Source organism: Vicia villosa, unplaced genomic scaffold, assembly GCF_029867415.1.
Source record: "Vicia villosa cultivar HV-30 ecotype Madison, WI unplaced genomic scaffold, Vvil1.0 ctg.002444F_1_1, whole genome shotgun sequence".
Lineage (NCBI taxonomy): Eukaryota > Viridiplantae > Streptophyta > Magnoliopsida > Fabales > Fabaceae > Vicia > Vicia villosa.
The window spans coordinates 80,865-152,953 of record NW_026705929.1 but is presented as its reverse complement, the minus strand read 5'-3'; the positions used below and the strand labels follow the sequence as shown (position 1 = coordinate 152,953).

Below are 72,089 nucleotides of genomic sequence, written 5' to 3'. Positions count from 1 at the left end.
CTTTTGTTATGTTTTAAGTATGAATTATGTGTTGTTTTATGAAGAGGATTATGACTTGTTGTTTTTCAAGTTAGACCGATATGCTAACTTTTGAAGTTTATGATTTTGTGAATTTCGCTTCATTGTTTATCAAAGTTGAGTTGGTTTTGAGACTATTAATTGCTATGAATTCTCCCTATTGATATGTTTTATGTATCGGTGTAATTAGCTTTTATATGGTTGTTTTCATGTCGTAATGTAACACCTCATGTTGTTTGGAATTTTGCACTCTGATTTGTATTATAAACTGTTGGGTAGATTTGGGGTGTTACAAGCACCCCACAACAAGATAAGTTATCAAACTTGGAAGAATGACTTAATTAGTTAGTGCTATTCTCTAAGACCGACTAGAAAAATACGAAAGCCTCCATAAAAACCCTTGAAACACAAGTTGTCCAATTAGTGAAACAGTTAGCTGATATCTCGAACTCTACATTTAGTGTTAACCCCCAAACAAATCAAAGGAGTATAGTAGTGTATTTAAGAATAATCAGAACAGTGTTGTTGAATTCATGGTAAAGGAAGAAGAAGAAGGACCAGAGGAAGAAGAATCGTAGGGAAAACTGCAAAATCAACTAACAAACTCTACCTAGTAGAAATAAAACCATGTAGTAGTCATATTACCTGTCACTATATTTAATATGGAAGTTAGAAATGCACTCGTTGACACGGGTGCAAGTGTAAATAAAATACAATTATCAATGGTGAAAAGAATTGGGGACCTCAAGATATAGCCAATTGTAGTAACACTATAGACAACAGACAAAACTTGCAGGAAGCTAGTGGGAACTATTAAAGATCTACTGATCAATATTAACTAGTTTTCTTTTCTTATAGATTTCATGGTGCTAGGTGTTAAGGCCACCCAGAAAATGCATCTCATTTTGGAACGACCATTCATGAATACTACAATGATGTTGGTGGACATTGATAAAGGTCAAGTGAATGTCGGGATCAAAGAACACGAGATATGTTTTAAGGTAATAAGTATCATGTGGAACAATGTACTTGCAGGTTTAATCAGAAAGTTATCAACACCAAGAAAGATATGTCTAGACATTATACATCATGGTTTTGATGATAACAACTCATGAAGATGCAACATGAATAAGAGGTCCAGCTTCCTTTCTAAGGGAGTTTACGATGGATTCAAGAGAGGACAGAAAGGTAGCAGGTTCACCTTGGTCTTAACATGAGAACCTGGGAGCGAGAGAGAGAGAGAGAGAGAGAGAGAGAGAGAGAGAGAGAGAGAGAGAGAGGGGGGGGACAAAAAGAGAGAGGGAAAGGCAGAAGCGTTGCTCGCGTGACATGTTGCAGATGGCTCTCCAAGTTTGTCTTCTCGATATTACATGTACAAATATGAGGAGTAAGAGTAGATATAATCTTGTTGTTAGGGATTCATATAGTTATTATATTATCATGTCTTATTATGGTCATGGCATTTTATGTAATTCTACTTACGCTTTACTATTGATGGTTCTTCATTCTTAATGCTTATTTTCAATTAGTAACACAAAATATGTTTTCATGGTACGACTTGACATACGAAAGGTACTGACATTACAAAATCCAAGTCTCAATTTATTAGAAGTTAATGCTTAGACATAGGGTTAGGTTTAATATCTGCGGAATACTGATAGTTGGTAATCAATATCTTTATATCACTATTGGAAATTAATGTTGTTGTATTTAATAGTTTGAGAAATCACCTATTATATAAAACAATGGATCTCACATCATTGAGTCAAAAATGAGATACGATGAGAGCACCAAGTGATAATATTAATAGTTGAGTAGAAGAGCACATTACTGACTAATAGTTATGCACGAGTATAAACGATGACAAAATCTATCCCTAGCAAGTTTTCTCAATATTAACACCAAAACCACCATTTATTTTCTTATTTATTTTTCCGCAACCAAACAACTATAAACCCTTGCTTAGATACTATAATATTGCACTTTCTAACTGACGTTGCAACAAAATGGCGTTGTTGCCAATTAATGGCGTACGTTTTTAAAGAAATCACAATAGTTTTTATCATTTTAACTTTTTGTTAATATATATATATATATATATATATATATATATATATATATATATATATATATATATATATATATATATATATATATATATATATATATATATATATATATATATATATATATATATATATATGGGTGTGTGTGTGTAGGGGACGTATCAAATGAGAACTTTAGCTATAATGAGAACTGAGAACTTTTAATAATAACCACTGGATTTGAATTATTGGCTCAGATTTACCTCATATTTTAAAATATTTAATTAATGTTTAAGTGAACAAAACATTTATGTAATATGTATTTAAAATATGAGGTAAATCTCAGCCATTAATTCAAATTCAATGGTTATTATTAAAAGTTCTCAATTCTCTTTATAGTCAAAGTTCTCATTTGATACGTCTCCATATAATATATGAATATTTGTATTTTTTGTTTTTGGTCTCTAACCTACTAATAGCAGAGCAATTCTTAACAATTTATGCGAGGAAAGGATCAAACAAAACCACTTTTTTTTTTCGATCTCAAAAAAGAACCACTCGAAAGATCATAAAGGAAAAGTTGAAAGCTAAATAAGATTTATAAGTCAAATCATATTCTTTTATCTGAGAACTCGTGACTTAATATTCTCAGAGTCAGGAGACCAGCAAATTTCTGACTAGAGATGTTTCTAATAAGGACATCTTCTAATTTATAGAAGTATCGTTTGACAGAAAAGTAAGCTTTCGATTCCTAGTGAAAATAATGTTTGGTCAATATTATGACTTCTCGGCACGAGTTCTGAATTATTAGAGTCTCATTCCTCTAAAAACGAGAATTCGAAGAAAAAAAACTCTTTAAATAATAATTTTGTTCCATCTAGTAGACTTTGAAGTATTCCAAAAAGACCAACGTATTCAGTTTGAAGCTTCAAATCACACGTCCAATTTTATAAGAAGAAAAACTATACCTTAAAAAACGGAAGTTAATCTTTAATATTATTAATTAAGAAGTTAATCTTTAATATTAAAAGACCATTGGTAAATATTATATAAAAAGACCGTCAACAGGCCAATCATGTCCATTTGATGGCATATAGCTTCTAGAATCTAATATTTTAAAACAAATGAGACTTAGTTAGTTAGTTAGATACTTTTCATGAATGTAATGATATCCAGTTATCCACATCACACTCAAACAAACAAACTAAGGAAATCAAGTGGAGGTGAAAAACAAAAGAGTATGTATATAGTAATATATCAGCATGGTCTAGCTTTAATAAAATATGTATTTATAGTACTATGCTACTGTCGTAATTGAAAGTGTTTATCAAAACATGAGGGTGGGAGAGAGCAGAAATGCGGACTTTGAATAATAAACACTGCAAGTTGTAAAAAATAATAATTAATATGCACACAAGCGAAATAGCCGAATTTATTAGTTTAGATCCGCCTTAAAAAAAACCAAAAAAAATATCGGACGGGCATAATTGATATTGAATTTTATTTGATTGGTTCGGTTCTTGTCCGAACTAAAAAAATGTCCAACTAAATACTATAATTTGGTTTGGATTTTAGTTTGGTTTGGATTTACCCCAATTAATAAACACCTCTAATTTAATCCATCTGCAAAAACATTGAATGGAATATGAAAAAATAATAATTAATGTCTCATTCAGAAAATAGCCAAACAAAAATGACATTAAAAGTTGGAGCAGTGTTTAAAAAATCGGACCGGTCGGTCGAATCAGAAATCGGTCTGGTTTAATTTCTAGATTGGATATGTTTTTGAATCGATGTGAACCGGTTAAAACCGGTGTAACAAAAATTAAAAAAATTGATGGTTTAAGTGCTTTTTAATTTTTTTTTATTTAAAAAATTTAAAACGATGCCGTTTTAATTATTTTAATGAAAAGTTAAAATACAAATTAAAAGAAATGAAATAAAAAATAAAAATGTTGTGGATGAGGTTGATTTTGTTGCAAATGATTTTGATAATGAAGGAGATTTCAATATTGAAACAATTTTTCCTTCCTTGAAATTAAATTTAGTAGACAATGAAGTTAATTTATTATAAATTATTCAATTAGATTTTGATGCGGTTAAACTTTGATTGCAATTATACTTTGAAATTTTGTACTATTTTGTTATGTGTGATATCTATGTTTAAAATATGAATTTAAATTATGAACTTCTGAATTTATTTATGATATGATATTTTCAAAAAATTTAAATGCAAATTATGTTTTGTAGCGATTAAATCATCTGGTTCAACATATTTTGTAACTATATAATTTTGTTATAACGACTGGTCTATTCAACCGAGTTATTCATTTTAATTCGATTTAGTCATGCGGTTCAACCAGTGACTCAGTGGTTCGACCAATAATTTAGTGACTCAATATTTCAACCAAGTTATTCGATTCATTGGTTCGACCAATAATCCAGTGACTCAATATTCTCATTGATTTAATGTCGATCAAGTTTTTAAAACAATTGGTTGGAGATCTAAATCCTTAATCAATTCCCAAAAAACAGACAAATCAGAATAACTAATGTCTGCATCGACCAAATAGCCGAACAAAAATGACATACTAGTAAACCAAGCAAGTTGACTCAAGTGGTAAACGAGTTCCGACTAAGGACAAAGTTCGGGGAATACCGAGTTTGATTCCTGGTGGAAACAATACTTAGTTAGTACCATGACCTCTCGGCGCGAATTCTGGATGACTAGATATACCTAGCTTTTGCCACCCTATCTAATAGGAAAGAAAGCAAACCGTGCTCAAAGATTTCAATTTTGAAAAAAGAATCGTATTGGACAAATTTTTACATATCAGACTATAACTTTTTCTTGGTGTTGCCACTACATTGGTGATGTGAACTATTGAGATAATTTTCATTTCTTAAAAAAATCAAGATATCCATTACCACGATTCTGATGCATAATTGTTTAACTAATATCACAAATTTCAAAAATGTATGCACTAATATTTATCTATTCACTAATTAAGCTAGAGTAATAAACACCTATTTATTTATTTTTTAAAAAATCCTTCCCAGTCCCAAATGCCTCAACTCAACCAAGCAACCCTTAACTGTAAAATTTTCACTGCATTTAAAAGTTAAGCATTTCAATGGCGCAAAACAGAATGCGATCAGGCATGAATGGGTAGAAATAATGACAATTTTATTCAAGATGTTTGTCTCAGAAGCAGACATTAATCCTTATCATAAGTAACCTAGCAAATACTAATCCAAAATATGTAGCAAGTAGATTATATAAAACCCCTTAACGACAATATGTTGCTATGACTGATTTCTTGAATTCAGATGATATTGACTGTAGTCTGCATGTTAAGCATTTAACATGTTGCTAAATTGTGCACTTTTGATTAGTCTTAGAAACCATGAAGCTTGATATTCTCCTTCTTTACAATGCCAGCCTGTTTATAACACCATAGAAAAAGTTAGAGTACAACTATTTCATAGTAAAACATTAGGCACAGAGCCGTCTTAAAATTTGGGAGGCCCTGTGTAGGTTAGACACGATTTAGTTGTCGCAAAACAAATAGAGACCCTATTTTGTCATAGTTTAACTGTGACAAATATTTTATTAGGCCTTATTTTGTCATAGTTTAACCCTGAAAAATATTCTGAGCCCCTTTTTTAGTCACCATTTAACCTTATTAAATTTTAAACCCTATGCCATAGTTTGTCTGGCATGTCCTCAAAGACGGCCCTGATTAGGCACATAATAATTTAGACAAAAGCATAATGCTTACCTGCACAAGGAATGTAGAAACATTCTTCCTTTGATCACCCTGAAGTTGTATGACCTGCATCCATACAAAACTAACATTTAGGCTTTAACGGATAACAACGAGAATAAGTTATCTCCCGGATAAAACACCTATTAGTTGCATGTTTGGATTCGTTTGCAAAATAAAAAGAATGCATAGTAGTATATTGACATTACGCGTGAAAAAAAGAAGACAAACCTGGCCCAACTCAGGGTCCTCGACAACAGTACCATTACAGCAGAATTCTTTCTTCAGGTCCTTCAGTATCTTGCTATAGCTGTACTCTTTCTTTAACCCTTGAACAGTTGTTAAGCTTTTCCTTCCGTTACGCTGTTGTACACGGACATGAACATATTCTTTTGTCCCGGCACCGGCACCAGAGTCCTCAGCATTTGCCTCAGCAAAGGGATCTAATCAATTAACATATACCACATCAGCAACCAACGCTAAATTTTTGACAAGAAATTGTTACATATTTTGTTTCAGTTTTCCTGATTCATTAAATATGAAAAGAAAACACGAACTTAAGAGATTCAAAACCCACCAAAAGTTGTTGGGATGTTTGTGTCAAACTCAGACATGAAACTTGCCCTTGGTAACTTGTAATAGTGAAGTCCTTCTGGTGTAATCAACCACTAAGCACTGGAAAAATATCAAATACACTATAGATCAGAGATGAGATGTGCCAAAAGACATTTCTCAATCTATATTATGCTTAATAGTAGCTCTCAATTTTCAAATATACGAACTGGGATATAGAATATAACAAATGCACTGCATTAAAATAAGAAACATTTGATTACACATTTGATTACACAGATTTTAACTATACAGTGGAAATATTACACATGATGGAAAGTTAGAAGATTTATAACAATAGGTTGGTTGCCTTACCAGTTCAAAATGATAAAATCAATAACATGTTGACAAACAAGAAATCTTCATTGTCCTTAAATATATCAAAATCCAACTTTTTGAAAACGTTATTCTTTTAGATGAAGGCTCAAGAATGATTTAACATTTTTAACAACATATATAGTACTTCTTCCAAAAAAAAAAAACAACGTAAATAACATGAGGTCAGTCATATACATTCCAACCATCTACTGAATATATACACCAATGTTGTTAAACTTGAGATCCTACCTAAGTGAGAGGAGGTTAAACGATTGTAACTTGAGGATCATAAGGCTCTTCTACCAATCTTAAATCTTAAATTATACTAAATATGTATACTATTATGCATAAAGATAGTAAAAAATAGAGACATTTAATGCTAAACTGTAGATTCTACACTCCTCACAACTAGATCAATTGCTTATTGTCCATGGATGCACAGTTTGACTGTAACAATGGCCTTCCCAGTTCTAGCCGCACCTTCAAATTCATGGTCTCAGATCTTGCCATGTTTCAGACCAAACAGAAAAATTGCAATTACCCATCCTCACAATAATTCAATTGTCGTGAAAAGAAACATCGGGCAAGGAAATACATCAGCCCATTCCCTCTCTAGTCATTATATCATTGTCTTAACAATGTTCTCACGATCGAGATCAAGGCTAAGATCAAGAGGGGGTAGCAAAATTGCAACTAGGATTGTAAGATTCTACTTCAACAATCACCTAGGAGTGAGAGGGGGCTAGTGGGCTAGCAAAGATCGTTACCAATTGTATAAGATCCTACCAAAATATAAAATTACACACACACACTATATAAACTAAATTAATCCTTTTCCATTTAAATATAGTTGATTTAAGGAAATTAAATTAATCCTTTTCCATTTAAATATAGTTGATTTAAGGAAATTAAAAAGTTACGTATAGTTAAGAAATATTGTATTAGTTAATTTTATAAAGAAAAGAAATATTGTATTAGTTAATTTTATAAAGAAAATATTTCATTTAATAAATTAAATATAGTTAGGCAATATTCCAAATTAATTAGTCATTTTTTGCTTAATTTAGTATTGGGCCTTCATGAATAACACTCAGCCCAAACCAATGTTATTAATTCGGCCTAAAATAGCCCAATACCCATCTCTCAACAGAAACGAAACCCTAACTTTCATTTCTTCCCAGCCGGCTTCTTCCTCTTCCAGAGAGGGTACAAACATGGTAGCAAATAACAATCAGAGACAATGAAATGTTCTCGCACATATGGTTGTTTACACAGAGGCAACGACAAATCTCCGACAAGGAGATAAACAGAAACGCGAGACCCATACGCAGCACCCTGATGGGTTTTGTCGGACAACGGCTTAGGATCAAGATTTCAACAACATTGGTTGCAATTACAAACATGCATTAAATCACTTAAGAGTTCATTAATTCATAGTTTATACTACATGATCAAATGGGGACTTAAAAGTATTAGAGACAACAAAACTACAAGCAATTCATGGAATTAAGAAAAACCCAGCAAATTGAACACAAAGAAGACACAAATCACCACCAATTACCAAATCAAAAGAGCACATATGTAACAAAAAAAATATATCGAACCCAAATTTCATTATTATTTTTTTTAATTCACACAATATAATTCAACAATGAAAACCTAAATTATGCTTATGCTTAGAAGGGAAACCGTAATGGAATAATCTTGAAATCCCTAAATTTATTATTATCACGCTAACAATGAAATAATCACATATCATACATAAAATACAAAACATGGTTCTACAAAACAACCACGTTTAAACCTAATCGGGCTGAAGTTACAAACTTGATAGGTATATCTCAACATGAATTCGAAAGGGAAAAAAAATAGAGTAGCGATCATACCTGATTCTTGCGAAGAGGAAGGGGAAAAGAGGGGAAGAACGAGTGTAATGGAGAAAAAAAAGTTACGGTAAATGTGAGAAAATTGGGAACGATAATTGATGAAGTTTTATTTTTGTTTTATATAGTGTGGAGGATCGGATTCGAGAAAAACAATCTCAACCACACAAATTGGGTACAATTCTAAAGTGTGTATTGGTGCCTAAAATAATTTTATATTGAATTTTTATAATGTAATAATGTATAGTTATTTTGGAAATACCGAAATAGTTTAGGTATGATTATATAATATAATTCTATTTGATTTATCTAAAAAATATTGTCATTTAAAAATAAACAGGACTAAGGTGATAGAAAAAAAAAATAGAAATCAATAGAAACTTCAATATCATTCTCAATATGACCTTCTTTAGAAGAGGTATTGATTATTAAAAATTTCACTTTTCATAAATCAATTCAACCGATTAATTTAGAATTTAATTTAGATTCTCTTAAATTCTTAATTGTTACGAATAGAAATAACATTAAAAAGCATGTACTTGAGTTGAGTTTTTTTTTTTTTACAAACCGAAAATCAATTCATATCATTAAATAAAAATTGTTCAATACAAAGAGGTATCATATGAAATAAACTACGCCTAATCCAAGAATCGGCCGCCTTAGCTATAGACTGGGCAACCATATTCGCTTGACGTTTAACAAACTTCATCTCGAAGTTAGGAAAGTTAAGTAACAATCTATGAATAGAAGAAATAATGCAACTAAATTCTGAGACACCTTGGAATTTGTCATGAATAGCTTGAACCGTTCTAAGGGAGTCGCATTCAAAGATAACATTTTGCATCTCCATGTCGATAGCACTTTGAATGGCTTCTTTGAGAGCCAAAGCTTCCGCTTCAAGAATCGGATAATGACTAAAATCCCAAGCCACACCTGCAAACATAAAGCTTCCCATATGATCTCTCATGCACCAACCCCGGTTAGTAGTACCCCGACTATTATTGTAACCCGCATCCACATTGCATTTGATACTGCCTTCCACCGATGGCACCCACCTCAGGTTTGAAGACCTATTACCTGTTAGAACAAGATTTGTTCTTATCAATTATCTTAGTTTTGATGATAACAATAATATGAATTTTGCTTAAGATAATATGGTACTCTAATCCAATGCAATTTCCCTTTCAGGAAATATATATAAAGAGTACGCATAATTCAGCGCTCAGAAGTTGTATCTCAAATGGTTCAGCATGCAACATCAGAACATGGTCTGGCAAGACATCAGAAGATGGTCGAAGCAGAATCAGAACATGGGTCTATGGAAGCATCAGAAGAACATGAGATCAGAAGCACTGAAGATCAGAAGATGGTATCACGCTCAGAAGCACTTCAAGGTCAGAAGATCAGAAGATGCTTTGCACCAAGCTGTTTTTGACTCTGATGATATTCAAACGTCGTATTCACAAACATCAGATCAGAAGGAAGTACAGGTGGCAGACTACGCTGACTGACAAAAGGAACGTTAAAAGCTACTAAAGGCTACGTCAGTAGACACAGCGTGAACAAGGCTCGAGGTAGTTGACAAAAGCGTATAACATTAAGTGCAATGCTGTACGGAACACGCAAAGCATTAAATGCATTCAACGGTCATCTTCTCAACGCCTATAAATATGAAGTTCTGATGAGAAGCAAGGTTAACGATTCTGCACCAAAACAACTTATATCAAACTTGCTGAAACGCTGTTCAAATCTAAACTCAGAATCTTCATCAACTCACTACATTGCTGTTGTAATATTTTAGTGAGATTAAGCTTAAACGTTAAGAGAAATATCACAGTTGTGATTATCGCTTTTAAGAAGCATTTGTAATACTCTTAGAATTACATTAAGTTGTAAGGAACTAGAGTGATCAGTGTGATCAGTATACTCTAGGAAGTCTTAGCAGTTGGCTGAGCAGTTTGTAACTAGAGTGATCGTGTTGATCAGAATACTCTAGGGAAGTCTTAGGAGTGAACTAAGCCTAGAGTGATCGTGTTGATCAGTAGACTCTAGAAAAGTCTTAGAGGGTATCTAAGCAGTTGTTCCTGGAGTGATCAGTGTGTGATCAGAAGACTCTGGAAGACTTAGTTGCGGACTAAGTGGAAAACCATTGTAATCCGTGCGATTAGTGTATTAAATCCTCAGTTGAGGTAAATCATCTCTGCGGGGGTGGACTGGAGTAGCTTCGTTAACAGCGAACCAGGATAAAAATAATTGTGCAATTTATTTTTATCGTCCAAGATTTAAAGTCACACTTATTCAATCCCCCCCTTTCTAAGTGTTTTTCTATCCTTCAATTGGCATCAGAGCGCCGGTTCTAAGGTGCAAGCACTTAACCGTGTTTAGAAAAGATTCAGGAAGAGAAAAACGCTTCATTTAAAAGATGGTTGATGAAAGTGGAAAGTCTACATCTACACCTGCATCTACATCTGGCTCTGCTGAGCAATACAACGGAAACAATGGTTATACTAGACCGCCGGTATTTGACGGTGAAAACTTTGAATACTGGAAAGATAAACTGGAAAGTTATTTTCTGGGTCTAGATGGTGATCTATGGGATCTTCTAATGGATGGTTACAAACATCCAGTAAATGCCAGTGGCGTGAAGCTGTCAAGGCAAGAAATGAATGATGATCAAAAGAAGCTTTTCAGGAATCATCATAAATGTAGAACTGTTTTGCTGAATGCTATCTCTCATGCTGAGTATGAGAAGATATCTAACAGGGAAACGGCCTATGACATATATGAGTCCTTGAAAATGACTCATGAAGGAAATGCTCAAGTCAAGGAGACTAAAGCTCTAGCCTTAATCCAGAAGTATGAAGCCTTCAAGATGGAGGATGATGAAGACATTGAAAAGATGTTTTCGAGATTTCAAACTCTGACTGCTGGATTGAGAGTTCTTGACAAAGGATACACCAAGGCTGATCATGTGAAGAAGATCATCAGAAGCTTACCCAGAAGATGGGGTCCTATGGTGACTGCATTCAAGATAGCAAAGAATCTGAATGAAGTTTCTCTGGAAGAGCTTATCAGCGCCTTGAGAAGTCATGAAATTGAGCTGGATGCAAATGAGCCTCAAAAGAAAGGTAAGTCTATTGCATTAAAATCTAATATCAAGAAATGCACTAACGCTTTTCAGGCCAAAGAAGAAGATCCTGAAGAATCAGAATCTGAAGAAGAAGATGAACTGTCCATGATCTCCAGAAGGCTAAATCAACTCTGGAAGACCAAGCAAAGGAAGTTCAGAGGCTTCAGAAGTTCAAGGAAATTTGAACGTGGAGAATCTTCTGATGAAAGAAGATTTGACAAGAAGAAGGTCATGTGCTATGAATGCAATGAGCCTGGACACTACAAGAATGAATGTCCAAATCTTCAGAAGGAAAGTCCCAAGAAAAAGTTTCATAAGAAGAAAGGTCTTATGGCAACCTGGGATGAGTCAGAAGATGATTCAGAAGATGAGCAGGCCAACTGTGCGCTGATGGCGACAGAAGATGACGGATCAGAATCTACATCAGAATCAGATTCTGAAGAGGTATTTTCTGAACTTACTAGAGATGAGTTAGTTTCCGGTCTAACTGAACTTCTGGAACTCAAGTCTCAGATTAGTCTCAAATACAAAAAGCTGAAAAAGCAATTTGAATTTGAAACAAAGAAGCTTGAGTTGGAAAATTCTGAATTAAAAGACAAACTTTTAAAATTATCCAATGATGTTGGATCTCCTTCTAATTCAGAAAAATCCACTCCTAGTCTAAACCATATTCTGAAAGAATATGATTTAAGTTTCAGGAAGTTCTTATCTAGAAGTATTGGCAGAAGTCAGCTAGCTTCTATGATATATGCTGTGTCTGGAGACAAAAGAGTTGGCATTGGTTTTGAGGGTGAAACCCCATACAAACTTGAACCTGTTGATGAAATGAAAATTACATACAAGCCATTGTATGATCAGTTCAAGTATGGCCACTCTCATGATATTAGGCACACTTCACATGCTCAAAGTTTTCACATAACACACACCAAGAAGCATGTGACACAACCTAGGAAATATCATGAAACTCACATTAAAAATTATCATGCTGTTCCTCCTATTGCTTATAATGTTAAACCCAAGTTCAATCAGAACTTGAGAAGATCTAACAAGAAAGGACCCAAGAAAATGTGGGTACCTAAGGATAAGATTATTCCTATTGCAGATATCCTTGGCTGCAAGAAGGACAAAGCACAACATGTCATGGTACCTGGACTCTGGATGCTCACGACACATGACAGGAAGAAGGTCTATGTTCCAAGACCTGGTGCTTAAGTCTGGAGGAGAAGTCAAGTTTGGAGGAGATCAGAAGGGCAAGATAATTGGCTCTGGAACTATAAAGTCTGGTAACTCTCCTTTCATTTCTAATGTACTTCTTGTAGAAGGATTAACTCATAACCTCTTATCTATCAGTCAATTGAGTGACAATGGTTATGATATAATCTTTAATCAAAAGTCTTGCAAGGCTGTAAATCAGAAGGATGGCTCAATCCTATTTACAGGCAAGAGGAAGAACAACATTTATAAGACAGATCTGCAAGATCTTATGAGTCAGAAGGTGACCTGTCTTATGTCTGTTTCTGAAGAGCAGTGGGTCTGGCACAGAAGATTAGGTCATGCTAGTTTGAGAAAGATTTCTCAGATTAACAAACTGAATCTGGTCAGAGGACTCCCTAATCTGAAATTCAAATCAGATGCTCTTTGTGAAGCATGTCAGAAGGGCAAGTTCTCCAAACCTGCATTCAAGTCTAAGAATGTTGTTTCTACCTCAAGGCCATTAGAACTCTTGCACTTTGATCTGTTTGGACCAGTCAAAACAGCATCTGTCAGAGGAAAGAAATATGGATTAGTCATCGTAGATGATTATAGCCGCTGGACTTGGGTAAAATTCTTAAAACACAAGGATGAGACTCATTCAGTGTTCTTTGATTTCTGCATTCAGATTCAATCTGAAAAAGAGTGTAAAATCATAAAGGTCAGAAGTGATCATGGTGGTGAATTTGAGAACGGATCCTTTGAAGAATTCTTCAAAGAGAATGGTATTGCCCATGATTTCTCTTGTCCTAGAACTCCACAGCAAAATGGGGTTGTAGAACGAAAGAATAGGACTCTGCAAGAAATGGCCAGAACCATGATCAATGAAACCAATATGGCTAAGCATTTCTGGGCGGAAGCAATAAACACTGCATGCTATATTCAGAATAGAATCTCTATCAGACCTATTCTAAATAAGACTCCTTATGAATTGTGGAAGAATAGAAAGCCCAACATTTCATATTTCCATCCTTTTGGATGTGTATGCTTTATTCTGAACACTAAAGATCATCTTGGTAAGTTTGATTCCAAAGCTCAAAAGTGTTTCCTTCTTGGATATTCTGAACGCTCAAAAGGCTACAGAGTATACAATACTGAAACATTGGTTGTAGAAGAATCAATCAATATCAGGTTTGATGATAAGCTTGGTTCTGAAAAACCAAAGCAGTTTGATAATTTTGCAGATTGTGATATTGATATATCAGAAGTTGTTGAGCCAAGAAGCAACGCATCAGAAGCAGAGCTCCTCAGAAGCAAAGAACCAGAAGATCAAGTATCAGCTTCTCTGGAGGATCTAAGCATTTCTGAAGAACCATCTGTCAGAAGATCATCCAGACTTATCTCTGGTCATTCAAAAGATGTCATTCTTGGAAAGAAGGACGATCCAATCAGAACAAGAGCATTCCTTAAGAACAATGCAGACTGTCAATTAGGTCTTGTATCTTTGATCGAGCCAACTTCTGTTGATCATGCTCTAGAAGATCCAGACTGGATAATTGCTATGCAAGAAGAACTGAATCAGTTTACAAGGAATGATGTTTGGGATCTTGTTCCTAGACCAGATGGATTCAATATAATTGGTACAAAATGGGTCTTCAGAAACAAGCTCAGTGAGAAAGGTGAAGTGGTAAGAAACAAAGCCAGACTGGTGGCTCAGGGTTATAGTCAGCAAGAAGGAATTGATTATACAGAAACCTTTGCACCAGTGGCCAGGTTAGAATCTATTCGTCTATTAATTTCTTTTGCCACTCAACATAACATCACTCTCTATCAAATGGATGTTAAGAGTGCCTTCTTAAATGGTTATATAGATGAAGAAGTTTATGTCCATCAACCTCCTGGTTTTGAAGACTCTATGTCTCCGAATCATGTGTTTAAACTAAAGAAATCATTATATGGATTGAAGCAAGCTCCCAGAGCTTGGTATGAACGCTTAAGTTCTTTCCTTCTAGATAATGGTTTCACTAGAGGAAAAGTGGACACTACTCTCTTTTGTAAAACCTTTGAAAAGGATATTTTAATTTGTCAAATATATGTAGATGATATTATTTTTGGAACATCTAATGCTATACTTGGAAAGGAGTTTGCTAAGTCTATGCAGGCTGAGTTTGAAATGAGCATGATGGGAGAACTCAAGTATTTCCTTGGAATACAAATAAATCAAACATCAGAAGGAACATATGTTCACCAAACCAAGTATGTGAAGGAACTTCTGAAGAAGTTTAATCTTCTGGACTGCAAAGAAGCCAAAACTCCTATGCATCCAACATGCATCCTAGGTAAGGATGAGGTAAGTAAGAAGGTAGATCAGAAGTTATACAGAGGTATGATTGGATCTCTTCTATATCTGACTGCTTCTAGACCTGACATTTTGTTCAGTGTTTGTTTGTGTGCTAGATTCCAATCAGATCCTAGAGAATCTCATTTAACTGCTGTTAAGAGAATTCTAAGGTATCTGAAAGGTACTACTAATGTTGGCTTAGTTTACAGAAAATCTAAAGAATACAACTTAGTAGGATTCTGCGATGCTGATTATGCTGGAGACAGAATTGAAAGAAAAAGTACTTCAGGAAGCTGCCAATTTCTTGGAAGTCATTTGATCTCTTGGTACAGCAAGAAGCAAGCAACTATTGCTCTATCAACGACAGAAGCAGAATATGTAGCTGCTGCTGGTTGTAGTACACAGATGCTCTGGATGAAGAGTCAGTTAGAAGATTATCAGATATTTGAGAGTAACATTCCTATATTCTGTGATAATACTTCTGCTATATGTTTATCTAAGAATCCTATTCTTCATTCAAAAGCTAAACATATTGAGATTAAACATCATTTCATAAGGGACTATGTTCAGAAGGGTGTCATATCTTTAAACTTTGTTGATACAGACCATCAATGGGCTGATATCTTTACAAAACCCCTGGCTGAAGATAGGTTTAAGTTCATTCTGAAGAACATCAGTATGGATTTATGCCCAGAATGAGAAGATGAGAAGTTCTCATGTATGAGTATCTTCTGAAATGAATGTGGAACATTTTTTTGTCAGAAGTTCTGATAGAAATCAATTAGAAACTGTGATTCAGTTATTACTAACGTTTCAGTGTCTAAGTTGATTCAGAATCTCTCTAAAAGCAAAACAGCTGTAACTGGCTATCCAGATGGTAAACACGTGTTCACTATTCCTGGACAAGCGTGCGTGCAGTTGAGGGGACGTCTACTTAGGTAACTGTGCAAATCACGTCTTTTGTCGTTTTATGCATCTGAATTTTTTTTAAATATTCTTTTTGATGTTATGACAAAAAGGGGGAGAAGATAAATGATAAATGATTTGATTAATCTATCAGTTGCTGGGTAAAGGCTCCCACACATTCACTAACAAGAACTGCAAGTTCTATATGGGTTGAGTGTTTTGCAGGTACAGAGAAGTGAAGTGAATCTTCAGAAGCAAACACTAGAAGCAAAACCATAAGAAGTGTTATTCTGTAAAAGGAATAAGCTCTTGGAAACTGAAGCAAGCTGAGTGCTGTCAAGCTTCAGAGATCAGAAGCAAGAAAGAAGAATGAATCAGAAGCACTGATAATAGAATTTGAATATCATTGTCTATCCTGTTCTGACAAAATTCTATTTGCTATGATACATATAATGTTATGGCTCTGATACATTATTTGCTCTGATACATTATTTCAGCCTATATGGCTCTGATACATATAATGTGTTCAAACATACATTTTATGTTCTAACTCGTTCATGCTGACTTTTGTCGTTTAGTTTTTGTTCTGTAACATTTCAGGATGTAGAGATGCTCTGATGATGCTCTGGTACATTCAACAATGTTCTGATACAAATCTAGCATGAAGTGATGTTGGTAGACATTCAAAGTTCTGAAGCTATCCGAGGGAAGCAGAAATCAGAAGATGTGAATGTTCTAAAAGATCCAGAAAATTCAAGTTCTGAAGCTGTCCTGAATGAAAGCAGAAGTCAGAAGCTGTGAATGTTCTGAAGATCAAAGAAATTCAAGTTCTGAAGTTGTCCACGATGGAAGCAGGAATCAGAAGCTGTGAGTGTTCTAAGGATCTAAAGAAATTCAAGTTCTGAAGCTGTCCAATGGAAGCAGAAGTCAGAAGCTATGAATTCTCTGAAGGCAGAAGCTTATATGATCGTCTCTACCGAAATAATCAGGGAAGTCTTTTATCAAAGTTCTTCGAGTATTTATTTCAGGGGGAGATTATTTATCTCAGGGGGAGATTGTTAATCTCAGGGGGAGACATATTCATATGCTTATGCTATAGCTGTGTAATTTGTCTTTTGCCGTCTACTCTTTCTGATCGCAAATTCATATCATTTATATATGTTTTTGTCATCATCAAAAAGGGGGAGATTGTTAGAACAAGATTTGTTCTTATCAATTATCTTAGTTTTGATGATAACAATAATATGAATTTTGCTTAAGATAATATGGTACTCTAATCCAATGCAATTTCCCTTTCAGGAAATATATATAAAGAGTACGCATAATTCAGCGCTCAGAAGTTGTATCTCAAATGGTTCAGCATGCAACATCAGAACATGGTCTGGCAAGACATCAGAAGATGGTCGAAGCAGAATCAGAACATGGGTCTATGGAAGCATCAGAAGAACATGAGATCAGAAGCACTGAAGATCAGAAGATGGTATCACGCTCAGAAGCACTTCAAGGTCAGAAGATCAGAAGATGCTTTGCACCAAGCTGTTTTTGACTCTGATGATATTCAAACGTTGTATTCACAAACATCAGATCAGAAGGAAGTACAGGTGGCAGACTACGCTGACTGACAAAAGGAACGTTAAAAGCTACTAAAGGCTACGTCAGTAGACACAGCGTGAACAAGGCTCGAGGTAGTTGACAAAAGCGTATAACATTAAGTGCAATGCTGTACGGAACACGCAAAGCATTAAATGCATTCAACGGTCATCTTCTCAACGCCTATAAATATGAAGTTCTGATGAGAAGCAAGGTTAACGATTCTGCACCAAAACAACTTATATCAAACTTGCTGAAACGCTGTTCAAATCTAAACTCAGAATCTTCATCAACTCACTACATTGCTGTTGTAATATTTTAGTGAGATTAAGCTTAAACGTTAAGAGAAATATCACAGTTGTGATTATCGCTTTTAAGAAGCATTTGTAATACTCTTAGAATTACATTAAGTTGTAAGGAACTAGAGTGATCAGTGTGATCAGTATACTCTAGGAAGTCTTAGCAGTTGGCTGAGCAGTTTGTAACTAGAGTGATCGTGTTGATCAGAATACTCTAGGGAAGTCTTAGGAGTGAACTAAGCCTAGAGTGATCGTGTTGATCAGTAGACTCTAGAAAAGTCTTAGAGGGTATCTAAGCAGTTGTTCCTGGAGTGATCAGTGTGTGATCAGAAGACTCTGGAAGACTTAGTTGCGGACTAAGTGGAAAACCATTGTAATCCGTGCGATTAGTGGATTAAATCCTCAGTTGAGGTAAATCATCTCTGCGGGGGTGGACTGGAGTAGCTTCGTTAACAGCGAACCAGGATAAAAATAATTGTGCAATTTATTTTTATCGTCCAAGATTTAAAGTCACACTTATTCAATCCCCCCCTTTCTAAGTGTTTTTCTATCCTTCATTACCCACATTAGTACCATGCTGTTGCGCTAGAAACCACTCTTGCCAACTACAAAATGCATTTAAACCAAGCTTAGAATAATCCTCATTCTCATTGTTCCAAACCATATTGTTACGATTTCTCCATAAAATATCAAGCATTACCGCAACTCTACCCGCAATCATACTATCCTCCTTACTACAGATATCAAGAATCAAGGATTTTACATCATGGAAAATTTGTAGTCAAGGATAAATAATGTGGGACAAACCTGTAATTTGCCAACAGCGATTAGTCGCGTTACAACCAAAAAACACATGCCACGAGTCCTCCATTGTATCCTCACAAAACGAGCAACTAGAAGGACAAGAAACATGATAATGCCGCAACCTTAGTCTCGTCGGAAGACAATCGCGACAAATCCGCCAAAGTAAATGTTTAGTTCTTGGGGAGCCTTGATATTCTAAAGACTACACCAGTCGCCATCCACCCCACTTGAACCCGATCTCACTTGCTCCTTTCTCCACAACCTGTAGCCAAAACGGACACTATAACACCCATTTTGCTCCTCTTTCCAATTCCACTTATCCTCATGCACTTCCTCAACTAAAGGAACTTGCAAAATGTCCTCCGCCACTACATAATCAAATAACTCCCGAATTAACATAGAATTCCAAAATTTCCCATTAGGAGATAAAAGATCATTAACAGACATACCATAAGCACCTTGTCGTTGCGGGCCATTCACTCTCCCTTCTTTTTTCCCCTAAGCCAAGGTGAATCCATCACAGAAATGTTACTACCGTCACCAATACTCCACCTACACCCAATAGATAAAATATTACGAGCTTGCCAAATACTACGCCAAACAAAGCTAGGATTATTCCCAAGAGGAGCCTCAAAGAAAGTAGTTATAGGGAAATACCTTGCTTTAAATATTCTGGAGGATAACGATTGAGGCATAGTTAACAAATTCCAGCCCCTCTTAGCCACCATAGCCATATTAAAAGCCTTTAAATCTCGAAAACCAAGACCACCTTCATTCTTAGTACCAGTAAGTCTATCCCACGCCATCCACTTAATGCAATTTGGATTGTTTCCTCCTCCCCACCAAAAAGAGTTAAGCATCTTCTCAATATCTTTAACAATTCCATCCGGAAGGATAAAAAGACTCATAATATAAGATGGTATAGACTGAAGCACCGACTTTATCATCACCTCTTTACCCGCTTTAGAAATCGGCCTACTTCTCCAAGCATTAATCTTCTTCCAAACCCTATCCTTCACATACCCAAAAGTGTCCTTCTTATTGCGGCCTATAAGAGGCGGAAGTCCCAGATAAGTTCCAGTACCCATGACATGCTTCACCCCCATAATACTCGCCAAATCTTCTTGAGCCAGACGGCTAATATTCATACTGAAAAACACTTCAGACTTAGATAAATTAATGTCTTGGCCTGACGCATCAGCATACACCCGAAGGATCTCCATGATATTATTAACTTCAGAAAGGTTAGCCCTGCAAAACAGAAAACAATCGTCAGCAAAAAGTAGATGGGACACACTCGATGCCCCTCTACAAATCTGAGCTCCATGGATGTCCCCTCTAGCAACGGCTCCTTTAATAAGAGCTGAAAGACCTTCTGTGATAAGAATAAAGAGGTACGGGGATAAATGAACACCCTGTCTCAAACCTCTCCCTGGCTGAATAGGTCCAACACTATCAGTATTCACAAGAACCGAGTAATTTACAGACGAGACACACATCATCATCCACTTTATCCACTTCTCCTCAAATCCCAGTCTATCCAACATCCCCTTCAAGAAACCCCAATCCACCCTATCATAAGCTTTGCTGATATCAATTTTTAAGGCCAATTGTGCATTATTACCCGAATTCCTTCTCTTAAGTGCATGAATAACTTCAAATGCAATCATAGCATTATAAAGAATCGATCTACCCTCCACAAAAGCCGATTGCTCCTCACTAATACATTTATCCAAACACTTCTTTAACCTATTAGACAGGAGTTTTAAGACAATTTTGTAAGCCACATTACATAAAGAAATCGGACGGAGGTCCTTCATACTATTAGGATTTCCACACTTAGGGATAAGGCAAATGTTTGTATCATTAAGAATAGGAGGAAAAAAACCTCTATCAAGCCAAAGCTGCATTTCAGGAAAAAAGTCATCCCCACATATTGTCCAGAAATTTTGATAAAAAGCTATATTAAAACCATCCGGCCCAGGAGACTTATCCGGGTGCATTTGAGATAAAGCCTCATAAAGTTCCTCCTTTAAAATAGGAGCAGTAAGAAGCCCATTATCCACATGAGTGATAACTGGCTGCACCAAGTTCAAAATCGGATCATACTCCCCAGTTCTAATATCAAACAGTGAATCAAAGTATCTCTTTGCAACCCCACACATTCCTTCTTGATCACTAATCACAACATTCGCCTCGTCCTGAAGTATTCTGATTTTTTGGAAGCTACGACGCGTTGAAGCAGACCGGTGAAAAAACTTAGTATTAAGATCCCCATTTTGAAGCCAGTGCATTTTCTCCCTTTGACGCCAGTAAGTATCTTCACGGATTAGAATCTTAGAGTACTCATTATGAGCTTCCATGTAATGCACAGCACTCGTCGGGTCGCTACCTCCACGGTATAATTCCAATTGCGCACGGACATTATCCCGTTCCTCATTTTGCTGCCGCACCCGATTTCTATTCCATCTATCCAAAAACAATGCACAATCTGCAATTTTCTCCACCACAGTATGTTCAGCTACACCCGTCCAACCATCACGCACTACCTCCGTAACACCTTCTTCTTCCAGCCACCAATTTTCAAACTTGAAACTCCTCCTCTTATGGCGGTTATAAACCGGGTCACAACAAAGCAGAATAGGTGTGTGATCTGAGTGTGAGGCTATAAGGTTAAGAAGCGTTGTCGAAGGGAATACATTGAGCCAAGCTGAAGTAACAAGGGATCTATCTAGTCTTTCCTCTATCATGTGCGGCGAACCACGGATCTTCGTCCATGTAAAAGGATACCCCTCCAACGAAATATCGGTAAGATCACAGTCACCCACAACTTCTTGAAAACCATTACACAACCAGTTAGGATGAGGATTAACTCCATGTTTGTCTTCTTGAGACAAAAGATCATTAAAGTCTCCTATAATACACCATGGTAACGTCGATAAAGCATTCAGCTCGCGAAGCATATCCCAGGCCTGTCTACGCCTCGACCTTTCCGGGTAACCGTAATAGCACGTAAGACGCCAATCACCTTTCTCTGTATCTTGCACAAGAATGTTTATAAAATTTCTGCTGTAATTTAAGATGCTGCAATTATTAGTGTTCTTCCACATGACCGCAATACCTCCGCTTCTACCCACCACATCCACCACTAAACACGCATCAAATTTCAAGGCCACCCGAATATGCTCCATCTTCTGTGAATTAGCTAAAGTCTCAGAAAGGAAGAGAATGTCTGGATGGTACCTTTGAGCCAGCGACCGCAAGTTGGGAATTGCTCTCGGGTTGCTCACACCCCGGCAATTCCAACTAAGTATCTTCATTGGTCCCGGCAGTCCTGGCTGTCAAGACTTGCCGATAAAAAATGTTGTTGTGTCTCTTCAGTTACTACAATATGCTTCTGATCCTCATCCATCCTCCTTTTCTTCTCTAACTGCACTTCCTCAGGGGCTTTATCATGGCATGCTATAGTAATATGGGCACCTGTTTTAGGGTTGGGAAAGGAAATGGTAGGATTACGGTTTATAGCTGAAACAGGTTTGGTCACTACTGGTTTTGGTAATTTGGCTGTAGAATATTTTTGCGTGGAGATTTTGGTTTTAAGGGGCTTGTTTTTCGGTTTTAGTGGGGAAGTCTGTACGTCAAGCGCATGGTCTAAATTTTTTAGGGACACGTGCAGGGATGGGGTAGGGACCTGATCAATGGGTGGTTGTCCAATAATCGTAGGTGAGTTCTGGTGGGGCCCTAAGAGCTTGGACGCATTACTGTTGGAGTTAGCATTAAAGAGAAAAGAATTTTGGGACAACAAGGGATTCGGTAAATTGATGGTTGGAAAAGATGGGCCAGGCTGGGAACAAGACTGGGCGACATAATGATTAAGGGCAGAAATTGTCGTTTTCAGGTGAGGAAATAATTGATGGCTTTTAATGGTGGTGTCGGTTTCAGGTGTTGAACGGTAATGAATGCCATGATTGGGGTCATTATTGCCATGAAAAACAGCGTTGAATGTCATTGAATGTCCCATAACATCTGTACCAGTTGTGTCTCCCTCCCGTCTCCCATGTGGGACCCCCACGGTTTCACCTTCCACCCCACTTCCCCTTCCTTGCGCGTGAGCAGTACGTGGCTGAGATTCATCCACCCCATCTTCAACCTGATCTTAATTTGCCACTGCCTTCCTCCTTGAGCCACCGTGATGAACCTCCGCCAAACCTCCTAATTTTTGCTCTTAACTCGGCTGACCATCCTCTTATTCCAGTGTCTTCTTCCATAGCAAACCGAACAACACACCTTTGTTCCGAATGCCCTAGAATATCACAAACGAAACAAAAGGTACTCAGTTTTTCATACTTGAACCTTACAGTGCACCACTCCCCACCCTTGTTCTTCACTCGGGTTTGCGATTTCAATGATAAACGGATATCAATATTAACCCTCAGCCTCATATATTGGCGCCAGAAGCTTGAATTATTATTCTTGTCATACTCCACAAAACTTCCAATAAAATTTGCCATTGTCTTTCCCACTTTTTCTAACATAAGACTGACGGGCAGGTTATGAACTTGCACCCAGAACACCACATGAAATAACGGTATATTTTCGATCTGCACCCCCATTTGTACTTTCTCAATAACCATTAGATGATTATCAAAAGACCAAGGGCCTCCATTCAAAGCCGCCTCCATATCCAATCGGTGGCTAAAGTGAAACAGAAAACGATCCTCCATAACTTCTTTAATCATGACTTTTTTAACAGGCCTCCATATATCTGCCATACGCACCTTCATTGATTTCACGTGAATAGGTCTATCACTCAGGAACCTCCCGACCAGACAAAATTGCAAATCATTAGCATCTTCCACATCGTCTCCAATATCAAAACAGAAACCTTCATCACCACCTTCTTCCTCAAGAGATAGCCCCTCTAAATTTGGTTCGACGGAGTTACTCATATCGAAGACAACCAAAGCAACAAAGAAACTGAACTTGTGAATACAGGAATATAGGATCTAAACAACCAGACAGGAAAGAGGTCTTCTCACAAGAGAAGGAAAACAAACCCTAGCATAAACTAGGAAAACAAACCCTAGCAGAGACTAGGAAAAAAAAACTTTCATTTTTCATTAAATCATGGTTTTTTTATTCAAAATAAAAAATATGTTGGTGGCATTAGCTTGAAAATTTTCACAACTTACTTGAGTTGAGTTAAGTATCCTATAGACACCAATATTCATACTTTTATATATATATATATATATATATATATATATATATATATATATATATATATATATATATATATATATATATATATATATATATATATATATATATATATATACACTTAATCATAGTAATTTAATTAATCATTAGAGTAATAAATAAAAATTTGGATTTTTAGAATCTCAAAGTTCTTGTTTTTACATAGAGTTTAATCATGACTTCTATGTCCGTTGTTTGGTATAATTATTTTTAAAATCTATTTTTAAAACTACAAATCAAATAATCAATTAGTTTTAAAATCTATTTTTAAAACAAGAGTATAATTTTAAAAAAAAATACAAGTTACATATAAGATAAATTTTGTAAAAAAAAAAAATGTAACATAAAAAGAATATTTTATTGCAGTCATACATATTCACTCAGGATAATACTCAGCTTCACACATCAAAAGGTTTTATTTTTTGTCTTTTTATTTTCTTAAATAGTAAAGTATTACTTAATTGTCTCTTTTTTTTCGTGTTTATTTTTTTTAAATCCAAATTTCAAAGTCAAAATTGAAAAGTAAAATTTGCTATATCTAATTTACTTTTTGAGAAAAGGGGTGATGCACTGACAGTGTAAAATATTTTTACACTGTCAACCAATCACCATCCATGTATCCAATTAAATCATTTTTTTATTTAAAAAAAACTTAATGACATGGCACATTTATGATTTTCTATTGGATGACAGTGTAAAACTATTTTACACTGTCAGCGCACTACCTTTTAACTCTTTACTTTTTCAGTTTTTAAAACTAGTAAACTGAAAACAATTCTTAGAAACATTTTTATAAAATTGATCCTACAAACAAGTTTTTCAATTTTTAAAAACAAAAAACAGTTTTTAAGAAGTGAATCAAACAAGTTCTAAAAATCTTAACATTGAATGATTGAATCTCTCTGGTCGAAATTCTAAAATAAAATAAAATAAAATAAAATCTCAATGGACCTAACGTAATAAATACAATCCTTCTCACAATTTCCATATCCTAAACCCTTCTTCAATACTCCCTCTCCAACACTTCCTAGTCACCAATCCTCACCACGCCTCCTCCATCGCCGCAATCGTCACTCTCAGTCTCCACCCCATAAATGCCGATGACATCCGACTTCTTCCCTCTCTCCGTTTCATCTGCACCCCCAGCGCCGGAACTAATCATATTGACCTCTCCGAGTGTCGCCGTCGGGGAATCCAGGTCGCCGACGCCGGAAATATTTTTTCTCCGGATGTTGCTGATATGGCAGTCGCTTTGTTGATTGACGTTAGCAGGAAAATCTCCGCGACGGATCGATGGTTGAGACGACAGCTTCAGCCTTCCTCTTGGGATTTTCCACTTGGTTCTAAGGTCTGCACTTCTAGTTTGAAGTTTATTTATCAATTTTTTTTCCTTTCTAAAATAGAAAATAAATATTGTCTCAAATGTTTATTTATTTTACATTTCAAGTTTAGTAAAATGAATAGTTGTTCTGTTAAAAAAAACTATGAACTGTATCACCGAATCGTACTGAAGTTAAAATAATGGAACCACTATGTTTGGTTAGTGAACAAAATCATATTGTACAAACAGTTCTATAACCGAACTAAAATTGTAATGCTATGTTTGGGAGTTTGGAGGGGAAGGGAGGAGAGGACTTTGAAAAATAGGAAGAATTGAGTGAAAAGAATAAAAAGATTTTGGGTAGAAGGGTTTTGGAGGGTTTGATTTTCTTTATAATACCAAAAATTCCATAAAATGGGGGACCTCAAAAATTGTATTGAATGAGGGTTTTGGAGGGCTTACATAAATTTTTCAAATATCTTTTAGGTTGTTATAGTATTTTGAAAATTAAAAATTTTGTAAGGATAATGACTCTTTTATCATTCTAAACAAAATCATTTTTTCAAAAAATGTCAAATATTTTTGTATATTTTTTTAAAAATTCGTTTTCGGAAGCCTTCCCCTCCCCTCCCCTCCCTTCCAAACTCCCAAACATAGCCTAACTGAACTGAAACTATAACTGAATCATACGGAAACTGAAAATGAAAAATACAAAAATCAAGATTTAATTTTTTTTATAAAAAAAATTAAAAATAGTTTAATGGTTCGATTCTTTAATAAACGGTTCGATTTGGAAAAAATTAACTTTTAACGGTTCGGAATTTTCGAAACGGTATACCAAACTAATTATTATGGTTCGGTTTGGTTTTGAGTGAATTGAAACAGTTCGGTTTAGTTCAAATCCATTTTTATTATGAGTCAATTCAGTTTGATTTTCACATATCATACCATGAACCACCTAGTTAAGACAACTCAGATGATAGTTGTTTATTAGACTGTAGAGACGCGAGTTCGAATCTGCAGTGAAATTTCAGTCACTATAATTTATAACATGACATATAATTTGGTAGGTTAATTGAAGTTTAATGGTGTTTCAGTTGACAAGGAAAAAAAATTGGAATTGTTGGTTTGGGTAGAATTGGTTCAGAAAATGCCAAAAGGCTTGAAGGATTCAGTTGCAATATATCATACAATTCTAAGAATAGAAAACATAACCTTACTCTTCTGAAACTTTTTCATGGCAAAAACAAAACACCTTCGGTCAGCCCATGAAACACCCTCCGCCTCTTCCTCCATGGAAGATTCATCAGAAGATTCTTCTGAAGAAGAAGCAGAGGTACCTCAATCCAAAAACCCTCCACCTCTGCTTCCAAAAACCCTCCATCAGCTACTTCAAACTCAAACCCTAAACCACCATCATCTTCTGAATCCAAATCTGGATCAAATTCTGAATCTGAAACCGATTATGAATCGGAACCGGATCCACTCCGCCTGTGAAACCACTTGCATCGATGCCGTTGAAGATTCTAACCACTCCTTCACCGGCTAAAGCTGGAACCAAGCGTGCCATCGAGTTTCAAACCACTGGAACCAAGCGCACGACTGATAACACGACACTGACTCTGACTCTTCTAAGCAATTGAAGAAGAAAGCAAACAAAACTGAACATCGTGGTTCCGGTGACGAGAGGGAAGCGGCGAGAGACTCTATCAAAAAGATCTTGGCTCAGAGACTATTCAGCGAGGAAGATGAACTCGCCATTCTAAAAGGTCTAGCTGATTTCATTTCCCTAACTAAAAATGATCCGATGAAAAACACACAAGCATTTTACAATTTTGTGAAGAACTCTATTCGAGCTGACGCAAAAAAGGATCCACTAAGGCGTAAGGTTCGTGTTCTGAAGAAAAATTTTGAAAGCAATGGTGAAAATTTGACCAAAGAACATGATCAGAAAGCTTTTGAACTTTTCAAGAAGATTGATTGTTGAAAGCAATGGTGAAAGCTTTTGATCAGAAATCTTCTTGAAAAGTTCAAAAGCTTTCTGATCATGTTCTTTGGTGAAATTTTCACCATTGCTTTCAAACTTTTTCTTCAGAACACGAACCTTACGCCTCAGTTGATCCTTTTTAGCGTCAGCTCGAATAGATTTTTTCACAAAATTGTAAAATGCTTGTGTGTTTTTCATAGGATCATTTTTAGTTAGGGAAATGAAATCAGCTAGACCTTTTAGAATGGCGAGTTCGTCTTCCTCGCTGAATAGTCTTTGAGCCAACATCTTTTTGATAGAGTCTCTTGCTGCTTCCTTCTTGTCACCGGAACCATGATGTTCAGTTTTGTTTGCTTTCTTCTTCAAATGCTTAGAAGAGTCAGAGTCAGTGTCGTTGTTATCAGTCGCGCGCTTGGTTCCAATGGTTTGAAACTCGATGGCACTCTTGGTTCCAGCTTTAGCCGGTGAAGGAGTGGTTAGAATCTTCAACGGCATCGATGCAAGTGGTTTCACAGGTGGAGTGGATCCGGTTTCGGATTCAGAATTTGATCCAGATTCGGATTCAGAAGATGATGGTGGTTTAGGGTTTGAGTTTGAAGTAGCTGATGGAGGGTTTTTGGAAGCAAGAGGTGGAGGGTTTTTGGATTGAGGTACCTCTGCTTCTTCTTCGGAAGAATCTTCCATGGAGGAAGAGGCGGAGGGTGGTTCTTCATGGGCAAGCCGAAGGTTTTGTTTTTGCCATGGAAAAGTTTCAGAAGAGTAAGGTTACGTTTCTCAACGGATGTTGCTGATATGGTAGTCGCTTTGTTGATTGACGTTAGTAGAAAAATCTTCGCGGCGGATCGATGGCTGAGACGACAGCTTCAGCCTTCCTATTGGGATTTTCCACTTGGTTCTAAGGTCTGCAGTTTCTATTTTAAAGTTTTTTAATCAAGTTTTTTTTTCTTTCTATAATAGAAAATAAATATTGCCTCAAATGTGTATTTATTTTACATTTTAGTTTAGTAAGAAGAATAATTGTTCTGTTAAGACAACTCAAATGATAGTTTAGACTGTAGGGATGCGAGTTCGAATCTGCAATGAAATTTCGATCACTATAATTTATAACATGACTTATAATTTGGTAGGTTAATTGAAGTTTTATGGTGTTTCAGTTGACAGGACAAAAAGTTGGAATAGTTGGTATGGGAAGAATTGGATCAGAAGTAGCAAAGAGGCTTGAAGGATTCAACTGCAATATATCATATAATTCTAAGAACAAAAAACCATTAGTTTCATACCCTTACTATTCTAGTGTCTTAGAACTTGCCACCAACACCAATGTACTTATTCTTTGTTGTGAACTAAATGACAAAACAAGACACATTGTGAACAAAGAAGTCATGTTGGCATTGGGAAAAGGGGGAATTATAGTGAATGTTGGAAGAGGTGCTCTCATTGATGAAAAGGAATTGTTAAGGTGTTTGATTGAAGGTGAGATTGGAGGTGCTGGTTTGGATGTGTTTGAGAATGAACCTCATGTTCCTAAGGAGTTCTTTTCTTTGGATAATGTTGTTCTTTCACCACATGCAGGTGTATTAACTTCAGAGTCTTTCAATGGTATCAGCCAAGTTGTGGAACAAAATTTGGAAGCTTTCTTTTCGAATAAGCCTCTGATTACTCCGGTTATATAGTTGATTGAATTGTTTATTGCATTTTTTGTTGACCCTTTTGTTGAATGCTTTTGAATCAAGCTGGGTGTGATTGATATATGTGTTCGGATCTTCTTCATTTTCCAAAATAAATTGTGAGATCTATTTAAAGATGAAATGTAAGTTGGGATCAAACAAAAGATTGGACAGAGATTGAATGTATAACAACAAAGATTGTCAAGCAAATGAAAATTAACTATGTCTTAAATTTAACAATTAGCATAAAGTTAAATTCATTAAACATTCAACGGAACATAGACAAGACGACACATCTCTAAGCAAGTAAACTTGCAAGAAAAGAATTTGTATTCGAGTTATAAATTCAGGGATCTAATAGAAAATTAGTTTAGATGTTAAAAAAATATTAATATAGAAGTTTTTATTCTAATTATAACTATTCATAAAGAGAAAAACAATATTTCACTTTTTATATTATATATATACTTGCGGAAAGTATGTCTCAAATAAATTATAGTTGACCTACTTCTTTGGATAAATATAAATATTTTAGTTTTTTTATAGGCATGTTAATTTATATTAAAAATGAATATAAGGGGTACTCAAATCTATTACACCACTAAAAAAGCTACCAAGATATTACACATAAATGAAATCTAAAGGAGCTTGTAATCAATTATAAAAAGAAGAACATTTTCGGCTTCCTGAACCGATCGCTTGTCAAATCCACGAAACCATTTTAATACTTGACACGACATCCATTAGAACACAAGTCTCTTCCTTGAAGATAAGGTTGTTTCGTGTGATCCATATTATCCAAATCTTTGCCAGCCATATTAAACAAATTTTTTTCTTTTTAATTTTCCCCTTAAGAACTTGCAGAAATTGATTCAAATGTTGAATTCCTACCAAATCCTCCTGCACTTGAATATCTAGTCACAAACATATGTTGCTCCAAACATTTTCAGAAAAGGTACATAAAAATAACAGATGGTTTAAATCTTCCAACTCTACACAGCCAAATGCACACAATTAGTCTTGATCATTATGAATTATACCTCTCTTAGCCAATTGGACTTTTGAAGGCAATCTATCTAATACCATCTCCACCCAAATACCTTAAGTTTAGTTGGAATTTGTGTTCTCCATCTATTCAGAGCAAGTAAGCCATTCGAATCCACTACCTTTTCAGCTTGTCTGTTGCGGAGAGAAGAATAACAACTTTTTACGGAGAAGACTCCATCAGCATCCGACCATCATTCGAGAGAGTCACACACCGCGTCCGTTGGGTTAACATTTTCCAAGAGATCCACTAAATCCAAATCTTCCAACAAAACATCTCCTGGAATGTGAAAGTCCCACTGCCAAACCTCTTCCAGCCAGTACCCCATCTCGCATACCATTTCTTTAGGACGCCACAACAAATTGAATAAAGAGGGGAACAATGATTTCACGGAAGAACCCCCTAGCCATTTGCCGTACCAGAATGGGATATTGTTTCCCTTCCCAAAATAAAACTGATATTACCTGCAAAACAATCAAATACGTTAGTTTTAAGCGAACTAGCCACACATAAATCCTTCCACCACACAAAATATTTCGCTTTGGGTTTGTGCACTAAACCCCTAATCACCGATTGGTTTAAATCACCATATCTGAATTCCAAGATATTTCTCCACAAGGCATCTTTTTCAATCAAAATATGCCACTTCCATTTGCACAAAAGCGCTTTGTTAAAGAAACTCATGTGTTTTACTCCTAATCCACCTTCAGATTTGGGTTTGCAGATATTTGCCTAACTCACCCAACTTATGCATCTTTTTTCCTCGTTACCACACCATAGAAAACGAATCTGAATGGATATGATTTCTTTAATTATCTTGACCGGAGCTCTATAGAATGACATCGTGAATATGAGGATGCTAGACAACACCGAGTTGAGAAGAGTTACCCGTCCCCCAATGGACAGCAATCGAGCCTTCCAAGTCGACAGTTTTTTTCAACTTGCTCACCACCGAATTCCAAGAATCACATATTCTTGGGTTAGACCTGTCGCACGCTCGCGAAAAATTAACAGAGTCGCCACCAATATATTTATCCCATAAGGGAAAGGGATATCAGAAAACCTAACAAAGGAAGGAACAGGGTCTTGTGACCAGAGGATCTAGGTACGGGAGTCGGTTACGCGAGGGGAAGGTATTAGCACCCCTCGCGCCCATCGTACTCGATGGTATCCACCTATGTTTGTTTCTATCTAAAGGGTGTGTCTATGTCTATGTCTATGTCTAAATGCGAATGAATGCAAAATGTAGGGAAAATAAAGAATTGTACTCGCACGGGCCCTACCCCGCTGCCTACGTATCCTTTTCAGGAATCAGAGTTACCGTAGCTCGGCTCACGTTTTTCTGTTTGTTTTTGTGTTTTTTAGTTGGGCGGAGTTAACGCTCGCGCTCTTGCATAAGGGACAGCCTAGGATGCAATGGAGCGGAGATAACAATGCCCTTAAGAAAAGAGGGAAGAGAGAGAGAATTGGTTTGTATCTTTTAAGGGTAATTCCATGATGACGAAGACCCACTACAAGGCTTCGCATCACTTCCTTACTTTGTTTTAAATCTGACCATTTATTAGTGTTTTATGTGTTTTTGATTGGTGTTTTTTATGGGGATTTTAACTTTGTGACTTAGATCATACCAAAAGGATTTTGTTTGTTTTTTGAATATTTAGAGAATGCACATCGAGGTCTACACCACAATCGATTCTCTAAATGACGGATAAGAAATACATCGAAATCTACATTCCAATCATTTCTTTCCGTTTAGTAGAAAAGAACGTACATCGGGGCCTACACCCCAATCATTTCTTTTCTACTACGTGGGGAAGAACGTACATCGGGGCCTACGCCCCTATCATTTCTTTCCCACCATATATCAGAAGTGTGACAGTATGATCTTTGTCAGGTTTTTATTAAGTATTTTAAAAGTTGAAAAGAAAGAGAATGAAGAAAGGGAACTATCCCTAAATTCTAATCTAAGTTGTCTAATTCCTATTTATGTCTAATGGAGTCTAAAAATAGGCCAAAAGATATGGCCAAAGTCAAGTAACAAAGTCACACAAAATCATATAGAAATCAACATGTAAATGATACAAAAGCAATTCAAACCTTAATGCAAAACTAAACACAAAAACTATTTTTATGACCCTTTTTGTGGAGGAAATTAAATGTCAAAATTAACCTAAAAATCTACTATTTTTTTTTATGAGTTTTATTGGTGTTAAGGGAATTCTAACTCTATACTACGCTAAGCAAATTCTAAAACATACAAGAAAGCAAGATCAATTAAAAGAAATCAAAGTCTAATTAAAAGTCAAGAATTAAAATCTACCAAGAAACCAAAATCCAATTCTATACATGTCAATTGAGCTCGTACAACAAGAATCGAGATTAAATTCTAATCCTAAGTCAATTAACAATTCATTTACAAAAGGAATTAAGATCAAAAGGACATTTGCGCATATGGACAAAACGATTTATTAAAGCTATTACGACAACTAAAAAAAATCACAAAAATTATGGAAGTTATTCACATAGCCTAAAATATCTAAAAGCATTTTTATACATTTTATATTTGAGTTAAAAAGGATTATGAGCTAAAAATAGAAGAAAACAAAATTAAAAATAAAAACTAAAATCTAAACTGCATGGGGTGCATCAGCAATTTTATTATGAACTAAAATCTATGTTATAATGCATCTGGGCCTAATCCAGGGGGTGGAGAAAGCAAGGCGCTTGGGCCCTCATTCACAAGACTGTAGGTGCATTAGCGAAGCAAGGGTGTCAATCAAAAAACATTACAGGCCCACCACAAGTGAGGCCCAGCGATCACACCATCTACTCTATTTCCATTTTTGTTTCATTCAGCAATTAATTACATTTATTACTGACTATGGCATGTGCTTTTCATTTATGTGCTATAGTTTCATTAAAAGGTAACGTGAAATTCTTATGCACATACAAATCAATAGGTCAAGTCACCCTTTAAGTCACTAGAAGACAAACATGAATCTACACACCAATCAGAATGCTCCACCACTCATGCTAACCATGCGGATAAGACAGAAACGCCAGAGAATGGGATAGGAGCCAATAGCAAGGCTACACGTCATCGGACGGAGAAAAAAGAATAAAATAAAAAGCCGTCGCCGGAGCACCGCTCCGGTCATCTTCTACGACGTGTTTCACGGCGGAGACCAGGCGTTTTTTCCAGAATTTTAAAAAGCTCATGCCTTTCCACTCGGTTTTTTACGCTGATCATGAATCCACGATTATCTTTTGTTAATTCTTCTTCTAACGCCTAAACCGAAGGCGTTTGTAAAACCCTAAGCCACCGGAACCTTTACTAAAATGCAAACTAATGCTATCCAGAGGTTCATACTTCCATTCTTAGTTCGAACATGCTCAGAAATTTAGAGAGAACGATCTTTGATAACAGATCCAAGAATCATATCAAGTAATGAGATCTAAAAACGCATAGCCAGTTCTATATGACCTAAGATTATCATCTATGCATGCTGAGTGAGACTGTGAGGCTTACTAGTTTCGAGATATTGCAACGAGAGCGAAGCTTCACAGATCGGAGCCTTTGATGTTGTTGATGCTTGCACTATGAACCTCACGTAGATCCTTGACTGGAGAATGACATCACATTACTTTGCAGAGATGAATCTTGGAAGCGATAGAATGATGATGACAGGTCTTGAAGGTTACATAGAGTTGACGGTTATACGGAGAAGATGATGAAGATGGAAACGAAGGTCGTTGCCATGGTGGTTACAAGGTGGCGATGCCGTTCGTCATGGTTGAAGGTGGGGGATGAAGCTGAAGGTGATGGTGATGGTTTTGAGATGAAGAAGTTTGTTAGAAAGTGTAACAAACTTTCTTTCTTTTGTAGAGAGAGTGAAGAGAATCGTGAAGTGAGGGTAGAGAGAATGATGAGAGGTTTTTGAGAGAGTGAAAAGTGAGAGAGGGCTTGAGTTGTGAAGGTGTTATTCTTATATATGAGGGGTGGGCGTGTATGGTTGTTATGGTGGGAGCGTGATGTAGTCAATCTTTCCCGTAAGCTTAGTGAACGAAGGTTATGCACTTGTGGTAAGCTTCTGGTGAGCCTTTCACATGAGCAGCATGTGCATGGGATTTTATGGAAAAGACATGCGTGCCCTTGCAGTGATGGATGTTCTTCCTTTTGCCAATGCCTTGCACCAAGAACACTTCATGTAGCTCTCTTTGCACACACATAATTCTCAATGTACTTCACCGTTTGGATTAAACTTTGGCCCGATGAGAAGAGGGGATGGAGTATAGAAGGATTGGTGTTGGAAGTTTGTTAGAATGAAGGCTGGAGGTCACTCAAAATATGCAATGAAAACACCATGTCCCACCTGCTTGGCTTACACGCACCTGGCCTGGGTTGAGGCTCACGTTCTTGGCAGAAGCGAGATTGGGTCGAGGCCTGACTTTGGGGTTTCCTAACTTGTCCATCATTTGTCCAAGTGATGTAATCCATGGCTCGTTGGAAGGAGGACGTAGCAAGGGGGATTTTGATACCAAGATTATTTAAAATGGAGATTTGTGGAGAATAATAATTGGACTCAAAGCTGACCCACCACGTGTTTGTGGAAATGACACACGCGTGCCCTAGAACTTGGCTCAACTTGCCATGCAATGGTGACTTGATGAAGGCATGACTTTGAGGCTTCATAAATGGTTCAACACACACTCAATTTGCTTCATTCTTGTTTCATTGGGTAGAGGGCATAGAAAAGAGTAGATTCACACCAAAATTCCTTTCAAAGCACACTTGTATATCTCTGAAATCAATCTCAAAGTTAGCACACCACCTGTTCGATGAAACGTGTCACACTGCCCAGAATTTTGTCTTGCAATTTGACTTGTATTCCAATGAAAATGTTCAACTTTGATCTTGAATAACTTTTGATCCGATCTTCAAATGGAAAAGAGGTCAACTACAAAATTGTTCACCTCCATGATTTGAACAATATTGATGTTTGACTTTCTTTGAAATAAATCCTCTAGACACGTGTAATCCAGGCTCGAAGTTGACTGCTCATCAAGATTTAAAGTTCCAAAAATTTTTCTAAGTGTTGGGAACTTGTCTTTTTGCTATTTTGGCAACTTTTTGTCAAACTCCCAATTTTATCCATTCTTCGAATTTTCTTGCCCGATTTTCCACCAAAAGTCAACATTTGAATAATTCTTCTGATTTTGACCAAAAAGTCAACTGTTCTGATTTTTCCGACTATTGATGAAATTCCCGATTAAATCTCTTCCAGTCAACTCCAGTCAAACAAACACCTCCACAAGGTCAGCATGAGAAGTTTTCCACACATAGAAGCCATTCCTGATTAAATGTTGACCAGAAAGCTAACTGGTTGACTTTGGTCAAAGAAACCCTGATTTAAAGAACCAGACGATTTGCAAGCTTGCACTCTTCAATCAATTCCCTGACTTGAAGCAGAGAGACACCCCAATCCAGGAGGACTTTAATGAACATAGAGCCACATGATTATACCTCTGTTTTCTTATTCTCTGATCAAACTTCTTTGCAACAGAGCTTTTCTTGCTAGCCTTTGAATAGCACCAATGATATGAATGCATGAGTGTGAGTTATGACCTAAGTAATGTATGTACATGAAGGCAAAACCTAAGCCAGTTAGAAGTTATAGGTTAGGACAAATTTGGGGTATGACAGCTGCCCCTATTTAATCGTCTTATACTCGAAAATGAGATTGGCGCCAGCCCTTCGAATATTCGAGATGGAAGAAGATTAAATATCAAGACCTGAAATTTGTCCTGAAAAGATGGAGTGGTTTTTATTCCTTTATTTTTATCTCGATATCTGCTGGGGAAAGAGATTTTTTTTTTGTTTTTCTGATGGAAACATTTACAACGAGTAATTGGAAGGACGGTGATAGCTTGTAACGTAGCCAAAGTGCCAATACAAGGTTCTCAATGGAAATGATTGTTGTATGAAACTGTGATTTGAAAATACGGGTTCGACGGAATGATAGGATCTACGACCCACAAGAATGAAAAAGATGAGGATAAGGTCAACGGACCTAAGATCCATAAGAATGAAAAAGATGAGGATAAGGTCAACGGACCTACGATCCACAAGAATGCAAAGGATGAGGATAAGGTCAACGGACCTACGATCCACGAGAATGAAAAAGATGAGGATAAGGTCAACGGACCTACGATCCACAAGAATGCGAAGGATGAGGATAAGGTCAACGGACCTACGATCCACAAGAATGAAAAGGATGAGGATAAGGTCAACGGACCTACGATCCATAAGAATGCAAAGGATGAGGATAAGGTCAACGGACCTACGATCCATAAGAATGCAAAGGATGAGGATAAGGTCAACGGACCTACGATCCACGAGAATGAAAAAGATGAGGATAAGGTCAACGGACCTACGATCCACAAGAATGCAAAGGATGAGGATAAGGTCAACGGACCTACGATCCACAAGAATGAAAAAGATGAGGATAAGGTCAACGGACCTACGATCCACAAGAATGCAAAGGATGAGGATAAGGTCAACGGACCTACGATCCACGAGAATGAAAAAGATGAGGATAAGGTCAACGGACCTACGATCCACAAGAATGAAAAGAATGAGGGTAAACAACGAGGCCGGAGCACGAGAAGATTATTGAAAACACTTAGGCTGGGGATTGAGAAAACCAAGTATCGGCACCGTGGGTGGAGGAGATTTGCAATGGAGTAGCAGATATCAATTGGAGTTTGTAAGGACAATCTTTTTGTGGGGATGTATCATTGTCTTGATTGAGGGATGATTTGCATTATCTGGCTTAGGCTTCGTATGCATGTTTGACTTTTTCTATGGCGTAATGTTCTGCTTTTGACGGATATGCTACGCTTTTGAGGATGCAATGTCATATGCAATGGAAACTATATGCAGAGCGCCAAATAAAGGCATCGGTGTGATAGGGGAGCAAGACCATTGGGGTCCGTTGCTTATTCTCTTGAGACGCCATTGTAGATGGGCGTTTGGCAACCTCATAGTGCCAAAGACTATTGGGAACTGTGTTGAGGGTTAGAGCATAGCCCTGCTGGGGAGGAAGTGACTTCGCCCGACTTTCCTTACATCCTATGCTGCTTGGGGAGTCATGAGTTTTGAGAGACCACTCTTCGTCTGCCATATGGGAGAGGGATACGGACCTTTTCATGTGCTCCATGCTTACCCGTACTGATGAGTTATACTCTGGAACTTTCATGCGGGATGATGATGACCTCTGTGACATATCATGAGCCAAGATGACGGCTAGAACCTGCAACCTGCACAGAAAACAACGTTTGGATGCAAATGGTGCCCCTTAGAGCACTTTTATGTTTATGTAACATCATGTTTCGTTTTGATTTTGTGATTATTGCCCCCATGCTTTCAATGCAATGTTTAATAACGAATTAAATCATACCTCGCATGTGCAAAAATGAAAAGAAAGAAAGAAAGCTTTTGCATCGAAAGATCATTTTATTGATGGAATGCCTGTGAATAGGCTTCTGTACAAGGAAGCAACTCCTAAATGAGGTAGTTGCGAAAAAGAAAATTAAAAATGCAAAGAGCAAAATGGCAAAGAAAAATGCTCGGATTTCCATTAAAACTGATATTGCTACAGTTCCCATATCCTCGATCCTCTCAATGCTTTGCTTCAGAAGGGTAATGGTTGGATTGATCCATCCGTTCTGTCAAGGGCGTATAGTGGTCTTTGTGAAAGATATTCAGACTGCAGCCTCTCGCTTTTGATCCCTAACTTTTGCCTGGATCGCCCTTTCGGGTTTTCAATCCAGCGGGATGCCCCTTTTTGCCTAAGTCGCCCTTTCGGGTTTTCAACTTAGCGGGTTATTCGTTTTCTTTCTTTTTTTTTGTTTTATCCCTAATTTTTGCCCAAACCCTTTTGGTTTGCCGGGATGCCCTTATTTTTTCCTAGGTACGTCGACCTAGCGGGTCTTTTATGCGTAGTATTTTTTGACTGAGTCTGAATTGACTGGAAGCGGAACGTCTTCCCCATCCATCTTTGTCAGGATTAAAGCACCACCTGAAAATGCTTTCTTCACAATGTATGGTCCCTCATAGTTGGGAGTCCATTTGCCCCTTGGATCGGTATGAATTGGCAAGATCTTCCTTACGACTAGGTCTCCTGTGTGGAATTATCGAGGCCGAATTTTCTTGTCATACGCTTTCTTGATCCTTTTTTGGTACAACTGGCCATGGCAGATAGCAGATAAGCATTTCTCCTCAATTAGATTGAGATGATCAAGCCTCGTTTGAACCCATTCTGTTTCATCGAGTTTGGCGTCCATCAAGACTCTCAACGAAGGAATTTCCACTTCGACAGGTAGTACGGCCTCCATACCGTAGACAAGAGAGAAGGGGGTTGCCCCAGTTGAAGTACGAACCGAAGTTCTATAGCCATGCAAAGCAAATGGCAACATCTCATGCCAATCTTTATACGTTCTAACCATTTTCTGGACAATCTTCTTTATATTCTTTTTAGCAGCTTCGACTGCGCCATTCATCTTTGGCCGATAGGGTGATGAATTGTGATGTTCAATCTTGAACTCTTCACACAACTCTGCCATCATCTTATTATTAAGATTGGACCCATTATCAGTGATGATCTTGTTTGGAACCCCATATCGGCATATAATCTCTTTCTTGATGAAGCGAGTAACGACTTGCTTGGTCACGTTCTTGTAAGAAGCAGCTTCAACCCATTTGGTGAAGTAGTCGATAGCAACAAGAATAAATCGGTGTCCATTCGAAGCTTGCGGCTCTATCCGTCCGATCATGTCTATGCCCCACATAGCAAAGGGCCAAGGCGACGTCAGGACATTCAGAGGAGTTGGAGGGACATGAATTCTGTCAGCATACACTTGACATTTGTGACATTTCTTCACATACACATAACAATCACTTTCAATCGTCATCCAATAATATCCTGCTCGCAAGATCTTTTTGGCCATGGAATGTCCACTGGAATGAGTTCCAAAAGATCCTTCATGAATTTCCCGCATGATCAATTCTGCTTCGTGTCTATCCATGCATCTGAGCAAAACTGAATCATAGTTTCTTTTGTACAGGACGTCTCCTGACAAGAAGAATTTGGATGCTAGCCTTCGAAGCGTTCGCTTATCACCAATCGTAGCATCTTCGGGATACTCTCGCTTCTCCACATACCTCTTGATGTCGTAATACCATGGCTTTTCATCATACACGTCTTCAGTAGTGAGGCAGTGGGCAGGGAATGCATGTGCAGGTTCTTTGTAACGGAGGATCGTTATGTCCGGCATTTCTTTAGGGGAGCTAACTCTGAACATAGCCGCCAAAGTAGCCAAAGCATCTGCCAATTGATTTTCCTCTCGGGGGATGTGATTGAAAGTGATTTCCTCGAAAGCGGGCAACAACTCCAAGATATAGTCCCTATAAGGAACTAAATTGGGGTGTCGTGTTTCCCAATCACCTCTTACTTGATGTATAACCAGGGCAGAATCCCCATAAACCTCAAGGATCTTGATTCTCATATCAATGGCTGCTTCGAGACCCATTATGCAAGCTTCGTATTCTGCGACATTGTTTGTGCAATCAAAGCATATTCTAGCTGTGAAAGGGATTTGAGTTTGACGGGGAGAAGTCAAAACTGCCCCAATACCATGGCCCATAGCATTTGATGCACCATCGAACGTGAGAGTCCATCGCTCTCCTGGTTCGGGTCCTTCATTATCATCTAGTTTCATGATATCTTCATCAGGAAAGTCAAACATCATTGAATGATACTCTTCTAATGGTTGATGAGCAAGATGATCCGCAAGGACACTTCCTTTGATGGCCTTCTGCGTGACATACTGAATGTCGTATTCTGATAAAAGCATTTGCCATCGGGCTAGTCTTCCTGTAAGAGCCGGTTTTTCAAAGATGTATTTTATCGGGTCCATTTTGGAGATCAATAGAGTGGTGTGAGTCAACATATACTGCCTCAGTCGGCGAGCAGCCCATACCAAAGCACAGCAAGTTTTCTCGAGTAGTGAGTAGCGGGATTCACAATCGGTAAACTTTTTGCTCAGGTAATAAATGGCGCACTCTTTTCGACCAGACTCGTCATGTTGGCCCAGCACACACCCCATAGATCCTTCGAGCACAGTTAAGTACATAAGAAGCGGCCTCCCAGGGACCGGAGGCATGAGAATTGGCGGCTCTTGGAGATACTGTTTGATTTTTTCAAAGGCCTCTTGACAATGACCATCCCAACGGATATCTTGATTTTTGCGCAGCAGTTTGAAGATGGGTTCACAAGTGTCAGTGAGATGAGAAATGAACCTGGCTATGTAATTCAATCTCCCAAGGAACCCTCGAACTTCTTTTTCATTCTTCGGTGCTGGCATGTTCTGTATTGCTCTTACTTTATCAGGGTCGACCTCAATCCCTCGTTGGCTCACAATGAATCCAAGTAACTTTCCAGATCGCACTCCAAAAGTGCACTTGTTTGGATTAAGCCTCAACTTGAATTTTCGCAGACGAGCAAACAGTTTCTCAAGATATACCAAGTGTTCCTCTTCAGTTTGGGATTTTGCAATCATATCATCGACGTACACCTCAATCTCTTTATGGATCATGTCATGGAAGAGAGTCACCATTGCTCGTTGATATGTTGCACCAGCATTCTTAAGACCAAAAGGCATCACCTTATAACAATACGTACCCCACGGAGTCGTAAAAGTAGTCTTGGTCATATCTTCAGGAGCCATCTTTATTTGATTATAGCCAGAAAAACCATCCATGAAAGAAAGCACCGAATACTGAGCAGTGTTGTCGACTAGCACATCAATATGAGGCAAAGGGAAATCATCCTTTGGACTTTCCCTATTTAAATCTCGGTAGTCAACACACATGCGTACCTTTCCGTCCTTCTTAGGAACGGGTACGATGTTTGCAATCCAAGGAGGATATTCACATACAGATAGGAAACCAGCCTTCAACTGTTTTTCAACTTCTTCCTTGATTTTCAAAGCCATATCAGGTCGAGTTCTTCGTGGTTTTTGCTTTACAGGCGGACATTCTGGTTTGAGAGGTAGCATGTGCATAACTATATCCGTGTCTAAACCAGGCATGTCTTCATATGACCAGGCGAAGATATCAACATACTCTCGAAGCAGCTCAATCAACCTTCTCTTTACATCACTTTGCAAAGCGGCACCTATCTTGACCTCTCTCTTTGCTTCTTCTGTACCGAGGTTGATGATTTCTATGGCTTCTTGATGTGGCTGAATAGATTTCTCCTCTTGTCTCAAAAGTCTTGCCAATTCCTCAGGGACTTCACAATCCTCCCCACTATCCTCATCAGCTTGGTCAATTGGATTCTCAAGGATATTAAGACGTGGAACTGTAACATTATCATTTTTGATGGAATTCGAGCCGGATCTGCACGATGAATGATTTATGCCTTAGAATGCAACACATAAAAAGAAAAAAAAGAAAAGCTTTGCCATTTTTGAAAAAGTTTTTAAAGTAAAAAACAAAAATGAAAGAAATGGAACAGTAATTGCATGCGAAGATGTGATTTTCATTCAATATTAAACAAATTGAAACAACATGGGGGCCCTTCTTTATACAAGTGGTCAAAATGCTTAGGGCGAAGCATATGACTTATCGAAACAAGAAAATTACATCTCCATAAAAGTGACTCTGGGGATGTCCAAGATAGTCCAATTGTTGAGTTCCTGTCCAGGCGCAGCATGGCAAATGAATCTGGAGAGATCTTCTTCGTCATCATCATCCACGGCGAGAACCTGACTTCCAGAGCTGGTGCTTGCACTGACGAACACTTGAGAAATGGGGGGAATCACCTTCTTTCCAGGAATTATGCTGAGCTGAGTAGACGAAGATGGTTGATACCCAAGGCCATACTTCTCTCGCTTCTCATGGACATCAATCAGCTTGCCCCAGGCACTATGGGGAGTACCAGCTTCTAAGAAGGCCTTAGCATCATTTAAAGACGAGAGGGGTGCTCCGAGTTCCTTCTTATTCTCAGTCACGGGGAGTTTATCAACTGACACAATCTCTAAGGCTTGAAAAGGTGTCTCTTGTATCTCTTCCTCCACTTCAACATAACGGTATGATGCCAGATTATTGACTATCAAATCCTCTTCACCAGTGATCACAACAATCTTGTCGTTCACAACAAATTTCAAGCACTGATGGAGAGTAGATGTCACAGCTCCAGCAGCATGAATCCAAGGACGACCCAAGAGGCAAGTGTACGAAGGGTTTATATCCATAACGTAGAAGGCAATGTAGAACATGTGAGGACCAATCAAGACTGGCAGATCAATTTCTCCTTCTACGGACCTTCTAGAACCATCAAATGCTCTAACATTCATAGTGCATGGTCTCATCATAATCCCATCCATACTCAGCTTAAACAAAGTGGCCTTGGGCATCACGTTAAGAGAAGAACCTGTATCAATCAGAACTCGAGACAACACAGCATCCAAACACTTGACGGAGATATGCAATGCTTTGTTGTATGCTCTACCCTCGGGTGGAAGTTCCTCATCACAAAAACCCAAACAGTTACCAGCAGCAATGTTGGTCACAACCCCTTCAAATTGAGGCACAGTAATGTCTTGAGTCACATGAGCGGAAGCCAGAACTTTCATTAGAGCATTACGATGAGCTTCCGAGTGCACCAAAAGGGACAAGATAGAGATCTTAGCTTGAGTTTGATCGAGTTGATCAATCACTTTGTAATCACTTTTCTTAATGATCCTCAAGAGTTGCTCGACATCTTGTGCATTACGTGTTACAGGAGGGTCGATAGCAACTTGCTTCCCCTTTGCTTGCGCACTAGCATCCTTGTTGGTTTCTTTAGGAAGTGGAAGAGGGGCAGCAAAGATCCGACCACTACGGGTAATGCCACTAGTGCCAGTAATATTGGTGATGCTCGAATTACCCACTGGAGGACAATCATATTTCTTTCCTCGGATATACACAGCATTATAACTCCAAGGAACAGCCTTGGAATTACTCACAGGAGAGGGAACGAGAGATGAGGTTGAAGGGGTCAGAGGGGCATCTGGAACCTGAATAACCAACGGAGTTCTCGGAGCCTGAATGGCCAAGGGAGTACTCGGAGCCTGAATGACCAAGGGAGTACTTGGAGTATGGATGATCAAAGGAGTACTTTGGGCTTTCGTCGTATCAGCAGGAGAATAAGGGATCTCTAGAATAGCCACTTCGTCATCAGGAATAATTTTTTCCACTCTAAGGACACCTTCATCCATTACTTTCTGGATTTCTTCTTTCAACCTAGTGCATTCCTCAGGGTTGGAAGAACATTGCAAACAGTAGTCATGTAGTTCACACAAAACCTTTTGTTGCATAAGATACTCTCTGACAACTGCTAGCGGCATCCTAACCTCATTAACATCATTTACCAGGATCTGATCATCACATAACTCAATAGCATTGGTCGCACCAGCATGAGGAGGCATAGGATTATTCTGCACATTAGGACCAGTAGGAGTGAACGAGATGAGCTTGTCATCGAGAAGATCCTGGACTTTGTATTTTAACGCTTTACACTTTTCGATCGTATGGCCTGGAGCGCCTGAGTGGAATTCACAACGAGCATTAGCATCATATCCTGGAGGAAGAGGACTAGGCGGAGGGCCCATTTCACGGAGTTGCACCAACTGACCAGCAAGTAATTGGGGAAGGAGTTGGGCATATGGCATCGGAATCGGATCTATACGCCTATCAGGGTACCTCTGCCTTTGTGGAGCTCTTTGACCTTGAGGCCTAGGATTCTGTTGACGATTCTGAGGAGCAGCAACTTGTTGTTGTGGTACGAAAGGCTGTTGGGGTGTCATCCATGGTTGTGGAAATGCAGCAGCGTATGCCTGAGGGGCATACGGATTGGGAACAGCATATGGCATCGGGTAGTAAGGAGGTGGAACAGCAGAGTATACTGGAGTTCGACCTTGGTCAACTGAAGCAGTACTGGTTTCACCTTCTTTCTTCTTCATAAACCCAGAATACGGCTTCTTACCATTACTACTTGAGTTGCCAGGACTAGTAACACCCTGAATGGTACCAGCTTTTACACAGTTCTCAACCCGTTCACCAATGATGACCACATCTGAGAAGGATGGAGAAGTATTACTAACCATGTGCTGAAGGTACGGCCCTTTCAGAGTACCCATAAATAGATCAATCAATTCTCGGTCGAGAAGAGGAGGTTGAACTCGAGCAGCAAGTTCACGCCACCTCTGGGCGTATTCTTTGAAAGATTCTTCAGACTTTTGTGACATATTTTGCAATTGAGCGCGGCTAGGAGCCATAGCAGTATTGTAGTGGTATTGTTTCAAGAAGGCATCAACAAGTCCTCCCCAAGTACTGACATTGGCCCTCTCAAGTTTCATATACCACTCCAACGGGGCTCCTGTGAGACTGTCCTGGAAGAAATGCATAAGCAGAGGTTCGTTCTCGGCGTGAGCGGCCATCTTACGACAGTAAGAACGAATGTGAGTTTCTAGGCAAGTAACTCCCTTGTACTTATCAAAATCTGGCACCTTGAACTTCGGTGGAATAACAATTCCAGGTACCAAGCTCAAAGCAGCAGTGTCGAAACTCGAAGTTTTAGCAACCTCAACGGCCTTAAGGCGTTCTTCGAGAGCTTGGTACATCTTAGCAGTCTCGGTCAACTCAGCAGTAAGATCATGTTCAAGATCAATAACCTCATGGTGGTCATCCACTACCTTTGCTATACCCTCAACAGGAATCTCCTTAGTTTTTACTCCCCCATCAGCAGAGTTAGTAGGAGTATCCTTGATCAATCCAGCAACGCTCTTTCTGAGCTCTTCTTGTCCTTGGACAACGACATGGAGAGTCTCCATAAGTTGGGTCATTCTTTCCCCCATAATATCCATATCCCTACGGAGGGCAGCTTGATTCTGTTCAAACTGATCCATGATTCTCTCGTTGCTCCTGGTGCGGTAAGGATGTAAGAAAGTCAGCTTCGTCGTCGGAAAAGAAATCTGTTCTGTAAGGGACCCCAATTAGTGTCTTGTATAATAACCTGAAAAATGCAATGTGACAATGTGAATGTATGTGTGCATGTGTGCATATGATGTGTTGTGTCATCTTCAGGGTATCCAAAATCGAATTGATGGTCAAGAACAAATAACAACGTGATGAGAGAGATATCAAGTGAAAACGGAAAGCAATTCATTTCATTCATAATAGCTCCCTAAGGCGAGTAGGTTCATACACAAATAACAATGTTTCAATATAAAGAACATTAGAGACCCCATCCAACAAATCTGGTGGTGATCTACAAACAAATTCAATTATCACTTCATCTCAATGTAGAACAAAGGTCCTCCTTGTCTGAAATGGGCGTCACTCCACTTCTTTGTTTCGTCAAACAGCTTCTTAGTCGCCTCCCGATCTCTTCCTTTGACAAGGCTTTGGATCACTTCATCCTTTCGGAATAACTGCGTGTCTAGATTCTTGCAGCAATCCCTAAGTTCGTCACACCCTTTGCATTCTGGGATATAGGTCTTCTCAAGTGCATTTGCTTCACTCATCATTTGATCTCTGAGCTTGACATTCTCTTCAGCTAGTCGGGCGGTGCGGAGGTGACTTCCTTTCAGTTGGGTCTCAACTGCTATTCTCTGAGTGGTCTCCTCTTCCAGTTTCTTCTTCATGGTCCTCAACTCATATTTGGTTTCTTTCTCCAGTCGGAGCTTGTGGGCTTTCAGGTCTTCTTGGTACTCTCGTCTGAGCTTCTCTTTTTCTTCCTTTATAGTCTTTTCTATAACCTTTTGAGGGTCTTCAGTAGGAGCAACAACAGCTTTTCCGTCCTTTTCAGTTCTAACCCTCTTCCTGGCTTGAGAAGACTCTCCTTTGAGAGTTTTAAGTTCACGGGCCAGTTCATTCTTTGTCTGCTTAAGGAAATAGCGCTTCAAATCCATATCTCTATCTTTCTCTTTCAGTCTCAAATTGGCGACGCGGACCTGGTCAAAACGTTCCCTTGATACCATAGTTTCTGATATCTTCGGAGGTTGTGCATACAAGAGAGGAACCTCCGGGAATGGTAACAAAAGTGTCTTGACTCTCTCCTTAACCCAATCGGTGTAGGGCTCCATAGCAATGGCATTCTTGGCTCCCAGAGTGGATCTCTCACCTATATGAATGTTATTCCAGGCCTTCCTGATTTCCTCAAGCGCTACAGGGTCAGTTCCCTTTTCAAAGTACACGGATTGGTGAATCTCCCTATCCGAAGGCCCACTCTTCATGGTATAGCCCAACTGACGAAGAGCAAGAACTGGGTTGTAGTTAATACATCCTCTTGTCCCAATGAGCGGGACGTTACCAAAGTTTCCGCACCTAATAATGACTTCAGATATGCCTGTTCGGAGTTGATACCATACGATGTCATTTGCAGTAAGTCCCATGATTCTCTGAGACCATTTCTGAGTAGAGGTAACAAACGGACCACTAGCAGGCAAGTGAGATTTGAACCAGTTATACAACAGCGGCAAGCAACCTCGAATAGCCCCCCTTTTACCATGCCGAGAGTGAATGGAATAATATGTGTCAGCCAATAGGGTGGGGATTGGATTCTTGTCCATAAAAAGACATATAGCAGCCAAATCAACGAACTTGTGAATGTTGGGAAACATCACAATTCCATAGATCAGAGCGGCCAAAATAGCATTGAAAGCCCCCCATATTCCTTTGTCAGCAAATTCTTGAGCTTTTTCAACCAAGAAACTCATGTAGAAGCCATGAGTATCACCATTCTTCTTCCAGTTATCATGAACATCTCCCAAGCTCAAATAAAGAGCGTTGGCAATGTAATCCAACCTAGGTTTCTCCGGGACACAAACAAAAGGCACTCTGTGTTGAATCTTGATGTTGAGGAGGTAAGAGTACTCTTCGAGAGTGGGAGCTAGCTGATAATCTGAAAATGTGAAACAACGGATATCTGGGTCGTAGAACTGAAGAAGAGTAGATAAGGCCCATTCGTCGACACGCGAGTACAGAAGAGATAATATGTTGCCATAGTTGTCACTGAACACTGTTTCATTATGACCAGTGACCAATTCACCCAATTGTCCCAACTGAACCATACCCTCGCGATGGAAAGTATAAGTGTGTGTGCGCCTTGTAACTCCTTGGTTGACTGTCACATTGTTATCCATTCTTGACGGAGGTTGATATTTTGGGGTACCCTGAAAAATGACATGCAAATGAGAATTAACTTTTTTCTTTTCTTTCTTTTTTTTTTTTGAAATTTAAACATGCTATGATGAAAATGATGCAGATTGGGTCCCCACGACATGGAGGGACCAAGGCAATAATTCTGAGCAAGAAGATATCATAGGATCAAAGGTCCGGCATAGATCAGAGAACCAGAAGAACCATAATCATCAATAGAACCAAATAGTCAACAAGAGAACCAAATAGTCACCAACGGAACCAAATAGTCACCAACGGTACCTGTCATGTATATCCCTCCCCACTCACGGGTGTAGTCTAGGTCAGGGTAGGTCAAAATGGCAACCAGCGTTATCAGTCCTCCTGAGGCACCAATGTTGTTGCATCTACATGCCAACAATGATACCCCATTTGGACCTCGACTGGGCGTGGGTCTCATGATCGCACTAGACAAGACCTGACATCTCATCGGCGTCATGACTATCCACTCTATCCTAGGTATCCTATGTGTCAACTCTGGCCTGGGTATTGGGCTTTTTACCTCATAGAAACAATCCCACCCAACCTGCAAACAGTGAAAATATGTGGCCTCCACGGAGACCCATAATATAGTCCAGATGCATGCGGAAAATAAATATGATATGCGAGCGGGAAAGTAAACAGGACATGCGAAACATAAAATAAATACATAAAATAAATAAAGGCACGTATAGACAAAACATAGCACACCCAGTAAATAAACAAACAAACGGATAGGCTAGGATCGACTCACTAAGGATGGACCAGCAACAGGTCTAGCAACATCCCCAGCAGAGTCGCCAGCTGTCGCACGCTCGCGAAAAATGAACAGAGTCGCCACCAATATATTTATCCCATAAGGGAAAGGGATATCAGAAAACCTAACAAAGGAAGGAACAGGGTCTTGCGACCAGAGGATCTAGGTACGGGAGTCGGTTACGCGAGGGGAAGGTATTAGCACCCCTCGCGCCCATCGTACTCGATGGTATCCACCTATGTTTGTTTCTATCTAAAGGGTGTGTCTATGTCTATGTCTATGTCTAAATGCGAATGAATGCAAAATGTAGGGAAAATAAAGAATTGTACTCGCACGGGCCCTACCCCGCTGCCTACGTATCCTTTTCAGGAATCAGAGTTACCGTAGCTCGGCTCACGTTTTTCTGTTTGTTTTTGTGTTTTTTAGTTGGGCGGAGTTAACGCTCGCGCTCTTGCATAAGGGACAGCCTAGGATGCAATGGAGCGGAGATAACAATGCCCTTAAGAAAAGAGGGAAGAGAGAGAGAATTGGTTTGTATCTTTTAAGGGTAATTCCATGATGACGAAGACCCACTACAAGGCTTCGCATCACTTCCTTACTTTGTTTTAAATCTGACCATTTATTAGTGTTTTATGTGTTTTTGATTGGTGTTTTTTATGGGGATTTTAACTTTGTGACTTAGATCATACCAAAAGGATTTTGTTTGTTTTTTGAATATTTAGAGAATGCACATCGAGGTCTACACCACAATCGATTCTCTAAATGACGGATAAGAAATACATCGAAATCTACATTCCAATCATTTCTTTCCGTTTAGTAGAAAAGAACGTACATCGGGGCCTACACCCCAATCATTTCTTTTCTACTACGTGGGGAAGAACGTACATCGGGGCCTACGCCCCAATCATTTCTTTCCCACCATATATCAGAAGTGTGACAGTATGATCTTTGTCAGGTTTTTATTAAGTATTTTAAAAGTTGAAAAGAAAGAGAATGAAGAAAGGGAACTATCCCTAAATTCTAATCTAAGTTGTCTAATTCCTATTTATGTCTAATGGAGTCTAAAAATAGGCCAAAAGATATGGCCAAAGTCAAGTAACAAAGTCACACAAAATCATATAGAAATCAACATGTAAATGATACAAAAGCAATTCAAACCTTAATGCAAAACTAAACACAAAAACTATTTTTATGACCCTTTTTGTGGAGGAAATTAAATGTCAAAATTAACCTAAAAATCTACTATTTTTTTTATGAGTTTTATTGGTGTTAAGGGAATTCTAACTCTATACTACGCTAAGCAAATTCTAAAACATACAAGAAAGCAAGATCAATTAAAAGAAATCAAAGTCTAATTAAAAGTCAAGAATTAAAATCTACCAAGAAACCAAAATCCAATTCTATACATGTCAATTGAGCTCGTACAACAAGAATCGAGATTAAATTCTAATCCTAAGTCAATTAACAATTCATTTACAAAAGGAATTAAGATCAAAAGGACATTTGCGCATATGGACAAAACGATTTATTAAAGCTATTACGACAACTAAAAAAAATCACAAAAATTATGGAAGTTATTCACATAGCCTAAAATATCTAAAAGCATTTTTATACATTTTATATTTGAGTTAAAAAGGATTATGAGCTAAAAATAGAAGAAAACAAAATTAAAAATAAAAACTAAAATCTAAACTGCATGGGGTGCATCAGCAATTTTATTATGAACTAAAATCTATGTTATAATGCATCTGGGCCTAATCCAGGGGGTGGAGAAAGCAAGGCGCTTGGGCCCTCATTCACAAGACTGTAGGTGCATTAGCGAAGCAAGGGTGTCAATCAAAAAACATTACAGGCCCACCACAAGTGAGGCCCAGCGATCACACCATCTACTCTATTTCCATTTTTGTTTCATTCAGCAATTAATTACATTTATTACTGACTATGGCATGTGCTTTTCATTTATGTGCTATAGTTTCATTAAAAGGTAACGTGAAATTCTTATGCACATACAAATCAATAGGTCAAGTCACCCTTTAAGTCACTAGAAGACAAACATGAATCTACACACCAATCAGAATGCTCCACCACTCATGCTAACCATGCGGATAAGACAGAAACGCCAGAGAATGGGATAGGAGCCAATAGCAAGGCTACACGTCATCGGACGGAGAAAAAAGAATAAAATAAAAAGCCGTCGCCGGAGCACCGCTCCGGTCATCTTCTACGACGTGTTTCACGGCGGAGACCAGGCGTTTTTTCCAGAATTTTAAAAAGCTCATGCCTTTCCACTCGGTTTTTTACGCTGATCATGAATCCACGATTATCTTTTGTTAATTCTTCTTCTAACGCCTAAACCGAAGGCGTTTGTAAAACCCTAAGCCACCGGAACCTTTACTAAAATGCAAACTAATGCTATCCAGAGGTTCATACTTCCATTCTTAGTTCGAACATGCTCAGAAATTTAGAGAGAACGATCTTTGATAACAGATCCAAGAATCATATCAAGTAATGAGATCTAAAAACGCATAGCCAGTTCTATATGACCTAAGATTATCATCTATGCATGCTGAGTGAGACTGTGAGGCTTACTAGTTTCGAGATATTGCAACGAGAGCGAAGCTTCACAGATCGGAGCCTTTGATGTTGTTGATGCTTGCACTATGAACCTTACGTAGATCCTTGACTGGAGAATGACATCACATTACTTTGCAGAGATGAATCTTGGAAGCGATAGAATGATGATGACAGGTCTTGAAGGTTACGTAGAGTTGACGGTTATACGGAGAAGATGATGAAGATGGAAACGAAGGTCGTTGCCATGGTGGTTACAAGGTGGCGATGCCGTTCGTCATGGTTGAAGGTGGGGGATGAAGCTGAAGGTGATGGTGATGGTTTTGAGATGAAGAAGTTTGTTAGAAAGTGTAACAAACTTTCTTTCTTTTGTAGAGAGAGTGAAGAGAATCGTGAAGTGAGGGTAGAGAGAATGATGAGAGGTTTTTGAGAGAGTGAAAAGTGAGAGAGGGCTTGAGTTGTGAAGGTGTTATTCTTATATATGAGGGGTGGGCGTGTATGGTTGTTATGGTGGGAGCGTGATGTAGTCAATCTTTCCCGTAAGCTTAGTGAACGAAGGTTATGCACTTGTGGTAAGCTTCTGGTGAGCCTTTCACATGAGCAGCATGTGCATGGGATTTTATGGAAAAGACATGCGTGCCCTTGCAGTGATGGATGTTCTTCCTTTTGCCAATGCCTTGCACCAAGAACACTTCATGTAGCTCTCTTTGCACACACATAATTCTCAATGTACTTCACCGTTTGGATTAAACTTTGGCCCGATGAGAAGAGGGGATGGAGTATAGAAGGATTGGTGTTGGAAGTTTGTTAGAATGAAGGCTGGAGGTCACTCAAAATATGCAATGAAAACACCATGTCCCACCTGCTTGGCTTACACGCACCTGGCCTGGGTTGAGGCTCACGTTCTTGGCAGAAGCGAGATTGGGTCGAGGCCTGACTTTGGGGTTTCCTAACTTGTCCATCATTTGTCCAAGTGATGTAATCCATGGCTCGTTGGAAGGAGGACGTAGCAAGGGGGATTTTGATACCAAGATTATTTAAAATGGAGATTTGTGGAGAATAATAATTGGACTCAAAGCTGACCCACCACGTGTTTGTGGAAATGACACACGCGTGCCCTAGAACTTGGCTCAACTTGCCATGCAATGGTGGCTTGATGAAGGCATGACTTTGAGGCTTCATAAATGGTTCAACACACACTCAATTTGCTTCATTCTTGTTTCATTGGGTAGAGGGCATAGAAAAGAGTAGATTCACACCAAAATTCCTTTCAAAGCACACTTGTATATCTCTGAAATCAATCTCAAAGTAAGCACACCACCTGTTCGATGAAACGTGTCACACTGCCCAGAATTTTGTCTTGCAATTTGACTTGTATTCCAATGAAAATGTTCAACTTTGATCTTGAATAACTTTTGATCCGATCTTCAAATGGAAAAGAGGTCAACTACAAAATTGTTCACCTCCATGATTTGAACAATATTGATGTTTGACTTTCTTTGAAATAAATCCTCTAGACACGTGTAATCCAGGCTCGAAGTTGACTGCTCATCAAGATTTAAAGTTCCAAAAATTTTTCTAAGTGTTGGGAACTTGTCTTTTTGCTATTTTGGCAACTTTTTGTCAAACTCCCGATTTTATCCATTCTTCGAATTTTCTTGCCCGATTTTCCACCAAAAGTCAACATTTGAATAATTCTTCTGATTTTGACCCAAAAGTCAACTGTTCTGATTTTTCCGACTATTGATGAAATTCCCGATTAAATCTCTTCCAGTCAACTCCAGTCAAACAAACACCTCCACAAGGTCAGCATGAGAAGTTTTCCACACATAGAAGCCATTCCTGATTAAATGTTGACCAGAAAGCTAACTGGTTGACTTTGGTCAAAGAAACCCTGATTTAAAGAACCAGACGATTTGCAAGCTTGCACTCTTCAATCAATTCCCTGACTTGAAGCAGAGAGACACCCCAATCCAGGAGGAATTTAATGAACATAGAGCCACATGATTATACCTCTGTTTTCTTATTCTCTGATCAAACTTCTTTGCAACAGAGCTTTTCTTGCTAGCCTTTGAATAGCACCAATGATATGAATGCATGAGTGTGAGTTATGACCTAAGTAATGTATGTACATGAAGGCAAAACCTAAGCCAGTTAGAAGTTATAGGGTAGGACAAATTTGGGGTATGACAAGACCCAACTAGAATACTCAAGAATTTGAAAGGCAACACGTCTCTACAACAATAAAGAAACTGAGACGTATTATCCAAGAAGTTCTCCTCTAAATTTACTCCACAACTCTTAATTTTGCAAAAATTAACCTTTAACCCGAAAACTAATTCAAATCCCCTAAAGATATCTTTAATGCTCCAAAGATTTTCCCAACAACCACTTCCCACAATCACTGTATCATTTGCAAATTGTAAGATCCTCACCTCCAAGTCACTACTCAACTTGTAATCCTTAAATTTCCCCAATTCTGCAGCCTTCTTGACCAAACTTGCCAAACCTTCTACGACAAGTGTAAAAAGAAAAGGAGATAGTAGGTCTCCTTGTCTCAGACCCCTCTCCATCCAAAAGTCTTTAATTGGGCTCCCATGGACGAGGATTGACAACGAACTATTGAAAATACATGCTTCCATCCATTTGCACCAATTGATACCAAAACCAAATTTCTGAAACAAACCTCTCAAGAATTTCCAATTTACATAGTCATACGCCTGTTGAAAATCCACTTTAAATTTAAAACATTCCTTCTTTTCCTTTCTCGCATGATCAATAATTTCGTTTAATGCCAGGACCCCATCTAGCATTTGCCTGCCAGGCACAAAGGCCGACTGAGAAGATGAAATCATACTCTTCAAAACCTTCTTGATACGATTGGCTAGCAATTTAGACACAATTTTGTATAAACAACCTCCTCAACATATGGGGCGGTACTCATTCAGACCCTAAGGAATGTGTACTTTAATTGCAAGCAACCTAAGTTGAAAGAACAACAAAAAAGATTAAAGAGTTAGGTGGTAGTGAGCAGAAGAGTTTGATAAAAAAAAATTAGATTGATCCTTAGTTGAAAGAGCTTCCACCACACTTGATATATGTATTCTTGGAAGAGCAACCACTACAACCAGCCATTATGAGTAGTTCACTCTCTATTTTAGAGGAAGAAAATCTCTTGAGTGTCCTACGAGGTAATAAAGAAACACTTGGTTGGAGTGTTACTAATTGGAAAGGAATAAGTCTAGCCCATTATTGCATACACAAGATCAAAATGAAGCAATAATTCAAACATGTAGTTCAACCTCAATGAAGAATAAATCCTACCATGAAAGAATGGTGAGAAAGGAAGTGCTCAAGTTACTCAAAGAAGGTATGATCTATCCTATTTCTGATATTTCTTGGGTAAGCCTTGTGCATGTAATTCCAAAGAAGGAAGGTATGATTATCGTTTAGAATGAAATTAACAAGTTGATTCTGGTTCACACAGTTACCGGATGACACATGTGTACTGATTATCACAAGTTAAATTAGACTACGAGAAAAGATTATTTTCTATTACGTTTCATAGATCAGATGTTGGAAAGGTTACAAGGTCAAGCTTAATATTGTATCTTAGATTACTATTAGAGATATAATCAAACTTTTATAGATCCATCTGATCAAGAGAAAATCGCTTTTACTTGCCCATTTGGAGTTTTTGTTAATTGTAGGATATCCTCCGGTCTATGCAACCCTCCAATTACTTTTCAAAGGTGCATGCTTTCCATATTTCGAATATGATTGAAAATTCCATTGAGGTAATTATGGATGACTTTTTCTGTATTTGGTAATACTTTTGAGAGTTGTCTTGATCACCTTTATATAGTTTTAAAGAGACGTGTTCAAACAAACCTAGTTTTAAATTGAAAAAAAAATGTGATTTTATGGTAACCAAAGATATTGTTTTAGGACACAAAATCTCATTAAAATGTATTGAGGTAGATCAAGCTAAATAGATTTCATTGAAAAATTACCCCCTCCTATTAATGTAAAAGGAGTGATAAGTTTCTTAGAATACGCTAGTTTTTACCGATGTTACATAAAATAGTTCTAAAAAAATTACAAAACCTCTTTGCAACCTTTTAGTGAAAGAGAATGAATTTTAGTTAGATGCTAATAATTCTTTTTATATTATTAAAGAGATGTTGGTCACTACGCGCGTAATCGTCGCTCCTAATATGGAACTTCCCTTTGAAATTTTGTGCAATGCAAATGATTACGCTGTTGGAGCACTTCTTGCCCTACACCATGTGAAGTATGTCTATGCAATATACTATGCTATCAAAGTTTCAAATGAAAATCAGATGAATTATACCACCACTAAAAAAGAATTGTTGGTTGTAATATTTGCATTGGAAAAATTTCGCCCTTATTTAATTTGTTCCCAATTTGTTATTTTCACATATCATGAAAGATTACAATATCTTTTCAATAAAGGAGATTCAAAACCTGGTTTGCTCATATGTATATTGTTGTTGCAAGAATTCTATTTAGAAATCAAAGATAAAAGGGTGTTGAAAATGTAGTAGTCGATCACCTCTCAAAGTTAGATAATAGTGAAGTGGCTAAGAGGGAAAATAATATCATTGAAGAATTTCAGGATGAACACTTAACGACAATCAGCGAAATACCTTGGTTTTCTGATATGGCTAACTAAAAAGCTATAAATAAGCTCTGAAGGCTATACCTAACAACATAAGAAGAGTTTTACAAAGAGGCTATTTCCTATTTATGGGATGAACCATAACTCTTTAAGATTAGTCCTAATGGTTTAATTCGCAAGTGTGTTGTAGGTGAGGAAACAAGAAGTATTATGTGGTACTACCATAACTCAACTAATGGAGGCCACCATAATGGAGAAAGAATTGCAGCTAAAGTGCTATAGTGGTTTTTGGTGGCCGACTCTATTTAAATATGGTAAGTTGTATGTTCAAGCATGTCTTTAATGGCATAAAATAGATAATATTTCCAAGAGGGGTGAAATGCTTCTCAACTGTATGCTAGAAGTAGAACCTTCTAATTGTTGGGGAATTGACTTCATGAGTCCTTTTCCACCATCTAACTCACATCTTTACATTCATGTATATGTTGATTATGTTACCAAGTGGGTTAAAGTCACTGTATGTAACACTAATGATGCCCACACAGTTACTAACTTTTTGAAAAAGAATATTTTTGTTATGTTCGAAGTCCTTAGAGTCTTGATCAATGATGGGGGCGCACTTCTGCAACAAGTATTTGAAAGGTGTGCTTGCAAAGTATTTGGTAAGTATGTGCTAATATGCCTTCGTTAGTTAATTATGAGCACAAAACATGGTTGACACCCTATATAAAGTAAAGTTTGTTGGTTCATGGACTAGTGAAGTCACTCATTTAAGGAACACGACAATAAACAAGGACGTCCTTATGGGTTGAATTTATTATACAATTAGTTATCAATTTTTTTATTGCATATTTCTCTTTTATAAATTTTATAGGGGAGAGTATGAACATTGGAGAATAAAAAATATGTTGAGCATTAGTCGAGGATATTTGTGCAGATGTTGGGATGCTGTGAACCCCATGTTGAAATTGAAAATTAGTGCTATCAGAAAATCGTTTCAAAAAAATGTTGCCAACATTATGCATTGGTATAACACCCCATTTTACTTGAGAATGCATGGCTTCGTATCAAGACAATGTAAACAACTTATTACAAAGGAGTTGGAAAGGGTATAAAATATTCGTTTATGACAAAGTTGCACGTGGCTGCTTTATTGGGACAAAACATGGGTTATCTTGTTTGTGTGAACTTGTAAGTCTTCAAATACAAGGTTACATTGTTCCACTAAAATCCATTCATGTGTTTTAGAAGAAATTACACATTAAAGAGGATGAAGTCACTGAAGAAAAGAGTGGGATATAATTGGACTTAGAAGAAGAATGTGAAGAGTTGGAGAGGTATTTCAACACCTTGAATATTGTTCGCCAAAGGGAAATAAAAAAAAAGTGCATGAATTTAAATATCCATGCACAACTTCCATGTGTCCACCACTAGTGAACGTGCCTCCGTAGTACAAGCCGAATTAGTCAATCTACTATGTAGGTCGGAATCGGTGCGAAAGCAAGAAAATAAAATAAAAAATGTCATATTCTAATTAATCATTAGAGTAATTATAATCATATGTCACTTTATACTGATAGAGAAATATGTATTTAAAATTTATATTTTATATATATTCTTAAAGTTATAAGACTTTTAATATTTTGAGACAATGCCATAAATGCTTCAAGATTTGATTAGAAATGATAGTAGTATGAAGAAGGTCGAACTAATTAGAACAACTAAAAAACAATTATATATATATATATACTTAATCATAGTAATTTAATTAAAAATAATACTTTTATATGACTATAAAATAACACAAAATGATATATCTTTCTATATAAAAAAAAAATAAATTAAATACATATAATATTGTGTTATATTTTATTATAAAAGTTTAATAATAAATGAGATAGTTTAATAATAAATCTTAAAATATTAATTTGTAAAATATCAATATTATTTAAAACTTATGTTTAAAAAAATGAAAATAAAACTAAAGAAATAATTAACAAAGAATAGAATCATATATATATATATATATATATATATATATATATATATATATATATATATATATATATATATATATATATATATATATATATATATGAAGAAAAAAAATTAAATAAACTTAATTCTGGTGTTGAAACCACGACCTGAGATGAATAACAAATCCCCAGAACCACTACACTACAACTGTTGTATTGTAATTGTTTTCTTCTCGCCGTATATATAAATAGATTACTTATAATTTCTAAAGCTCAAATAAAAAAATTATGAGGCCCCTCATTTTTGGAGGCCCTGGGCTGTGGGCCTGGTTGCCCTGGCCCAAGGCCGGCCATATATATATATATATATATATATATATATATATATATATATATATATATATATATATATATATATATATATATATATATATATATATATATATATATATATATATATATATATATATATTATAGTGGAATACCCGTGCGTTCGCACGGGTACTTGTGTGATACGTGCATTTTGTTTTTAAAATTTAATAAAAATATAAAAACGAAAAACAAAATAATTTTACTAAAAGAGTTCATTATTTTTAAAAGAAAGACATATTTTTATTATTTTACCAAAATTGTTTTACATCAATAATATATATTTCATTTTTTTATATATTACCTTAAAAAATATTTTATCTTAAATTAAAAATAATTTTAGTATAAAAATATTAATAACATAAATAATTAAAAAACAATTCGATAAATAATAAAATTTATTATTTTTAAAAGAGATAATAAATCGGTATTTAAACTTAAACTTTTAATTGCTTAAAATATTTTTAAGTATATATATTTGTAAGATAGGATATCATACTTTACAATCAAAATGTTTTTAATGAGGATCAAAAGGCATTACAAACAAAAATAAATTATATTTTAGTTACCATAGTCAAATATTCATGTTAAAACATTGGTTTTTTCTTATTTTTTGTAATTTTTTATTGCAATATACCAAACAAAAACTCATAAATTAGCATATTATTTCTCATGCAGTATGTAAGACTATAATGGAGGTTACAAAAACGTTGCTTTTACTATTGCAAAGTAGTTAAATATGGTACTTCTATGGGAACTAGTAAAAAACCCGTGCGTGTGCACGGGTTCTGTTCGGTTACGCGAGTTTGGATACATCATTTATTTTAAATAAAAAAGTTTTAAAAAAATTAGATAAATAATTGATTATTTCATATATAAAAATATTTATATCAATAATAGATTTTTTCCGTATACTATTTTTGGATTAAAAATATTTAATCATAAATATCATTTCCTGTATATAAAAATATTTAAATCAATAATAGATTTTTTTCCCGTATACAGACTTCATTTTTGTTTAGGTATAATTTACAAAAATATTTGGATCAATAGTAAATTTCTTATATAAAAATATTTAGATCAATAATAAATTTTTTCCCGTATATCATTTTTAAATAAAAAATATTTGGGTCATAAATACCATTTTTCGTAATTAATAGATTTTTTTTCCGTATACAAATATTATTTTTGTTTAGGTATCATTTACAAAAATATTTGGATCAATATTAAATTTTCGTATATTAAAATATTTAGATCAATAATATATTTTTTTGCCGTATACCATTTTTTGATCAAAAATATTTAATCATAAATATAATTTCTCGTATATAAAAATATTTAAGTCAATAATAAATTTTTTCCCGTATACAGACTTCATTTTTGTTTAGGTATCATTTACAAAAATATTTGGTTCAATAGTAAATTTCGTATATAAAAATATTTACATTAATAGTAAATTTTTCCCATATACCATTTTTTAATACAAAATATTTGGATCATAAATAATATTTTTCATAAATAATAATACAAATATTATTTTTATTTGGGTATCATTTACACAAATATTTGGATCAGTATTAAATTTTCGTATAAAAAATATTTAGATCAATAATATACTTTTTACCATATACCATTTTTGGATAAAAAATATTTGATCATAAATACTATTTCTCGTATATAAAAATATTTAGATCAATAACAGATTTTTTGAATAAATTTTTCCCGTAAATCATTTTTTACTATAAAATATTTCGATCATAAATATCACTTTTCGTATATAAAAAAAAAATCAATAATAGATTTTTTTTTTGGAAGAAAGAAGTGAGAAAGTGATTAAAGAGAAAAAAAATAGAGAATAAAGAGAGATTTGATAAGTTTGATAAAATAAAGAACTTTATGGTACAAAGACTAACAAACTACAATTTTAATATGGTGACAAAAAATCAAATAAGAGTATTTTGGACTTTTCCATAACCATTAATTTTCTTATATTATAGATAGATTGATAGTTTTTTTTTTGGAAGAAAAAAGTGAGAAAGTGATGAAAGAGAAAAAAAATAGAGAATAGAGAGAGATTTGATAAGTTTGATAAAATATAAGAGTTGTATTATTTTAATAATAAAATTAAGAACTTTATGGTACAAAGACTAAAAAACCACAATTTTAATGTGGTGGCAAAAAATCAAATAGGGGCATTTTGCACTTTTCCACAACCATTAATTTTCTTATATTATAGATATAACTTCCATTGTAAAGGTTCTGGCATCTTTTGATGACCATAATACCTTAACTACTTTAATTGAAATTGGCTTTCCATAAGAGAGAACTATTTTATACACATGGTTTCTCCTGTCTTTCTCAATCAAATTTTTTGAAAAAAATAAAAGATTGTAGTCTAATATAATATTAATTCAATTATTTTCCTATCTATGTTACATCATGCACTACAACATTTTTGGCCTACGGCCACGCTAAATTTTTCCACAACTCAGAAACTGTGGCCACATACATGCTTTTGCCAGGGTTTTCAAATCGTAGAAATATGTTTTAAAACATTGAATCTGGAGTGTGAAACTGTGGCCTTTACTTCAATTGCCACAGTTAGGTAACTGTAGATATTTTATGCCGCAAAAAAAAAACCGCAGCCTTATAATTTTTTGTTCAAACTGTGGCCGAAACCCAAAAAATATATACCGCCAGAATTTCCCTCTCCTTTATTTTAGTTTCCCTCTAGTAATTATTTTCTTTTCTAATTTTTTTTAGTAAAAAAAGGAAAAAAAAATTGTAACCTAATTTTGTTCTTCTAAACCCCTCACACGATTCTCTCACTTAACACTCATCTTCAACCACTCAGTCGCTTCAAAAAAAAAAAAAAACAAAAACCTAGCTTCTCCTCTCCTCTCCCCTCCCTCTCATCACTCACCTCCATCATCCACCACCATCACTCGCCATTATCAACCATGACAACTTCACATCCACCCTCATCTTTATCTCACTCTTCAATATGATGACGTTGGATTTGCGACGTCAGTGCGGCGTTGAGCTCGATCGAAAGTACGTTGTTCTGGTGATGCAATCCGGTTCGATCTGAAGTTGTTGCGTAGATGATGACTCGGTGAAGACGAACGATGATTCCAGTTGATGTTGTTGATCTGCTTGCAGGTTTGCACATGTTGCTTCAGATCTGTTGTGTAAATCGTTGAAGTATTGACGTAGCTGCTGAATCGATGAATATTACGGTACGAAAAATAGCTACTGCAGAGTCAATGATTATTGTGAACTTCGTTCTTCTAATCATTTTGTTTTACAAGGTTGGTTGATTAAATTTCTGTATTAAATTTCTTGTTCTCACTTCTCTCACTCACTCCCAGATTTCCATATTTTTAATTTAGGGTTTGTGATAATTGTTGTCCTTTACAGGTGAGTAAAGGACTTTGAACCAGTTATCTTACTCTACGGGTGATTAGGGTTTGCGTTTTTCATTCATTATTGTTGTTTCTATCACTCTCTCAATTCTTTAACTCTAATGTATGTTACCTGTTCTTAACAAGGTCAAAGTGGAATGGATCAAGGTCAAAGTGGAATGGAAGGTAATTGTAAGTGTATTAACTAAAATTGTAATTGTGTTATACTTAGACATAGTTATCCTTATGTTGTGTTGCATTGGAAGGTTCCATAACATATATGGTCCTTTTGGATTGAACAAGTTTGTTGCTTCGTCATACAGGTGGAAGGGAGAAGGCTCCTGCTGCTTTTTGTCGGAAAGCAATCACGTCTACTAACAAATTTGAGATGTGGGGAGATGGTTTACAAACACGATCATTCACATTCATTGATGAGTGTGTTGAAGGTGTACTTAGGTACGTCTTGGTTGATTGTGTGGCCTATCCTGCTTTATTCATGTGCTATTTGTTGGGTTTCTCTGTTTGATTTAGAATTTTGAGCTTATGATATTTATGATTGATGTAAACATGACTATTAAACTAAGCTTTTAATGTTTGAGTTATTCAAAGGAGTCATTATTTTCATTAAAATGTTTCTTTGCAAAATTCAGTTAGCTGACTCAATAACATTATTGGAGTAAATGACTATAAGAGGACTTACTGCTTCTTTATAATTTAGTATTTGCCTTAATTGGTAGGATAGGAAGTTGATTTGGTGTTAATCAAGTAACTAAACTGTTTCAAGTTAATTCATATTCTATGATAGAAGACTTGACATTTCGATCTATTGTTGTGTTTAGATTGACTAAATCCGACTTCCGTGAGCCGGTAAATATTGGAAGTGATGAAATGGTCAGCATGAATGAGATGGCTGAGATCGTTCTTGGTTTTGACGACAAGAAAACTCCTATACATCACATTCCTGGCCCAGAGGGTGTTCGTGGTCGTAACTCAGACAATACACTTATCAAAGAGAAACTTGGCTGGGCTCCAACAATGAAGTTGAAGGTATAAAAATGATTCCTTTCTTCTTTCTTGTTTCTTACTTTCTTTTTATCAATTTCGGCCTGTTCATTTTCTTCGAAAAAGAGTAATGAAATGTTTAGGATTCTGCATATTCTTACAGAAACATCTAAATTCTGGTTTTGTAGGATGGACTGAGGATTACTTACATCTGGATTAAGGAACATCTTGAGAAGGAATCAGCTAAAGGTATTGATACATCAGGATATGGATCATCAAAAGTGGTGCAAACCTAAGCTCCAGTGCAGTTAGGCTCAATTAGGGCAGCAGATGGCAAAGAAGGTAGTTAATTCATGGCAGTAGCAGTCAAGTTAATGTTTCAGGAAAAGAGTTGGCTTCATATTCCGATCTATGCATGAAATTAGTTGGATCTTTATAATTATACTACTCTATTTTATCCTTAATGCATTACATCATCTCTCTCATTTTCAGTCTATTTGTTTTGTGAGTACGTGTGCAAATTCTTTTGCTTTTCCTGAGTGTTCTCTCTTATTCTTGACTGTTATTTTCTAATATTCCTTTGATTGCAAAATTCATCATTGAAGAGTTTCTACTTTTGACATGGTTTCTTGCAAAATATGTGCTTCCACTACTATGTTCAATATCATCTGCATTTACAAGTTAGTTATATTGAACCCTACTATAAGCTCTACACGGTCGTTAAATCATGTAACACAATATCTAACTGTTTGCTATCATCTTATTCTGATAGTTGTATGAAGCTTCTGAATACGCAAGAAAGAATGGAGTGATTCTAAAGGGAGATCTTCCCATCAGAGTTGACAGAAACAGTATGGATACTTGGGTTTATCCAAATTTGTTTCGAATGAACACTTCTACCGGGGCACCTCCTGAATATTTTGATAAAAATGGCTAGAATTGGGGCTTTCCTACTTATCATTGGGAAGAGATATCCAAAGACAACTATGGTTGGTGGTGAGCTCGATTGACACAGGTTTTGGTTAAGAATTCTCGTTTTTCCTGTTTTTAACTGGAAAATAATCCAAGCAAACTTTAGTACATAGGCTGAAGATTAGTTTTACTTTTGTCCATGACAGATGGGAAAATATTTCACAGCTTACAGGGATGCTCTGCCAATTCATAGGTGGTCTCATTCAAGCCAAGTCTTCCAAAGGATTTTCAGGCGACTACTCTGCTATAGATCATTCAGACCTTGTCACTTTTGCATCTGAGTCGACAACCAACATAAGGACTATAGCATCATTTTGTCACCGTTCTTGACAATTTCAGTTTTCTTGAAATTGAATATTGACTTCTGATACGCATGTAATGTATATAGATTATGATATGCATGTAATGTATATAGATAAGACACTAATGTGTTATGGTTTAGGAATGGTTTGAATTGAAAGGGTGGTTGCAGGAAATTTATGAAAGGATATTGCAAAGCATCTTAATTTGATGATTTAATATAATTTTGACACAGGGAATGATTCTTATATAGAGAACTTTAGCTTTCTTCAAATAATGGCATATATATATATATATATATATATATATATATATATATATATATATATATATATATATATATATATATATATATATATATATATGTAATGATACAGAAATAAACCGTGGCAAGATTAATGGTTTAGAATGCATAAAATATAACCACGATTTTAAATTTGTGGTCATAATCAAACCGTGGCTATACCTTGAACCAAAACTGTATGCTAAACGTTAAATTGAAACCGTGGTTTTACCATATGGCCACAGTTCTGTAATCATGGTAAATATAAACCGCGACCTTAATCAAACTACCTAAACCGTGGCCTATAAAAGCCACGGATGTCAAAAAAACGTGGTATATACCAAAAAACCGTGGACTATACTTTAGGCCACGCCCGCATATCCCACAGTTGGATTTTCGTGGCCAAACCGTGGCCTCAGCGTTACACCACGGTTATTTTACATATAGCCTCGGTTTCTTGGTCGTGGCAGCCTCAGCGTTACACCACAGTTATTTTACATATAGCCTCGGTTTCTTGGTCGTGGCAAGAGACTTTTTTTTTTGTAGTGATGATCACAAAGTCTTCATTGAACTTTTATCAATTTATTTTTTCGTGCATGTGCTAAACATCTATTTAAATGGTCTTATATATACTTCTTTCTTTCTATACTGTAATACATTTCTTTTATAATTCAAAACAATGACAGAGATACTAATACCTCTTTCTTATTACTTCTATTAATATAATCAAAATATTTCATCTTTTTTACTCGAGAATTCTCAAAAGGTATATTTGCATTCTTCTTTATACATGCTAATTTAGATAATATGAAAACAGGGAATGATTTGCTGCTGCATAATGATTGATCACTTAAAATTTGGAGGAAAGGAAGTTATGTTGCATGTGGTTTCATCCACACTTAGACTTTCTGTTGACAAATATTTTCACTTGTTGATGGATGAATTTTGACATATTACTTATTGACCTGCATTAGTTGGTTATCAAATTTGAAATTTAAAGTTACATGAAATTTGATGGACTTTAGGATCTCTAAACCTTTTTCTTCGTTTCATAGAAATTCGAACATAATAACACGACATTATAAATCAACTAAAAGAGGCTGGACATAAACTTGAAATTTAAACACATATATATTGGTTTATATGTCATGTAAATCAGTTAAGCATTATATCGCTCAATCTATTTATATGCATAACTAAAATGTATTGTTAATAGGTTAATTATATTATAAATAAAATTAATGTAACTAAGAGATTGTTTACGGTGATTTCCGGTAAACAACCGCTAGTCCTCCAAACTATAAATATACTTTGGTTACTTGCAGGATTGACTAGATTGATCCTAGGACATGTGTCAAAAAGTTGTCTTTTATGATGACTTGTTTCATACTCTCTTGGTTTTATTTTCTTTTATAATGTGATGGTATAACTCTATGGATGACTACGAAATGAAACTAAGTAAAAATGTAACGAAACATAAATTGGTTAGACAATAATCATAAATAAACTTTGACGAGAATGTAAAGGAAATTAAACTGCGAATATAAAAAGACTTGACGAGAAAGTAAAGGAAATTAAAGATACTTCGATCTTATAACAGAAAGACAACTCAGCGAAAACTCTTTCTCTAACGCTTGATACTTGAGTGATTTGTGAGTAATTTGTACAAAATGAACACCCTGGATCCTACTACTAAGACCCTTATTTATACTAATTCGACCCTAACGGTCCTACACTAACGAAACGCCATGTTGCCCGTATGCATGCGCTTTGAATCCCTGGGGCTCCACCTGTCCTCCTTGATTCAAACGGAACTTTTTGAATTTCAAATCTTCCCGCTCGAATCTTATTCGATTCGTGACAACGTGTCTTTCGTGAGAATGCATTAAAATACCTTAAGTCTCAACAACCTTTGTATTTCGAAGACTACTCAAGGCCTCGAAGATTGCCTATCCCGATTCAGCTTCGATTTAGGAACCTTCATTATATATAACATTCTCAAAAATAGCTATTCGAAGCCATTCATTCTCCGAGACTTACATCTTCGAAGAATATACACATTATTCGAAATCTCCAGCTAACAAATTTCCCCAAATAAATGCTTGTTTCGGACAATTTAATAGAAATAGGCATTTCTTGACATTATGAGATTTAGATCTCCTCGCAACCTTTTGAGTTCCAAGACTCTAAATAACGTCACAATCATTTATGACCTTTCTTTCAAAGACGTCTTGTCATTTAAAAAAAAATGTCCCTTCAGGACGTGTGTTCCCACGTCTTTAACATTATTCATGATTATTGTTCCTAGATACTAGGAGTAAGGCTAATAACTGTTCGACCGTCAAAAGAATAAATCAGCTGCTGACGCGTGTCTCATTAACTCCACTAATTAAATAATGAAATAGAGATTTGAAAAGTTTTTACTAAACCTTTAAATACAAGGACTTCAACGTTTAGAGTATTTTCTTCTTCATTCACCGTCGTTCCTTAACATCTCCAAATGCAGAAAAATCCTTTTTTATTCCAACTCAATTTCTGAAGCGATTCATCCATGGCGTCTTCCACTATTCAAAACCCAACAACGGAAACAATAGACGCTCTTCATCCTGTCCATCAACTCCAACGCCCTACACAAGTGGGAAATCAGCAATACATTCCAGAGCCAAATCTGGAAGAAACTCGGGCTATTTATGCTTCCTAGGTAATTATCCCATTCCTTCTTTCTGAAAAAACTCATGCTTTCATGGGCCCTCTACTGGTCATGACAATCCTCTTCAAAATAAATTCTTTCCTGTTTACTATAAGACCAGGCCTTTAGTTAGTAAAAACAAGATAGATAAAGAGGGTAAACCACTCCTTGCTGAAAATACCGCCATGGAAGGAGCTTTGACTGAAGCTTCTGTAGTCCCAGAGAAAATTAGGTTAGAATACATGACTAACATTCTTAAGGTTTTTAGGGCAATCCCTCTAGCAAAAGATCCTGAGCTTTATTACGCTTGGTTAGCTAAAGTTGAAGCCAAAAAGGCTCAGTTCTGGAAAGAATTAGGGTGTAATACGGTGAACTGACTTTATTAAAGAAATGTCGCGGTTAAGCATGAGTCGCCACCGACTTTTATTTTATCCAGTTAAGAAAGGCTAAAAGAACAGGAAAGACCTTTGAAAGATTTTGAGTTCGGGGGGTAAGTTATACAAAGGGAAGGTGTAAGGCACCCTTTGCATCCATGGTTATCCATGGGCTCTTAATTACTTAGCTCACTTTTTTGTTTGAATTGTTTGAAAAGAGGTATGAATAGTAAAAAGATTTGAATAAGGACTTTAGCTTGTAAATAAGCATAGCCTTTTGGAAATCGTTTTGAAAATGAGGTGTGAAAAACATTTGAATTTGTTTGAGTGGAGCAAGCAATTAAGAACTACCTACCCTAAGTTTGTCTTTCTTGTTCTTTAAGTCTTTCGGGTGAAAGGGTCTATCCGTATCATAAGAGGGCAGGAAGGCTTTCAATTGGATGTGAAAGGGTCGTCGAAAGTATCGTTTTCCATAAGACTGTCCCTTGCCATAAAGAGGGCAGGTAGTCTAAGGGAAGAATATAATAGTCATTCTATTTAGGCATCATGCGAGGATACCTTAGCAATTGGGACAATCATCTTTACCGAGGCAACTTCGAGGGAGTTTCAATAACTTTGAAGGCAACAGGCACCATTGCTTTAGGTATCCTCGGAATCGAGGGACTTGACTATTTTTAGGCAACAAAATTAAGGCAACAATAATAAGGCAACAATAATAAGGCAACAAGGCAACTAGAGGGATTACCCTAAAGGTGTGTGTGTGGCACAATCACGTGGTTAACTTCGATGACATTTATCTTGTAATTAAGTGATTCTAGATTCAGTTAATAATCTTGCACTCCCTATTTTACTAACCACGCAGTTAAAATGGCAGAAATTAAAGGCTGGAATTAAAACCTACGCTATTACAATAAAAACCTGCGGGGATGGGGGAATTAAAACAGAAAATAAGAAATATAAATAATTAATTTAATTATCTTGATCCCCGCCTTGATCTTCCTCGAACCTTGATTGACTCTGATCATCTGAGAATTAAACAAAAAATAACAAAAGGGACGAGTGTAGGAGAGATTCATTGACTATTTGAAATAACTCTATTTTGGGCAAAGGCAGAATAAAAATTAAAATAAGATTTAAACCAAAAAGAATTAGAAACTTAGCTTTTTTAATTTGGCATGGCGCGTAATTGGAGGATCTTGAGATAACCTTGAAAAGTAGGCATGAAGAAGAGAAGTGTTAGTGCATTTAAGATTCGTTAACTATGGGTATAAACCCTATTTTATCCTTAAAAGGCAAAATAAATAAATGGGATTGAACAAACCCTAAAGGCTAATGGAATCGAAAGTTCAATAAGATGGCTAGATGAGCCAAAATAAGACTTAATAATTATAAGGTTTATAAATGGATTGAAGTTAACAAAATTTAAAGGTACATACAAAAATGATAGCTTTTATTGTTAGAAACAATTATTTTTAATGTCATGAAATAAATCGAATTTTCGACTAAAACATAAAATAGAATTATTGGTTATAAAATTTATATGAAAATAAAAAGACTAAGATAAAATAAATTTGAAGAAAGAAAGGAAAATTAATACAAGAATTCATGTAATTTAAGAATAGAAAGGAAAAATAAAAATAAACAATAAAAAACTTAGCTGGGCGTGTGATCCAGTGTGGTTTAATCTTAAGGGTCCATGGTGGAAGCTCGCTCCAGGGCCTTTGGATTTGCTGATCGCTGGATCCAGTGGATGAGATTTGAGGGTGTACGATGCGTTCGCATGGATGTGTTGCGCTGGATTTATCAATAAATCTCCTGAAAAATAAAACTGAGTGGCCTGGGGATCGAACCCAGGTTCTATGCGTGGTTGGCATACTCCAATGACCAAGGAAGCTACGGATTCAAGTTGTTATTTAATCAAACAGAATAAAATAAATAGAAATACTATATTAAATAGGGATAAGTCAAATGATGAGTCAATAGTGGGCCCCCTTTGCGCGTGCGAGCCAATAAACTGGAGAGAGAAAGTCAGCAAACTTTGACCGGCCACTCATGGTAGAGAGAGGATTCTCACGTTGCTGACCCACCAATCAAAGCCCTCCACACGTAGTCCACAAGTCCAAAGGTACTATTCATTATCTCTAAGCTCTGTACCTGCGGATTTTATTGTGACTTTTGTTGCGGATTCAGTTGCGATTTTGGCTACCATTATCGTATCAAAATTCTGGGCTTTAGAACCTGCAGAAAATATCAACATGAATGCAAACAAAAGACCCTACTCCCCTAATTTGGACCTTCTGAATCTATTGGTGGTGTCCGTTTGATCTAAAACACGCTAGAACAGCGAACACGATAATGAAACTTCACTTGCCCTAGCCATGGCAAGTAGCAATTCTCACCCCAATCTTCACGCATGATGGTCCTGTTCTTTTCTAAAACATTCCAGAAACTCATAGAACAAGTTAAATGCCATTGAAACGAATTAAAACATGATATATGAAACTTTGAAATATGCATGGTTATGTCACTTATGGAGCACGATTTCTATAGGCATTCTGACATGATTAATGATTCAATCTTACCTCATATCACCTCTGGAGATTGATTGGATGATCAGGATTGCTTGAGAGTGTTTGGAACAACCTATGCCAATTTTTCACTTTCTTTGAAGCTCTTGAATTTTGAAACCCTAATGCCTCCTCTCCTATTTTCGTCCTCCCCTATAGTGCCCAGCCTTACATATTTATATTGATTAGAAAATAGGGTAAAAGATTGATTGAAAATTAAGTTTATAAAAAGATTGGAATTTGATTTAGAAAGATATTTGAAATTTCTATTTTGAGCTCAATTTCTTTCCAATCTTCTTGCATGAAATTTGATGAGATTATATCTAAATATATTCCCATGATATGGTTTTAAAATAAGCCAAATGTGATCTTTTTTATTTTTCTCACCATTTATTTGATTTAAATTGAATTTTAAGAGAATAAAATCCAAAATAAAATAAATAATAATGATAAAAATAAGATATTAGTCATGTGGGTCGTGGATAGGCTTAGGATCAAGTATCAAGACCAAAAGTTAGGCCCATGGACCCAATAGATCAACATTCTTCATTTTGTATTTCATGCATTTTCCCAAAATTGATCAACTTGTGCAAGCCATAACTCCCTCAATATTTGTCATATGGAGATGTTATAGGACTTTTTAGAAAGCTTAAAGAGTCCTCTAAAAGCTCCTTTTGGATTCATCTCAATTTAGTCTACCATGTTCAAGTTATGAGCTTTGAGAAAAAATGACTTTTTGCGATCCTTTAGAAGGACCTGTAATGTTTTGGCTCATATCTCCCAAATGGTGCATTTCTGGCCTTGGCTTGTGAGAGACAAAGTTGTAGAGAATTCAATTTCCTTCAAACTGAGCTTTGGATGGAAAATTTATGATGTTCCATGTGGAAGTTATGGCTGGTCAAAGTTGGGTTGACTTTCTCCTTAAAAACCCTAATTTAGAAACTCTTGACTTTGTTGATTTCTGAACTCTCCTTGATGAATCATGATCAAACCTTTATCCAATGATGAATCTAACATTGAAATGATGATGTTGACCAAAAATCAGGAGTTTTGACTGTACTTTGACCACAGTTGACTGTTAGGTCAAACTAGTCGATTGCTGACCATTTGAGCTATTGATTGAGTATTCTGAGGAATCAGAGCTTGAAACTTGTCATGAGGATATTATAAGACATATGAGAGACTCTGAGGTCCCCTTGAGGTGTCAGAACCTGATTTTTCTTTGAGAGGAGCAAAACCCTAGTTGGAGGGTTGTTGTTTAGGAGAGAGGCTGTATGCTTCCTCCTTGTGCATGTTTGAGTATTTGAAGGTCAGATGGACTGAAATATGAGTAAATATGATGGGAAAATTTTGGGTTATGACATAGGGATTTATGATTTAATCCAATTATCAAAAACAGGTTTAGAATACAACTAAACCATGTTAGTAGCATCTATGTATTTCTGGGATGCTTCCCATAATACTTTCCATTTCCCATGTGGGATGATTACCCCAACTCTTTTCGACATAGCCGCTATCACAGGGCTTCGACCAACAGGCGAAGTCTTTGACACCAATTATATGGATATCGATACCATACAATTTAGTGAGATTAAAGCCACCTATACTGTATTCCCTATAAAACATCATGACAAAACGAATGATGAAGTATCAGACGAAGAGCATATTGCATTCCTAGCACTCTGGCTTTCGAGGTGCGTCTTCTGTTCCAGGTCCCTTCAGGTAGCCAAAAGGTATCTTTGTATGGCCAATCAACTTAATGCTGGAAAAAAGTTGAACTTGAGCTAACTTATCCTAGGGTATGTCTATGAAAGTCTTGGCGAATTAGTGGACTTCATCAAAGACTTCAACATTGGGTCTTCTTTACTTTTTTGCTGGACCTTTTTAGTTACTGCAGTTGTGGCTTAATGCCACCTTTGAAGCTTTTCTTCCAAATAAATGTATTGTTGATGAGAAAGACGCAGCCATTCGAAAACGAACAGTCGAGGGAACAAGGCTTGCTCACCTAACTCCTCCAGAAGAAGGAGGAAAATTTCCTGAAGCGTTTCGAGCATATATCATGATGTTTTCTAAACGCTATCATTTCAGACCTTCGATGGCTCCATTTGTAAAAAGAGAAGTAGGCCCTGAATGGTTCACGCGAAAGGTTCCTGCACCTTCTCCAGATCAACAAGCTGAATTAATGGCTGTTTGGGAAGCCTTTCTAACTCCCAAGCTGCTGTATCATCGACCGCGGATGACAAAGAGCCATTGTTTCCTTCTCAGCTATCAACCCAACCTTGTGTCGAGGCAATTTGGCCTGGTTCAGCTCAAACCCAAATGCATGTATGACAAAAGGAGCCATATGTGTCTGCATACTATGCATTCATCTAAAGAAAACTATGAGTCCAAAATTACCAGATATGTTGGTGTCATACCCCAAAATTTGCCCATCATATTATGGCTCACATGACTTTCAACTGCTTAAATGAACAACAGTCGACCAATTTGACCTAAAAGTCAACTATGGTCAAATCACAGTCAAAACTCCTGATTTTTGGTCAACGTCAATATTTTGATGTCACATTCATCATTTGATCAAGGTTTGGTTATGATTCATCAAGGAGAGCTCAGAAATCATCAAAAGTTCAAGATGCTAATTTAGGGTTTCTAGGAGAAAGTCAACCCAACTTTGACTGGTCATATCTCTCTCATACTTTATCAGAATTTCCCCAAT

At 36.7% G+C, this 72,089-nt stretch overlaps 3 protein-coding genes and 1 pseudogene across 3 annotated transcripts; 2 read left to right on the top strand and 2 right to left on the bottom strand.

Moving 5' to 3' along the window:
• Positions 1-5,229: 5,229 nt before the first annotated feature.
• Positions 5,230-8,801, bottom strand: LOC131638833 (protein translation factor SUI1 homolog). The gene is made up of 5 exons (XM_058909380.1): positions 8,647-8,801; positions 6,408-6,505; positions 6,062-6,273; positions 5,846-5,899; positions 5,230-5,506 (listed from the first exon to the last, which is right to left on the bottom strand). Exons 2-5 carry the CDS (start codon positions 6,442-6,444, stop codon positions 5,462-5,464), a joined length of 348 nt encoding a protein of 115 aa, XP_058765363.1. The 5' UTR covers positions 6,445-6,505; positions 8,647-8,801; the 3' UTR covers positions 5,230-5,461.
• A 16,326-nt stretch (positions 8,802-25,127) lies between these two features.
• Positions 25,128-29,417, top strand: LOC131638836 (glyoxylate/hydroxypyruvate reductase HPR3-like; the record flags this gene model as incomplete). Its single annotated transcript, XM_058909383.1, has 2 exons — positions 25,128-25,511; positions 28,626-29,417. Coding segments are annotated over 2 exons (903 nt in total), but the record flags the coding sequence as incomplete, so codon positions are not given.
• Positions 29,418-45,576: 16,159 nt separating this feature from the next.
• On the bottom strand, positions 45,577-47,433 carry LOC131638835 (uncharacterized). The gene is made up of 2 exons (XM_058909382.1): positions 45,870-47,433; positions 45,577-45,773 (listed from the first exon to the last, which is right to left on the bottom strand). Exons 1-2 carry the CDS (start codon positions 47,431-47,433, stop codon positions 45,577-45,579), a joined length of 1,761 nt encoding a protein of 586 aa, XP_058765365.1.
• Positions 47,434-60,731: 13,298 nt separating this feature from the next.
• LOC131638834 (GDP-mannose 3,5-epimerase 2-like) lies at positions 60,732-62,538 on the top strand (annotated as a pseudogene).
• The last annotated feature ends 9,551 nt before the right edge of the window (positions 62,539-72,089 follow it).

Coding starts and splice junctions, on each gene's coding strand:
- LOC131638833 (XM_058909380.1), bottom strand. CDS start 6,444: ATGTCTGAGTTTGACACAAACATCCCAACAACTTTTG. Junction 5,900..6,061: donor AGGACCCTGAGTTGGGCCAG/GTTTGTCTTCTT, acceptor GTATGGATGCAG/GTCATACAACTTCAGGGTGA. Junction 5,507..5,845: donor TTTCTACATTCCTTGTGCAG/GTAAGCATTATG, acceptor TGTTATAAACAG/GCTGGCATTGTAAAGAAGGA.
- LOC131638835 (XM_058909382.1), bottom strand. CDS start 47,433: ATGGATAACAATGTGACAGTCAACCAAGGAGTTACAAGGCGCACACAC. Junction 45,774..45,869: donor TGAGACCCAACTGAAAGGAA/GTCACCTCCGCA, acceptor CCTATATCCCAG/AATGCAAAGGGTGTGACGAA.